The sequence below is a fragment of the Syzygium oleosum genome, unplaced genomic scaffold (assembly GCF_021117445.2).
Source record: "Syzygium oleosum isolate NSW1041296 unplaced genomic scaffold, Sole_v2.1 Sole_v2.07, whole genome shotgun sequence".
Classification (NCBI taxonomy): domain Eukaryota; kingdom Viridiplantae; phylum Streptophyta; class Magnoliopsida; order Myrtales; family Myrtaceae; genus Syzygium; species Syzygium oleosum.
This window is the reverse complement of record NW_026607491.1, coordinates 12,063,991-12,125,336: the sequence shown is the minus strand read 5'-3', so window position 1 is coordinate 12,125,336 and position 61,346 is coordinate 12,063,991. Positions and strand designations below refer to the sequence as shown.

Below are 61,346 nucleotides of genomic sequence, written 5' to 3'. Positions count from 1 at the left end.
AAATGTGCAGATTGTATTGTGTCTTGTAATGTTAAGATTTGTCTTTGCATTTCTTAATTTGCCTTGTGTCTTACCTATATTGCAAGCCCTGAGAGGTCGTTTTTGAAAACGACATATATCTTTTGGTTGATTATGATAACTTCTACAATTTGGACGATATTTGGAGGCAATACTTGAAACGAAGTACAAAATTTGATTATTTGATTGATTATTTGCAAAATATGGGTTAGACTTTGAAAATTGTTCAAAGGTAGGCCTTTTTAGCCGAAATCCACACTAGGGAGTAGAGCTGTGCAACTGGTTCGACTCTACCCATGAATCGGATCGAACATGCCATGGAAATAGGTCTGTTTTCCGATTTCAGAAATTTGGAATCTGGAACCAGTATTGTGCGGGTAGGTTTTAGGTTTTGGAGGCTGAGCCCACTCACTCGAAAACCGATAATTCGAACCTACTTTATAAAGTTGGAAAAACATGATCAAAGAACTTAACTTCCCCATCGCTTTATATTTTAATTTGAGCTATTTTGTTACTCATACTATTTTGCTGTAATTGCCCTTGGTCTCGATTTTTTAAAAAAATGAAGCAAAAAAAATAAAATAAATACCAATTCCTATGTAGACCTTGAAACTGGACCAAGAAACAGAGTCGGTTCCAAAGCAAATGAGATAGGTTTCAGGTTCCAAAAATTGTGAATGGGTTTTAACATGGTAGGTTTCAGACCTACCCATACTTGAAGTGATCACTCCTATTAGAGAGGACATTGCAACCGGTTTCAACACTTCGTAGGAAAAAATGCAATAATAAAAAAGTTAAGGGTGCAAATTACAACGAGTGCCAAAACTCGATGGAAAATTTACTTCGCTCTCACTATTGGACATATTCGCCCTCGCTAAAATGCACTAACTATCCATGCGACGAGCGCATGACCGGAGCTTCGATTGGAAGACGGCTTGAGCCAACGCTAAAGGGGACACTGCAATCGTCTAGGGGTGAGCATGGTCCGAGTGGGCGGTTCCTATCATGAAATTGGGAATTACCTACTAAGGACCGGTTGTGAGAAATTAGAACTGGAAATCGCCCTTTGGTTTCATGGATCTATTCGAGAACCGGACGGGTCTGGGTGTGTCAATCCCACCAAGTTTCACACGAATGGAGGTGATCGAGAGCGAGAGAGGGGGGTGATGAACGGCTGATAACTCTATAAACATAGAGTTATTTTATCTACTTTACGCAATAAATAACGCAATATTTGTTAGAATATATTTGGATTTCCTTTTATTTACTTAATTTTTCCTTGTTTATGTAGAATATTGAGATATGGAGAAAATAAGGAAAATATGGCAAAAAGAAGAAAAGGAATATGCTATCCAGAGAAAAGTTAGAAGGTGGATATCACATTGGGAATTTTGCAATTTATTCCCTAATTTTATGCGAAAAAGAAGCAATTGCCTTGTGAGAAGACTCTTGGATGTTATCATATAAATAGAATAATTTGGGGGAATAGCTAGTTTTTCTTTTAGATCGTTGTTGTTTTCAGTGTTCTAAGAGTTTTTCAAGTATTTTGAAGAGAAAATAAAAAGTGGTGACATAATTATTGTTTTTTGATTCAAGATGTTTGGTTTAATTTATATTTTCGTTTCTTATTCTATTATGTTCTAATTTTTTTTGTTAGAGCTACGATATAGCCTAACCATGATGGTATGAATTTTATGTTTTTTATGCTTTGCAAGTAATTTCATTCATGTGAGTTACATATTATTGTGCTTAATGCCTTTAAATGACTGGCCATCACTTGAATGATTTGATGTGCATGTTTGAGACTGAGAAGTGATTATATGCAGTTGCTCATTATAATATATAACCATGAATTAAATGTGGATAGAAATATATCATGTTATTTGTGTAGCTTTTGGTGATAAGGTAGTCCAAAAGATTCATTGTAAACCAGGAATATTCACAAATTTTAATGCACTTATATTTCTTTAAATTCACATAGAAATATAGTGAATTGATAAACTTAGTAGGTTTGCTATACCTAGAGATAGGATAGTAAATAGTCTAGGAAATTCCGCTATCACATGTTTAATATTGTTCTTGTATGCATAAAATCTAAAATTCATATCAAGTGGTTATAGTGAAATCGGATGCTCTAATATGTTTTATCTGATTAATTATCTTCCTTTAATTTCTAAAATTTCATTTTTTAAAAATTGTCAATTTTTATTTACTCTCAATTCTATTTTGATTTGTTAGATAAATTTTAGAATTAGTCTATTTTTAATATTTAATTAGTTTATTATCATCAATCTCTTTGGGACGATACTCTTCTTATCATTGTATTACTTGTTCAACACGTTCGTTGACAAGTGCATAATTTTACGAACAACAGCCGGAGGCGTGGCTGTGAGTTGATGAGAGTTGAGATTCGAGACCGTGAATCGATAGACAATGAGCTTAAGAGTCAATATCATGAATGTGAGATAGAGAGACGACTTAGATAAAGTGAGAGTGAGACGAGATGAGACGAGTATTTAGTTCATAGGCGCTGAGTTTTAGATTAGGGATTTTAGGGTTTTCATCTTTCTTAAAATGTTTTTTTTTTGTTGGAATGTTTTTTTTTAATGGGAAAACATCACAAAAAACCCCAAACTATGCCACTTGTGACAAATTTACCCTGAACTTTTTTTTGTGACATTAAAAATCCCAAACTATGTCACTTGTGACACATTTACCCCACAACACTTTTCCCAAGGGCATTTTCGTCTTTTTTCCTTTTTCTATTTTTTTTTCCTTTTTTTTTTTTTTCTTTTTTCTCTTTTCCCTCCGCCGGCCATGGCGGAGGGAAGCCCACGAGGGCGGCCCTCGCCAGCGTCGGGCAAGGGTTTCCCTTGCCAGATCTGGCGAGGGTGGCCCTTGCCCGATGCCGGCCATGGCGGAGGGAAGAGAGAAGAAAGAAAAAAAAAAAAGGAAAAAAAGACGAAAATGCCCTTGGGAAAAGTATTGTGGGGTAAATGTATCACAAATGGCATAATTTGGGGTATTTCGTGTCGCAAAAAAAAAGTTCAGGGTAAATTTGTCATAAGTGGCATAATTTGGAGTTTTTGGTGGTATTTTCTCTTTTAAAATTATATATATTATCGATCCAGTCCGAGTGGACAGGTAAGTGATTCTATACCTAGAACCGAGAACCGGACCGGTATTCACTGGTTCCAATAAATTGAAACCGGGAACTGGACCGGTCCCCACGGGAACCGTTTGCACACCCTTAGAATTGCCTCGAAACTTCAAGACTCGACGGACTGGATTGCAAAAGGGTCGGAGAAGTCGGGATGCAATTTACAAGAAGTGCAAAAATCCGGGGGGCCAAAATGCAAATCCGCCCTAAGTTTCCGCAGCTAAACTGATTTTTCGAAGAACGAGCGCAATCGATTCGATTCCGATCGGGGGGGCAGCTGAAGCTTTCCCATGGACTGAGAAGCACCGGATCAGCGTTAATCGTTTGCCTCCCCCAATTTCACCATCCCTCCTCATCCTCCTCCTTCTTCTCCTTCTTCTTCTGCACTCGCAGATCGCACCACCTCCTTCGTCTTCCCCTGCTCGAAGATCTCTCCGTCTCCGTCTCCGTCTCCGTCTCCGTCTCCGTCTCCGTCTCCCTCCGTGTCGTAACTGTCGCCGGCGCTAAATTTGCGGTGGAAGCTCCGGGATCGCGAGGCGGCGGCGGCGGCGGAGGAGGAGGAGCGAGGAGGGTGGCGGGGAGGGGAGAATGTTGAAGTTCCTGAAAGGAGTCGTCGGTGGATCCGGCACCGGAGTCAAGGATCTCCCGTACAACATCGGGGAGCCCTATTCCTCCGCCTGGGGCTCCTGGGTCCACTGCCGCGGCACCTCCAAGGTATGTGCTCCGTACCGCCCGGGGTGGTTCCCCGTTCGTTTCGCGTCGGCCCGCGTGAATTTTGCGATTGAATGGGGACTGCCGCCGCGTTGCTCGGGCCGGACCGCGATTGGCCCGATGTGGATTTTGCGCGGGGGGAGTGGGCGGGGTCGGGATGCGATCTGGGTGGGTTGGTGCGGGTGAAGTGAGATCGTTGTGTGGTTGGGGAATGTTTTGATGAATGTGGTCGCGTCTAGTTTGTTTTTGCTGCGGAAGTGTGGCTTGATTCGAGTAGACGGTGCGAAGTGAGATAGCTGGCGAATTTGATCGGGGAATGCTCACTGGTTGAAGACCGAAACTAGTAGGTCCATCCGATGCGAATGCGTTAGGGGAAAATCAACGGGAGCGGAGTTTCGCTCTGAAAAGTAATTTGTTGTGAATTCAATTGTCAATGAGTGAAGAGAGTAGGTTGTTTAGCTATATTCTTTGAAGCACTTGCCGGAGATGTTCTTTTGTTGCTCAAGAGTCTGTTTGTGTCACTATATGAGTAAAGCTGCGATTGTTTGATTCCTTTGGCATCCATTATTTTTTGGCCATTCCAATGGTCTCTTTTAGTTTTGTGCATCATAATGTTAGTGCTTGTGGATGCATCCCTTGATCTAGCGATGTTTATCCCGCTTATGGAAGGATCGACGGAGTATTTTCCTTCTTGTTTTTCCTTATGTGCTGCTTTTGGCTTATCCAGGATGATGGATCTCCCGTTTCTATATTCTCCCTTTCGGGGAACAATCCCCAGGATGGACATCTAGCTGCTGGTCGAAATGGTGTCAAACGTCTCCGAACTGTAAGCTATTTGTTTTAACTGGATGTATACTCTGACAAAAAAAAAAAAAAACAAAACAAAACTGAATGTATACCCAAAGTGATATAACACATGATTAGAGTTTAAGGTTTAGTCGCACCAAGCTTCTTTCGGAAGCTGGATTGTCACCTTCATACTATGCAGAGAGAAGTTTGACGGTCACCAGCTATGCTATGTCTTTCAGAAGGATATCTGGATTGTATTTATCAAAAAATTGCCTTTTTACAGGTGAGGCATCCGAATATACTATCATTTCTCCATAGTACTGAAGCTGAAGTTCTTGATGGTGCTGCCACGAAAGTTACCATTTATATTGTCACAGAGCCTGTGATGCCTTTGTCTGAAAAGATAAAGGAATTGGGTTTAGAAGGTACTCAGAGGTACGGTATTTTTACTCTTCTCTGATATTCATGTTTGAGTAATATGTCTGTGCTGGTAGCCCTTTTGATTGCGCTACATTATCTTTTAGCCTATACCAACAGTGGAATGGTGTGCAATTGAAGTTTCAAACTCCATGACATACCACTGCACTGCACACCTATTGAGATGCTAAAATTCCCGGGTGTTTGTTGGTTTTTTAATTTACTCTGCTTCTTTCATTTGTATTTCGGTCATATTTACCTCTGTCTTGTCTACTATCTACTTGCATCTATGGAGCATAAAAATGGTAGAGTATTTACAATCTTCTGCTACGTTTTGGGTATATTGTTCAATAACTTTCTCTTTCAATGCCAGGGATGAGTACTATGCATGGGGGCTAAATCAAATTGCTAAAGCAGTGAGCTTCCTTAATAATGATTGTAAACTTGTGAGTATCGAACCTCAATTTTATCCTCATGAGTGATGAAGGAACCGCTATTTACCGTTTCGAAGAGGGGACACGCCGCTGTTATGACAATATCTGAAAATGGTGTGATGTCTGTATTAGAATCGTCAATCTTTACTCTTGTCCAGTTATTCAGCTGCTAAACAGAGCGAGCAGGCTATATATCACTCTATGAGATTCAATTTCCATTTTGAGCATGATTGATTTATTAATAGGAATAAATTCAAAGGTAAATATTGTCCGAGTGTGCAGAAGTTAAAGCAGAAACAAAATCCATAAAACAGGAAAAAGAAGCTGAAATTATTAGAAGACATTCCAGTTCGACACAATTCTGAATATTAGATCCTTCCTACTTGATTTTGGCGAGGCTGTTCAGCTTAAAGATTTTCTCATTCCTTCACGCTTCTATGGTTCTAAGATTGTAAAATTTCTCCATATTGTGGTAAATGGATGTGGATGTTCTTGTCTATACAAATTCGCCTTTGGAGAGAAGGTTTATAATGAGGAAAGTCTTTTGCGGAATATTAAGGAAGGACGACACAGACAAAAGGAGATCTTTAGGCTTCAGCCTCTAAGTTGCTGTTAATTGTTAACGAAAGTCACATGGATGCTGTTAGGAATTCTCTGTCGTATATTTTCAAGTTTTGGTTTGAATGACACCCCAGTTTAGTAGGTAGACTCAGTCTCATCTACATCAGAGTGTATAACGGAGGCACCTCCCTGATCTGGTTAAGATGGAAGTCTAATTTCCTTTCCTGTCCCTTCTATCCCCTTCCTTCTATCACCTCAAGATATTTTGTCTCCGTTTTGTAGAGGCTAATTTTGGCAAATGCAGGTTCATGCTAATGTATGTGTGGCAAGTGTTGTTGTCACTCAGACTTTGGACTGGAAGCTGCATGCTTTTGACGTTCTATCTGAGTTTGATGGGAACAATCCTACTGCAACTGGACCTATGCTGGTAAGTATCTACTTGATAATTTGTTTTTCTTTAACTTTGGAAGTGATGTACAGACCTTTATGCTTACGGGCTCTAACATGTAACCATTGTTATTGTTGCCAAGATTAGATAAGTGCTTGTGTATATGACCTTCTTCTCGTTTTGGATATGTGATCTGTAATTAACAACGTCTCCTTATTTAACAGCCCCTCCCCATATAAAAAAAAGGATGGCTGATTGAGAATTTTATTTGAGCAAAGCTGTTCTTTCATTTTTCAACAACTTGTTTCCTGCTGAGTGACCCTTACTTTTTTTTTAATCTTAAAATTAAAGTGGACTTGCATGATTTTCACTTAATATACATTGGGAATGTTCTATAATATCCATTATCAAATAACCTTACCTGTCGCTTGATTTAGCCAATTTAACTCAATGGGCTAGCGGTTTACGGAAATCGATGGAGGAAATTCATGTCTTGCTCTAGAACTTATCTATTTTCACAAGTATGTGACACAAATGATGCTTAACCTTTTTGAGCAATTCGTATATTTACCATCATAGCTTACACATCTAGATTTGTTTTGCACAAGTCAACTTTGCAAAAACTTTTATATTATCTTTGTCTTGGATGATGGCTTGTGGTGGAGGGCTTTTAGAAGACATCTTTATTAGCATGCTTTTCTCATCTTTTGTATCTTGCTATTCGAATATAGCTTGGTAGTTTATACACTCTACTGATGTTGTCCTTTCCTTCATACAATTAGCTCTAAATTGTTCTGTTCCTCTTTACAATGAATAGCATCAGGGAGCAGAAGTTTCATAAATTCCATAGGCCGTGTTGGTTTATGAAAATATTTGTTCTTTTGTGGCAACGGAGGATGGACTACGATTGACCATCAATAATTTTGCCTTTTCTCATGGCATAGTAGATGATCAAAGTTGCCGCTTTGTTATATCTTATAACCTGTCTGTTCAGCAATATGAATGGCTCGTTGGATCACAATACAAACCAATGGAGTTGGTAAAGTCTGACTGGGCTGCCATTAGAAAATCTCCGCCATGGGCCATTGACTCATGGGGATTAGGTAAGTTCCTCGACAACCCAATTACCCACACCCCCCCCTCCCCTCTTCAAATTATTCTTAGAATTATAAAAGAAGATAGGGGTTGATATCTGACAATGACTTCTCAATGCCATCACGTCCTTGTACTTCCAAAGGTGCTTTCTATGTATGGTTCATATTCTTTTGCACAGTTCATGCATAAAAATGTGAGTTGTGGTTACATGCTTTACATGCTATGGAGAACAAGCACTTTATCAAAGATGATAAACAAATGCTCATGCAAGATTCTTTTGTTTCGAGTCTCTGCAAGTCGATTTTCAGCTGCCTTTTGTTGCTTTATCACTAGACTCGTAGTTTTCCCCCCTTTTTTGGTGTATTGTTGTATCAGGGCTCTAGAACTTCATTCCATTTTGTTTGTTCTTATTGGTAGGCTGTCTCATAAATGAACTTTTCTCCGGCATGAAGTTGAGCAAAACAGAGGAGTTGCGCAACACTGCTTCTATTCCAAAGGTAGATACAATATCTGTTAAGGGTAGCTGTCTAGACATGTTCACTGGATGAATGATTTATACTAATTTCATTACATCACAGATTTATAATTTTGGTTTGGAGTTCTTGGAAGATTTTCATTTCACTTGCATCTGTTCTACACTCGTCTTGCAGTCTCTGCTTCCAGATTATCAGCGGCTCTTGAGTTCCATGCCTTCTCGCAGGATGAATACATCAAAGCTTTTAGAGAATAGTGGTCAGCTTTCTAACTTGAGTGTCTAACTACTTGTTGATATTATTTACTCCTTATAGTTGGTAGTATAAATTGCAACATTTTAATGCATGGAAATGATTTGAATAGATGAATGATCAGTTCAGTTATACATGTATAGTTCTTCAGGGAATTAGTGGACAGCATTTGATTCATTTCCAGTTCTCATCAGAGAGCAATATACTAGATGAAATGTAAATAATGGAGGATAAACTCGTGGTAGTTGCTATTTGGTATATGGTTTCTTGGCCATTATTTAAGTCTATTCAGGAAACAACAAAAAATGTTTTTTTATTGAAGTGACTATAGACAATCTGTTTAATGGTTAATAAAAGAAATGAGAGATTTCATTTCATTGCAAGAGCAGATGAGTGTCTTGTGGAATTTCAGGCTCTCGGGTATGTTTGTACGCATGTAAACGGTGCCCATTGCAGGACCTTCTCTTTCCTTTAAAGTAGCTTTGTGGGCACTTGCTCATGTTGCTGTATGCGTTTTCTATGTACTGACACTTCTTCCTTTTATGCCATGGGATGTTGATCTAGGACAACTGTTTCTCTGCATCATTTTCTTCTGTGTGCAATAATACTAACTTTGGTGCTTATGGAATGGCAGAATATTTTCAAAATAAACTGGTGGATACAATACATTTCATGGAAATTCTCAATCTAAAGGATAGTGTTGAGAAAGACACCTTCTTCCGCAAGCTGCCAAATTTAGCTGAGCAGCTTCCTCGGCAAATTGTTTTGAAGAAGGTGCGGTCATTAAATTCCTTGTAGTACACCCGACAATTATTTCCCTTTAACTCAGCGTGTTGATGTTATTTCCTGCTTTTACAGTTACTTCCTTTATTAGCTTCTGCCCTTGAATTTGGTTCAGCTGCTGCCCCTGCATTGGCTGCATTGTTAAAAATGGGTTCCTGGCTCTCTACTGAAGAATTCAGTTCCAAGGTTATACTCTTTTTAATTCCATCTCCTTTCAGTCTGTTTCTTGTATATGAGTTTTGAGATCACGTCCTTTATATGTGAATATGTTTAGAAGCGCGGTCTATGTCTATATTGTTTTGTCTGATTTTAAATATGTTTGTTTTCAGGTACTGCCCACAATTGTTAAGCTTTTCGCCTCCAACGACCGTGCTATTCGAGTTGGTCTCCTCCAGCACATTGATCAGTATGGAGAGTCATTGTCAGCTCAAATTGTTGATGAGCAAGTATGCTGCCACTACCAAATTCTTGATGTCTTTCTATGCTCTAAGTATATCAAGAGTAATTTTTGAACTTCAAATTTTGGATTTCTAAAGCTCTTATCTTCCTGACTAGGTTTATCCTCACGTGGCTACTGGATTTTCTGATACATCTGCCTTTCTGCGAGAATTGACACTGAAATCTATGCTCATTCTCGCTCCTAAGGTAGGTTTTATCTCTCAGCTGTCTTCTAAGATGCTGTGCACAACCGATAAATGGCGAGTCCTGTGTTCTTCAAAGCCATGTCACGTACTGCAGATCTAATTACAGCCAAATTCAATGAATGGAGACAGTGGTTCATTACATTTTTCTTTTTTTTAACTTCAGCTTTCTCAGCGAACAATTTCAGCATCTTTACTGAAGTACCTGTCCAAGTTACAGGTATGATTACTTATTCTGGCAGTAGGTCTTTCAGATCATCTTTTATTGAACTTTAGAAGATAATGCAAGATCTGTGCATTTTAAGATATGCTTGGATAAGGGCACCGCAGAAAATTGGTTATGCCTTTTCTTTGTGGTGCTCGTTTTAGGAGTCACTCATCTATTAGGCAATTGCTGGGAGCTGTGGTACATGTCTTTCATTTTTGTAACGCTTGCAGGTGGATGAAGAACCAGCAATAAGAACCAACACCACGATATTACTTGGAAACATAGCGAGCCATCTAAATGAAGGGGTTAGATTCCCAATTTCCATCATCTTTTGTCATATACTTTGATTACCATATCTGCTTTCAGCAAATTTACCACATCTTAATCCTTCTCTAGCGTGAGTGAAATTTCTTGAGAATGCAACATATTGTTTTTATATATATGGTGCAGACAAGGAAAAGAGTGTTGATCAATGCATTTACAGTCCGTGCACTGCGTGATACTTTCTCTCCTGCCAGAGGAGCAGGTAAGGTCCCTCTGTGATTTAATCGACATTTTATTGAGTGGTATACTTACAAGTTACAACATGCTTCGAAGATGCTAACCATTCCTAGCATTGATGGAAACCTGAAAACTACTGTTCCATTAGTGCATCTAGGCAAACTCTTTACTCTTTCTTCTTATGTTTCCTTTATTCTTTTGCTGAATATATTCTTCTCTTTCTGACAAGACCGTCACTAAGTAGTTGTTCAACTTTTCTAATTGATTAAACAATTATGTTGGGGCAGGAATCATGGCTTTATGTGCGACAAGCTCGTATTATGACACTACTGAAATTGCAACTAGGATTCTTCCAAACGTTGTTGTTTTAACCATTGATCCTGATAGGTAAGGTGTTTCCTTTCCGCTGCAGTTTTCCTCCCATATGATTAGATGTTGAGCTGCTCTTTTGACCAACCGTCATTTTTTTTCTCCTTTTTAGTGTTGTGCATTGATATGTTACTGTTTTTGGCCTCTCATTTTGTGGACAAAATCAGTGCAGAATTTTCGTGATATTCATAAAAGCACTTACGAGACCTAATGTACAGGGATTTGTACTTTCCTCCTATCTTGGGGGGAAATGACTCTAAGACTAAGTATCTCAAGATTGAGTTCCTTGTTTTTTTCCTCAACAGTGATGTTCGATCAAAGGCATTTCAAGCAGTTGACCAGTTTTTACTGTTATTGAAGCAATATTATGAGAAGGTATCTCTTTTCCGTTTTTTTCTTCAACCATTATTAAAAAATGTATCTTAGTTTTAATACGATCAACCAGAAAGCGTAGTTATTTTGTCATGTTCACCAACACAGTAGTCAGAAGGAGCTTGAATAGTTTGTTTTTGCTCGTGATCTCTCTCTCTCTCTCTCTCTCTCTCTCTCTCTCTCTCTCACACACGCGCGCGCGCGCGCGCGCGCACGCATGCACAAACACGCGTGCGCGCGCGCATCCATCAGATAGTCTTGCTGGTCTGGTCCAGTGGTATGAATGCATGTTTGATGACTTTGTTCCAATGAGGTAGCCTATTATTTTGTCCCCCTTTAGTTTTCATTTCTCACTTTGGTATAAAAGGGGGTTTGTGATTAATTTGAAATCTTTTATACTAGGTAATATAGTTACCTGATGATATGTATCATACTTGGGGGTGCTAATTGTATCACTTGAGATCTTTACCAGTACTTCTCTTTTTCTGAGCTGTGATATATCTGTGATTTCACTTGTTTAAGATACTCTAATTCATTGACAATGTTTAGTTTTTTCATCAGTTGGTAATAAAATCTTCCTCTCCTTATTCTTTTTCTGCAGACAAGTTCTGGGGATACCACTGGAATTAGGAGCACTGGAACTTCTTTAGACCTTGGAAATGCAGGTTTACTTGGGTGAGTTCATTCTTCTTTATTGGTGCATCGTGCTTACATGGCAAATTATTTCGGTTGGAAAGTAAAAAGAAACAGCTTGGAGGCTCTCTTTGTCACTTTGATGGGCAAAAGTTCATTCTTTGTGATGCATATTTGTTTTTATGCCTTGCACATCATACCATGCAGAAAAAGCGAAAAGAATCCAACAATCCAGGAAAACTAAGGTTTATCTGAGCAGCAATCTAGGAAACAGACGTTTGTAGATATTAATGGAAACAAGCAGTTTCTTCTCTTTTCTACAGTCCGAAATTAATTTTTCTCTGCAACCAGTCAAAGGTTGGATTTGACAGTTTTCAAAGCCCATACACCATCAACCAAATTCACAACTGCGCAAAACGACTATTATTGTCACTGCTCATCTGCAAGTTCGTCATATGCAGATGAGGTGCCACCTGGAAGAACTAGCGATCGATGTTGTTAAATTGGGATTCAAATAGTGAATTGTAAACCTCATTTTTTGAATTGTGAATCCAATCGAATAGTGAATAGTAAGATTCAGTAGAATCTTATAGAATAAATAAATAGAAGGATACCTTATTGAAGCCTAGCTATTATTTGCGAAATATAGAAAATATATGCATATATATTGACACATGAACAGATCATTTTGAAGAAATATCACCTGATCATGTCAGATGAACCCAGATGACCTATGTAAGATATTCAAGGAAATAATGCCTCTATCAGTAAAATTGTGATTTGTAAACATCCACGCTATGAAATGTGTATAAAGCATGATGTCATAACTTTCGGGGCCCAATGATCACATAATAGAAGTCTTGACTGAATTGTATTGGATCATACCAAATCATAATGAATGGTTTACGGATCGTAAGATTCATTTGCGATTCAGATGCATCTCCACTTCTAGCTACGGATTGAATTGGTGTGTGTGAAATCGATTTGAAATCATAGGATTTCAACAACACTTCTGGTGATTGACTGTTCCCTTTAGCTTGAAAACACAGAAAGCAATTCCGTTTTTTCTCAGTTATGCCTTTCAAAGCACTGAACACGGTGGTAGTTGTAGGATGCGTTCTCCTTCTAAGTTTCTGGATTTAGGGCTGTTAAAAGTAGGGAATTTGAGAGCATTGTAGATCAAACACAATCTTGAAGATTTATGATTGAAGAAGTACTCATTATTTATGCCAGAACTTTACAGCCACAGTTCACCATAGTGGTTGTTCCTCTTGCAAATGTAGAGGAGTCGAGTCAGGATTTTATCCTCTTTTGTATGGTTTTTTTCATGAATTCGATTTGACCTGAGGTTGCAATATTTTGCAGATGGGCAATGAGCTCCTTGACTCTCAAAGGAAAACCTTCAGAACAAGCACCAGTTGCAACTGCGACCTCCAGCACTACTCTTACTTCTTCAGCTTCCACTCCCAGCTTTGGTATGGCTTCTGTTCATTCATTGAGATTTGTTGAATGTGTTTCCCAGAAGCCTTTAGTGGATGGTGATACCAGTCTAGTTATAATTTGTTTGCATAAGCTTGAGTTGGTTTTAGTAATGGTAAATTTTATTACAAACACTGTCATGCATGAATGGTTTGTGCTAGGATTGACTTTCGTGGAGTCGTACTAGATGCAGCTGCTGCTGTGTTTTCTGTAAAGGGAGGGGGTTTTTGAAAAATCAATAGCGAGACTAAGCTCAGATGGATCATCAATTCTCTTTAGAGTCACAGTGCATGACTTTACTCCTTTTAATGGCAAGATGTTTCTTCCTTCATAATGGACTGTCAAGATAAATGCAGGATAAAATAATTGATATGTGACTTCACTGTGACTATATTTGATATAGTATGCATGTTATGTTGATTGGTTTCTTGGATAGTTTCAGGCGTGGAGACTCCAAGTAACACAATAGTTCATGCTAGTTCCATCACAGACTTGTCTGATCAGCCCATACCTGAGTCACCGACATCAACTGATGGTTGGGGAGAAGTGGAGAATGGAATTCACGAAGAGCATGAAAATGACAAGGATGGTTGGGATGATATTGAACCCCTTGAAGAGCCAAAGCCATCCCCTGTTCTTGCTAGCATCCATGCAGCTCAGAAAAGACCAGTATCGCAACCTGTTTCACAATCCAAGCCACCAGGTAATATGATTGTATTTGTTTGATGCCAATGGTCATGAATGCTCAGGGAGTGCATTGACTGTATAGACCAATCGATGATTTGTGACTTGACGACTGAACCATTAGATAGTTTTTTAGTCCAAAATGCTATCTTCTGCTTGAAAAATTCATTTCAAATTATTATATTTGTTTCCGGTATCTGTAATGTCCAGTGAGTATTCGATCTTGAATAGCATCTAGAATATTATAGATTGAGTTCCTGTTCTGGATAATTGGTTCCCAATCACATGAATATATATATATATATATATATATATATATATATATATATATGAGGCCAGTTACAACTTATTCGAGTTAGAAAGTCGTGGTACTAATATCTTTTGGTATTTCGTCTAAGGATTGTTGTTAGAATTGAGATTTTACCGCAATTAATGACTCGTTTGCATTGGGATTTTAATTAATTCTATTTGCTGCCAATGGGATCCAGCAGACTTAAGTATTTTCCTTTTGATTCTCAGTCACAAGTTTGAGGCCGAAGAGCACGGCGAAAGTCCCCAAAGATGAAGATGATGATTTGTGGGGATCCATAGCGGCACCAGTTCCAAGGAGCGCCTCGAAACCTATGACTGTGAAAACTGCTGTAACAGCGGATGACGATCCGTGGGCTGCCATAGCCGCTCCTCCGCCTACCACCACCGTCAAGCCTTTAGCGGCCAGTAGAATCCGAGGAGCTAAACCCGCCGCTTCAAAATTGGGTGCACAGAGAATAAACCGGACATCATCATCCGGAATGTAAATCAGACAAATCAAGAAACAGGAACACGAGAAAAGATCTTGGAGCCTGTACATTTTTGTCTTGGGGGTGTGGTCAACCATTCATAGCAAGGATCGACGCGCATCCGGCTCGCGCGCGATAATTTTTTTTTTCCGGCAAAATTTATCATGTGTATTATTTCATTTGTAATATCATTTGTAACCATCATATAGAATGTCGTCATTCTTTTCTCACAGTACGTAGTCTAAGTGTGGCTATGAGGAATTTCAACTGGCAAGGTTTCTGGTTGTGAACTTGTAATGTGATGGGCCTTTTCGGCTGGACCAATCAATAGTTCTGCTTAACAAAGGCCGGTGCAACGAGTCGGTCGCCTGTTTGCGACAATCTGAGTCCCGGTTCATTCCTCCTGTGTATGGCCATTGAAGCTCGGTCTGACCATCTATGGAAGACTGCCGAACGGGAACGTGCGGAGCCCGATTGAATCGCGACTGTGGTCGGGCTGCCCATGCGGGAAGCTTTTACTCATTTTGTCTCGCGGCCGTGCGGTGTTGTACATTTCTGTTGCCAATAGCCATGGGCATGTGGTGTTGTATGAGGTGAATTGGATGGAGACATATACGACAACAAGAGAAGCACGAATCGAGCCAGTTGCACCCTTCTATTCAGAAAAATTAATAATTCAAAAAATAGAAATAAAAACCATTTAATTTATCATTTAAAAATGAGTTAAAGACGCCACATGTGTCATGATTTTCATACAATACTTATTTACTTGAGTGCTATAATTTTTTTTCGACTACTTAAATATCATAATTACTAAAAAAAATGCCAGAATTTACTATCGATCACTCGTAATTTTTAAAAAAAATTTGCGTAAGTGCCGGAAAAATTTGTGGCACTTAAAGGATCGAAAAAAAAGGAAAAATTCTAAATAAGGACTCAAAGTGCCTTCAATTTCTCAAATAAGGACATAAAGTGCATCTTGTTTCAAATAAGGGCCTGAAGTGAATTTTGTTTCAAATAAGGATCTGGAGTGGCTATATTAATCTCAAAAAAGGGCTTGACTTCACTGGGGTCAAGGGTATTTTCATATTTTACTTTTTTGACTTTTTTTTCCTTTTCTGTTTTTTTTCTTTCCATAAAAGACAAATTCAAAAAATAAAAAAAAGCTAAAGTTAAAAAAGAAAAAGAACAAAACAAGCGGGAGGGCTAGCAGCCAGCGCTCTCGCCTGTGGCCGCCGCCGCCCCATTACCGGTGGGGTCGCCGACCAGCAGGCCTTCACCAGAACCGGGAGAGGGCGTTGACCCTCTCCCACATCTGGGCGATGGGGCGGCAGCCATAGGGGAGAGGGCAGCCCTCCCGCGTGTTTTTTCTTTTTTTAAAAAAGTAAAATTTTGCCTTTTTAATTTTTAATCTAATTTAACTAAAACCTATGTTAAAATTATTTTTTGGACCAGAAATTATGGCCGTCCGGTGACCCGGTGAGGTTAGACTCTTATTTGAAACATAAATAACGGCACTCCGGCCTTTATTCGAGAAACCGAGAGCACTTTAGACTTTTATTTAGAATTTTCTCCGAAAAAAAAAAATTACAACAGCCAGGTGAGCGGGGTGTCCTTTTCCCATTGAAAGAGCAGAAGTCAACCAGTTTAATTCAGCAGATCCGGCGGGGTGGTGGTGGTTGAGTCTCACTTCGGGAAGTCAGCTCTTCTTTATCGCATCACCTCCCATGCTCCCTGATCGCGACCTCTACCTCTTCTTCTCCTTCGCTTCGCGCGGGCCTACGATGACCGCAACCAGCTCGCGCCCTCGCTGTCGCCACCCCGCGCGCCGTCGGGACAGCGTCCCGCTCTCCCCCCCTCCTCCTCCTCCTCCTCCTCCTGGCGTGCGTCGGCTGCGGCTGCCTTCTCTTCCGGCCAGCCCACGCCTCGATCCACGAGTACCGGAGCGGGGCCTTCGCCCGCCGCTCCAATTCCTTCTTCTTCCACGGCGGCAGCGAGGGCCTCTTCGCCTCCCAGCCCCGCCGCCCCTCCTCCTCCTCCTCCGCCGTCGCCGGCGGCGGCGGCAATCTCACCTCCGGCGACGCGCCTGTCAGCGGCAGATCGTTCGTCCGGTTCGTCATTGTCGTTTCTTTTCTTTTCTTTTCTTTTCTTGGTGAACCGAGCTCGTTCTCTTCTGGGTGATCCGGATTTCCCGCGGCAAAAGCGTCGGCGGCTGCGTCTCTGCGTCGACCGGCACAATGCCGCATCGTATGTTGGTTCATTGCATGAGGTCGATTGTTGATTTTGAGTTATCTGGGACCAAAAAAAATCCGTGCATGCAGTGGGAGGCGTGTGAATGACGAGATTTGGAAGTACTATTTTAATGGAGGACGATAAGGAGCAAGGAAAATACGAACCTTTAGAAATGATGATTGCCTTATGTTGGGCTGAAGCTGACATCATGCGTAGGTACCTTCTCATGCGATGGAAGTCATTCAAGAGTCAATTGGGGAACTGTTTTGCTTGGAGCTTTGAGGTGTGAGTGAGGAAAGGTGGGGACGATGAGTGGACAGGGAGAGTGAGTGTGAAAGAAACACGCGCAGTGCTACTAGAGATCAGAGTGTTTGAGGTTGATCTCGCATTTACTAGGATTTTCAGTAAAACGTGCAATTTTATTTTCGGCCGACGTAAAATTTGCAAGAATCACAGGTTTTCAATTAGCTACTGATGATCTTCATTGATAAGAAAGAATTATTCACCCTGATAAATGCTTTTCAGCTAAGCAGTTTATACATTTTATAAATCCCATGACTTTTAACTCTGTGGGTAATTATTAGTTCTGGCAGTTTATTCGTATTCGGATATCTGCTCAGTAATTTCTTCTTTGAGAGCCTTTGGGAATGTCATGCTGATCTTACATGTAGTTCAAAGTTATAGTATGAGGTTGAAGGTACTTAATATCAATTATGATCTGTACAGGTTCGAGTCCATCACCTTCCAGAGGACAAAAGAGTCTGCTGAAAAGAAAAATGAGATGCAGCAGAGAACTGGATTGGTTGAAGCTTTAATTGTTGATGTCAGAGATAGGGAGAAGATTGGTGGTGCTTTTCTGAATTCGAGTATGATATGTTGCACTCCGGATCTCTCTAAGGGAGGATACTGCAAGGTAGGAGAGGTGATCATTCATGAAGATCACAATAATCCTGATGGACCTATACGAGTTCAGACTTTCTTTGAGGGGAAAAATGAAGAGGCTAAAATGGAGCTTCACACCGTGGAGATCAACAGAACTGGAATGTACTATCTGTACTTTATGTTTTGTGATCCAGAGCTCAAGGACTTATCAGTCAGTGGAACGACTGTTTGGAAGAACCCGCAGGGTTATCTACCTGGCAAGATTACTCCCCTGATGACGTTTTTTGGCCTCATGTCTTTGGCGTACCTCGTTTTGGGTCTTGTCTGGTTTCTCCAGTTTGTAAAGCACTGGAAAGATGTAATACAACTTCACTATCAGATAACGGCTGTAATTGGTCTGGGGATGTGTGAAATGGCCTTCTGGTACTTCGAATATACAAACTTCAATTCCACTGGATACAGGCCTATGGGAGTCACTGTATGGGCAGTCACTTTTAGTGCTGTCAAGAAGACTGTTTCTCGTATGCTACTTCTAGTGGTCTCGATGGGATATGGTGTTGTGAAGCCAACCCTTGGTAGCATAACCCCTATAGTACTGGTCCTTGGCATTGCATACTTTGTGGCTTCAGAAGCTCTTGAGCTTTATGAACATTTGGGAAACATAAACGACTTTTCTGGAAAAGCAAGGATTTTCCTGGTGCTACCAGTCACTCTCTTGGATGCCTGCTTTAAAACTCTTGAAAAGCTTCAGGTAAGTTATATACATCATTTTCTCCTCTTATCACCAGTTCTGGTGAGCCCGGGCATGCAATTAGTAGGCATCTTTTAAGCAAATCAATTAGTCTCTAGTTTGAGCAAGATTATTGTGGACTTGTATACATACGAAGTCCGTTGTTAGTCTATAGGTTCCCCATGAAGTGTTCATATGTGTGTGTTATAGTTAATCGGTTATCAATTGGCCTCTTATTTGACTCCTGAGGTAATTAGGAGACAAACACACTCACCATCGCGTATATAAAATGATTTTATGTACGCGATTACACATTTACTTTTCTCTAGTCTCACATAGTGATGCCAATGACATCTATCCTTGTTTTTTTGAGGTCATCTACATTTTGCATGCTTTGCGGACCTGGTCGGACTGGCTACTTGGCCGACTGGATCCTAAAACCTCTTCTTAGTTGAACAATTGACTGTGATTCCTAGTATGTCAAAATAGCAGTAGCAATGTAGTCCTATGCAGATTAGAGATAGATGTGAGCTGTGGTTGCACCCACTCTGGATTATACCCTTCTGAGTATCCTTCTTGGAAGCACGAGAAGTATGTGTTTTCTTGGCTAGGTCGTGATTGTCCCACTACGTGTAGGAATGTGGTCAAATCATAGTGCCAGAATTTAATCATGCAAGAATTTGAATTATGAACTTCCTAATCTAGGCCCACTATTTTCACATGCATTTACCTCAATTTTACCCACCTTTTTCGCTATGATGCACTTGATAGAACTCGTTAGGTGGTTTATTTTTGTTGATGGTATTTCACTTCTATTGCTGTATAGCTGTTACTTCCCAAATTGGATATATCTTAATAAATTTTCTGGAAACGGTAAAGTTTATTTATGCATTATCTTAAATTGTCTTTATTTTCCTCCCAATTTCGAGAACTAATTCAGATATTGTATTTTTTTTATCACTTTGGTGGACAGATCAGAAGAAGCGTGGCCAAGCTTGGGCTTTATCGCAAGTTTACCAATTGCCTTGCAGTTTCAGTGCTTCTCTCTATTGCTTGGATTGGCTATGAGGTCTCTTTCCACCTTTGGTTCTAGAGGCTTGTCTGCTGAATTTATATTTTCCCTCGACTCCTTTTCCTATATGCATTTGGTAGTATTTTGAATGGCTTTTCTAGCAAATCCTTTTATAATTTTCGGTGCTTGACGTTTTCCTCAGCTCAATTATATTTATGCCAAAAACAGAATCCTTTGTTCTTGCATAAGTAATAATGCCGTTACTCTTACATGATCAAAGCTGATGGTTTTGTTGATTTTCTTATCCAGCAGACCGTGATTGATTTTCTTGTTACTGAATTTTTTACAGCTGTATTATAATGCAAATGACCCTTTGAGTGAACTGTGGCGAAGTGCTTGGATTATCCCTGCTTTCTGGATTTTGCTCGCATATGTTCTGTTGGTGGTGATATGTGTCCTCTGGGTTCCATCGAATAACCCAACTAGGTACTTCCAGAAACTTGATTCCTATCCTTTAGATGCTGCTACTTCATCTGAGAGTATTTTCTTCGAATTTTCGTCATATAGAGCTCTAAACTTTCATATACGCATGAGATTGGATCATTTCTGTCGGTATATATTGAAATTTAGGAGGCTTCCAGTAGGATATTTGGCCTACCCAAACTATAATAAACTAAACTATACTAGTTGCTGTTATGTTTGGAAACTGATTAAACAAAAAGTTCCATGCCTAATTATTGGGATTCTTGGAAAGGGGCTGGACTTGGAACAATTAAAGCAATGAGCTTTCAGAAATTTATTTAACGCAATGCCAATCTTGCCGATCTCTGCACCTCATACAGTGAGGCATGTCATTGCTGTTTAACCTTATGCTGATTTTACAGATATGCCTTCTCTGAGGAGGCCGGGAATGACATAGAAGAGGAGAGTGTCTTGCTTGCTAGTAGTGGAGTTATGGTGGCTTCTGAGGTAGCTATCAAGTTGGAAAGAAAGGACAGGAAGATGTCACTTCCAGCTGAGCATCATGTATTTAGTATCGGAGAAGCAGTCGAAGACAAGAGAGAATAACAGCTCTATCTCATCCTGCGATCTGTTACTAGTCACAGGTGCAATTAACAACTCTGCCAGGAACTAACCTTTGACAGTGTATACTTCTTTGATTGTTTTTTTTTCCTCATAGAAAGTGCTAATAACGAGAAAGATTAGAATAAAGTTCATAAACGTCATATGACAGGGGGAGGGGAGCAAGGGGAGGATCTAACTTATTAGTCGGTTTGATGTAAAACGATGGGGCAGATGAATGGAAGTTGCAAGTATCTGAGGTGTAAATACAATAAGCTTTACATAGCAAAAGAATTCTTATGAGATACAACGTTATAACTAGCTGCAAAATGTTTCCTTGAACTTGTATCTCTCTGTCTCTGTCGATGGGCTTAATTCCGCTAAGCTGTTGATGCTCGAATTCGAACCGCCACATTGCCCGAGGATTGCGTTAGTAACTTTTTGATCCTCTTGCCTATACGATTGCAGGATAAACCCGCGAATGGCACAATGACAATACTGAAAATGAACCACTCCTCATGAAACAGAGCATGCTTATATATTAATCAAAGAACTGGAACTTTTTTGTTCACGACTTGTCAATGTTATGTACTAGATCACCCAGCACCAGCCGGTCCTGACATCCCAAGAGAAAAGCCAAGTTCTAACACTTCCCATGTTCCCTCTCAGGACTACCACGCTAAAGCTAATTCTGACACCTGAATACCTCAGCAATTTCCGGCATAAATTTGCTTCCAAAATCAAATCAAACTTTGAATCTAATCGCTATTGTATAATTTCATGGCACTTTCTGAGTGTCGGTGCACCTATCGTAAGGTGGTCCGAGGACCGCTTTTTCTTTGTTCCTTGGAGCTCAGTAACCCGCATATCTCGTAACTTGGGTTCTCCCTCGTTCCCACGGACACTAGAAGGCCTCGATGCATGTATCATCCACAACTATCTTTCCCATGTTCCTATTTAAATTAGTCAACGTATTGCAAATATCGCCAGTACTTTGGGTCGACGAACCTCCCGAGTAGAAAACATCAACTCTGTCCCTCAACTCAATCCAACTGCAACCAGGGCTCTTCCTCAACCCCTTCTCTTTCATGGAAGCCCGCAATTGCGCTGCCTGATCCTGCAACTCAGCTTCTCCATAAAGATTCAATAACTGAACATAATTGCTTCCTGTGTCTGGTTCAATCCTCAACAAGTTGGAAGCTGCCACTTCCCCAAGCTCAACATTTTTGTGGATTCGACATGCAGACAGCAAACAGAGCCAAACGCTTCTATCGGGCACCACGGACATGCTTTCTATGAAACGATAAGCATCATCCAAGCGTCCAGCTCGGCCAAGGAGATCAATGATGTTAACATAATCCTCTATTTCGGGCTCAATCTGATACCCCTCTTTCATCAAGTCGAAAAGTTTCAGGCCTTCCTCAACCAAACCAGAATGCCTACAAGATGAGATCAGTGACCTGAAGGTCACTTTATCAGGAGCTATTCCTAAAATTCTCATTTCGTCAAATAGTTGGATGGGCTTAAGGTAGTCCCCATTATTTCCGTAACCAGACATCATCGAGTTCCACGTCACCAGGTTCCTTTGTGGCATTTTTTGAAAGATCTGCTCAGCATAGTTGATGCATCCAGATTTGATATACATATCGATCAGTCCATTCTCTACTTGAAGATCCCACAAAATTTCCTGTCTTACCAGATATCCATGGACTGTTTTTCCTTTAAGCAATGATGCTAAAGATGAAATTGCAGCAAGCACAGTTGTGATGGACACAGAATCTGGATTTTTACCTTGCTCCATAATTTGAGAAAAAAGATTGATTGAAAGTTCAGGGAGATCATTTCGGCTATAGCATGACATCATGGAATTCCAAGTTACAAGGTTCTTATGTGGCATATTAGAAAATAAAACTGCTGCTGTATCTGGCAAACCACATTTAGAGTACATATCAATAAGAGAACTTGATACAAAGGTATCAGATGCCAGTCCACTCTTTACCACTGATCCATGAATGGCTTTACCCAAAGAGATTTTCTCTAGCCCTGCACAAGCATCAAGTACACTTGCCATGATATTTGAATCTGGATTGATCCCATCATTTTTCATTTCTTTATATAAATCAAGAGCCTCCTCATACTTCCCATTTTGGCAAAAACCTGATATCATGGAACCCCATGCTACCACATCTCTCACTGTCATGCAAGAAAAAACCAAATTAGCATCTTCAATGTTTCCACATTTGGAGTACATAGTCAACAGCGAACTCTGTGTAGCAACATTTTTTTGTATCGGTAGCTTGCTCAAGTCTGCATGGACTGATCTTCCAAAATTATGAAGCAGAGCCATACTACAGGAAGTTAAAATGTTTGACAATGTGATGGAATCCGGCTTTGTACCACTTGCTCTCATCTGGTTGTAAACCTCCATAGCATCATGGACGCAGCCATTACTGACGTAAGCTGAGATCATCGCATTCCATGACTCAATTTCTCTCTCTAACTGAGAGAAAAGACAGTGTGCATCTCGAACTGATCCACACTTTGCATACATAGTTAAAGTAGCAGTAGAGACGTAGGGATCATCGTGAAAACCCATCTTAATCACGTCACAATGGACTTGTCTGCCAAAACACATGTCTCCACCGCAGCAACAAGCACTTAAGGCACTAGAAAACGTTGCTGATACGAGGTCCACATTCTCATTCTTTGCCAATGAATAGAATCTCAAGCTATACTCCCACAGGTTATTCTCAGTGAGCCTACTTATCAATACATTCCATGCTACTACATTGCTCCTGTCCACCAGATTATCAAACAAAATGAACGCATCCCTTGGTCTCCCACAACTTGAGTACATGTCAATCAAAGCTGTTTCTAAGAAAGTGTCACCACTGAACATGTTCCTGACAACATAACCGTGAATTTGCTTCCCCTGCATACATCCCAAAAGGCCATCACAAGCTCCTAACAGAATAGAAAGAGTATACTCATCAGGCCTTACACCCAACAATTGCATTTCACCAAACTTATGTATACCCTCCCCAAGATGGCCATATCTGAAGTACCCATCTATTAAAGAGTTCCAGACGGTGACATCCTGAATCGATGCTTGACTCCCGGCCAATTCATCAAACACCCTGACGGCATCATCTAAAGACCCACATCTCACGTACATGTTGACGAGCGAATTCGCTATGTACAAATCATTTCGCAGGCCCAGAGCAAGAACCGAAGAATGAACGATCTTTCCGTAGCAAAGATTGGAAAGAGAAGCGCAGGCCTTGAGAAGGGAAGGGAAGGCGAATTTGGTGGCATTTGCAGGCGAATACAACTTCAGGGCCTCTGCGTACTGAGAGTGTTGGACTAAAGATTTGATCTTGGAACTGATAAAGGACGTGGAAGGATGTGATTCAATCAGAGTGGAAAGTCTCCGGGTGAAAGAGATTGGGCTGAAGTGCATGTCAGCACCATCAGTGCAACTGCATGATATCCAATCAAAGATGAAGCAGAAGCAGAATATTACGAGTAAATCATGGTGCCAAGGATTCACCCCCTCAAAAAGTTTGAAACTTTGCCATTTGGTTCCCGTTGAATTGAAATATCAAAAGACATTGTGTTGCAATTAAGCTGGCAAAGCTGGGTCCGATCGGTGCCGTTCATTTTGAATGGGAAACCGAACCGGGCTTTCCATTTCACTGATCTTGGGAACCAAAAACAAAATCGAAGTGAACCCAAATCGCTAAAATATTTCTTTTTAGTCAATTTCTTAGGAATCCAATAATTGGTAGAGAGTCCAATTGAGTAGCTGATTGGGTTGCTAAAGCCGAGAGTAAGAAAAAAAAAACAACCTATGAAGAGAAAATAAGGTCTAACATGAAAAAAGAAATGGTGCTTGTGCCCTTAGGTTTATTACTACCATTGATACTTAGAGAGAAGTCACAAGCTTTATTCTATAATAACAAGGATTGGTATAACATCGAAGTCCTAAACAATATGATACATTGTCTTTTCTCGAATTGGATAGGTGAAAAATCTCGAGCGCATGTTGTATCTGTAATTGTGTAGATTTCTTTTATCATTTGGGCATTAAGAGAGGTCATTTGTAAGAGCAAAATGAAAAAGAGATAACCGCACTAGAAATCTTAAAACTTGTATCGAAAATGCAATTTAAGTCTTAAAATGTAATTAAGATCTAAAACTTATAAAAAAAAGTACACTTAAATATTTTTGTTAGCTTCGTCCAATTTGAAGTACGAAAATGCTAACATTACTTTTTCTTAATGTCTCTCGAGGTCACATGGCACTGATATAGCAATATGGGCACGACATCCAAAAAGAGTCAAAAAGATAAAACAAAAGAAAAAAAAGCCACTTTTAAAAAAAAAATAAAGAACTTAGAGTGATCCCACGATTTTGGGAGGTTGGCGCAACGAGGCTCGGCGAGGGCAGGAACCTTAAAATGAGTCAGGCATATAAGCTTTTTTTTTTTTTTTGGTAAGGGTCAGGCATATAAGCTTTTTGCTTCTTATTTAACCAAAAATGAGCTAAGCTTCTTAGGGCGCGAATGGTAACCATTCTGCTCCAGAAATCAAATTCTTGCCAGAAATTGATTTCTGAATTCTTGCCAGAAATTGATTTCTGGAGGAGAAATCTGTTTGGTAAAACATGACTAATTCCGCTCCGAAATCTGCTTTGATTTGTTGATTTTTTTGCACCTAAAAAATTTAAATTTTACTCAAAGTGGGTGGCTACGGGTATTATAAGCCATTCTCGTAAAGTTTTGAAATTTTTGATTTTTTAAATTTTTTTTGGGCACCTAAAAAAATTTAAATTTCACTCAAAGTGGGTGGCCACAGGTATTCTAAGCCATTTTATGAAGTTTTGAATTTTTATTTTTTTTATTTTTTTGGGCACCTCAAAAAATTTAAATTTCACTCAAAGTGGGTGGCCACAGGTATTCTAAGCCATTCTGTGAAGTTTTGAAATTTTTTATTATTTTTTGGGCACCTCAAAATATTTAAATTTCACTCAAAGTGGGTGGCCACAGGTATTCTAAGCCATTCTGTGAAGTTTTGAAATTTTTATTATTTTTTGGGCACCTCAAAAAATTTAAATTTCACTCAAAGTGGGTGGCCACAGGTATTCTAAGCCATTCTGTGAAGTTTTGAAATTTTTTATTATTTTTTGGGCACCTCAAAATATTTAAATTTCACTCAAAGTGGGTGGCCACAGGTATTCTAAGCCATTCTGTGAAATTTTGAAATTTTTATTATTTTTTGGGCACCTCAAAAAATTTAAATTTCACTCAAAGTGGGTGGCCACAGATATTTTAAGCCATTTTGTGAAGTTTTGAAAATTTTTATTTTATTATTATTTTTTTTTGGGCACCTCAAAAAATTTAAATTTCACTCAAAGTGGGTAGCCACGAGTATTTTAAGCTATTATGTGAAGTTTTGAAATTTTGATTTTTTAAAAAAAAATTCACCAAATTTCATATTTTCCCGAAATCTAACTTTTTTTATTTTCTGGAAATTTTTATGATTTTTTCTAGAAGTTTTCAATTTTTATGCATTTTCTGAAAAAAAAAAATTATGAAAAAATAGGGAGAATGCATTCCGGAATCAAGAAGCTACAAAAAGTAGCTTCTCTTTTTCTTGCCAAAAACTCATTCTGGAATAAAAAATGCATTCTGGAATCAAGTATTTTTAACAAACGCATTTTTATTCCAGAATGCAAAAATTGTTCCAGAATGCATTCCGGAAATTTTTTAACAAACGCCATTCTGTTCGGGAATGCATTCCGGAACAGAATTTTTATTCCGGAATGCATTCCATGCGCACCCTTAATTAACCAAAAAATAATCTCTCTCTCCCTTTCATATTGGGGTTAGACATGAGCCAAACCCAAGTCATAATATAACTCGGTTGATGAGCAGATTTTACTCAGGCAGGTATGATCAATCGGCAGACTTGTGATTGGTGAACAAAAATGATTTGAAGTTCAAACTAACTTGGGTCACCCAACATTTCAACTCATCTACCCGAGCACATATAGCATATTGGATCCATCAAAATCCCATCACAGTGAATACGTCGTCGACACCGAGAGACAGAGGCAGAAAGAGTTCAAGAGGCAATGAAGTCTCCTCAATTTGTAGGGGAGATAGAAGAAGACCATCACCCATCAAAGGCATTTCCACCAGTATAGCCTTTTTGTTTTACTCATGAATTTCCGAATAATGTATAAGAGCGAGATGTCCCAAGAACTCGCGTGTTAGATCACATTGATGAGAGTTTCGAGTGACATTATACATGACAATTTCGTCTGATGGAGTCATGCACATACAAAGGAGATCTATTTTCTTAGAAACTTCTGAGGTGGAGTTGAATGTGGGTTCAAAATTGCGAAAAGATCCACTTCATCGACATTAGCTCATTTGATGCTCGCCTTAGGAATGGATGAAACACATGGTCCACCAGAAGTCATAAACGGTGTACCCTTATATGTAGCAACGCCTTTCTCATCAGTAAACAGATGCTGCACCATAAACACAGTTGGCAATTTCAATTCCACAGAAGCCATCTATAATTAATTTGGCTGAACACAGAAGCCATTCGTATGAAGAAGAAGAAGAAGAAGAAGAAGAAGAAGAGTGGACCACCTAGAGCAATCTAAAATTCAAGCTGAAAAAGTCTTGATCAAGAAGACGATAAACTAACAGTTAGAAAAAATACCGGTGTTATCTTCTCCAACTGCTTCTTCTTAGGGTTCAGAACTTCTTCTGGCTTTCCATCAATCCTAAATAGAGAACCAGCTACGGCATATGAGCAAAAGGAAGCAAAAGTTTGATGCTTAAGATCCGTACCAATATTTTATCTGATATGCGTGTTTTATTGAATATGTTCCAAGCCAATGTTCGATAACACAGCTGGAAGTAGACGATTGATCAAATAGGAAGTGCATCACTTTGAAGAGAAATAACAATTGCTATCTGGATGTCACACATCGAATCCTATTGCCAACAAATCTAATCTGTCGAGGGAATGGCTTTACAAATGTGTCTGCATATGTGAATGTCGAAAGATCAACACAGATAGATCAACATAGATTAATCAATCTCAGGTGATCGATCGTGTATGAGTGTGTGTATGCTCACATGCAAGATAGGAAGTGCTTTAACACTGTGAATAGTAAAGTAGACTTTGGAGTTGGCTTTAGTCAAGCGTGCCCATAATTTTTCTAAATTTCCTCATACGCAGTTAATTTGGTAACGTGCATATGCTTCCACAAAAGGCAATTGGCAACAGGAGGTGTTCAGGTAAGTAAATCTCAGACAAAGTTTTCCAGGCTCACCCAGAAAATGAGACCAGCTCCCCAAGTTTAGCGCCCTCTGGAGGGAGCAAAGGCTCAACAACCGAGTGATCTTCGTTAGAAGCGCAAAGCACCTGAAAGATGACAAATTGAATCAAATTTTGTGGACAATTGGATGAAACTGTTCCGCTAACCATGATCTTTCTCTAAAAAGTGTGTTCTTCATAAGTAGCAAACTATAAGAATTTCTAGGCAAGTGCGCGATGATCAAATGACAAAGACTATGGTGGCACATAACATACAATCACATGAAGAAACAGCTTCATCCTGCTATACCAGTAAAGGACTTTAACTTGATCAATAGTCTCACGAGCAGTCAGCTTACGCAGAAGCAAAACTAAAAGTTTAGACTCAAAGCTGAACCCCTGAAAACTGGAATTTATGCAGCTGCAATAGGCTAGGTATGAACTGAAATATCTTTAATCGATACGTTGATGCATGCAGTGCCATCACCACTGGTTAAGAGATGATAAATAATGAAACCAACAATTCTCACCATGAAGCTATTGAAATTCTAGCCACAAACAGATGCATGCAGAGCCATCACCACTGGTTAAGAGATGATAACGAAACCAACAATTCTCACCATGAAGCTATTGATATTCTAGCCACACACATGTCAATTTTGTCCAATACAACCTAGAAAGTACTTTTCGAGGAGCAAAGAACTTCTAATATGTTTTCCATATGTAGCTTCTCACAAAATATAGTTTTTTTAAACAGGGAAGCTTAATGAATGAAGAGAATTCACTGATATTCAAAGAGATGAGAGCAGAAGACATACCAGGCCTTCAGACATAACATCCCTGAGCTTTCCCGGTTTTACATTTGTAATGAGCACGACACGCCGGTTCTACAAGTAAAAAAGAGAGAAAATTGGTCTGCTTCCAAAAAGTTTACTAAACTGCTCCTTACTTTACTGAGGCAATGAGGTAATTACAATACCGTCAACTCATCTGGACTGCAATATTTGGCCAAGCCACTAACAACCTGCCTCAATTTAGCCTCTCCAACATCAATTTCTTCAACAAGTAAACTGAACCACCAAACCAAGAAAGGAACTTTAGAAATTAACCTCTGCACTTTGCATGACTATCATACCAGAATTAAAAGTTTACAAGACGAGGCAGAATAGAAGACTGTGATTAACAAAAGCTTGTGCTTTTGAGGGGAAGTGAGAGGGTATCTCAAAAACACACCTATCAGCAGATGGATGCTTCCATGCTTTCCTAATGAGGCCAACCCGTATATTGAGCAAGCTCACATCAATTTCTTTGTCTTTTTCAGCAGGTTCCTTTCCTGGTGCTTTCTTGCTCTCTTGATTAGCTTGACCATCTACCTTGCCCTTTTTCTGATAGTTTTGACACAACAAAAAAAAGTTAATGCATGGTAAACAAGCAGTATACTCAAAAAAGATCTTGCTCAATTGTGTGCAATGTGGCTCATGTCCCAGATAACTTCATCTGTCTTTATTATTGTTTGTGCCCATCAAATTTGGGCATTGAACACAAGTCTTTGTACCAAACATAGTGAATATTTTTCTAATCCCATATTCATGTTTTTGGAGAAAATTCCTCGTGATCTCATGGCCTCTATGACATGGCAACTCTATAAGAGTAAAAAGAGAGTTCCCTACAGCTGCCTTACAGCTGACACAAGCAATCTTAACACTCCTTTCTGTTACCCACACGAGGAATGATACACACCTGTCATTATAAATTTTGAAAATAAAATGGTATCGATAAGTACATTTGAATTGTCTTCAAATTTTCTTGGTTCATGTGTAGTATTTTCACTTTCTAAGTGTTTATTTTCAGTTGGGTGGACCTCACCCCCACAACTTATCGACTTTCGACATAAAGACTAGAAGCAAGTAGATAGAAAGATGGGGTATCATACTTCCCACCTATAGCTTATGTCATGCAGTAAAAACCCTTTTCTAATTTTCTAAAACTGTGAAAAAGAAATAAATAGTCAATCAAAAAATTAGCAGAGCTCTAAATGAAAAAACCTATATATTTTCAAAGAATTAAGGTGTTCAATATTAGATTACCAACGGTAATTTATGATCAAAAAACAAAACTCAAAAGCCATGCTTCAACAAGTGAGCTCGTGTGCATCCTCGTACAGCAAGAGAGTCATGCACATCGATGGTATAATTATAAAGGAGAATAGTGAACGAAAAGCATAAAAAAGCACCATTACAATGGAAGAAATCCGTGACTTAAGAAAAACATACGTCGCTTTTCTTTGTATTTGAGTCTGCTTGTGACTTATCCGCAGATTTCAAGCTTTCTACAGTCTTTTTTGTTTTCGGATCCTCATCTGACTTAGCTACGATTTTGGGTTCCTGCCATCCAAAATCAAGCAATCAATCGACAATCACATGGCATTACATATTGCCAGCATATCCTACTCATGGAATTGAAAGCAAAGACAGTATGATGTCTTGTCATTAGCCCTATAATACAATATATGGTCTTAAACTCCACCTCACCATTAGTCATGGACAATTAAACACAAAAAAGCAGAAGAACTTACCGGAGGTGCAAATATAGCCTTCTCCAAGGTTATCTTTTCAAAAGATTCCCCAAAATGCTCCTTGTGCTGCAAGAATGAAGTATAAGAGCACGAAGAGTGTAATTCAGACAGAAGTAGTACGTTGATAACGAATTAAAAGGTGCAGGAACCACCAGTCTGATGGGCACCGCAGGCCCAAGCCAGATACTGAATAAGATTCAATCAACAATCCATAGCAAATATGTATATCTAAAACATATTTATCATTAGGTAGCCAAAATATAAGACTAATGAATTGTACCGTTATTATGGAAAGTTAATGGGTTCGAACCACACCTGGATGTAATCAAACCATCTCATAAGATGTGGTAACTTTTGCCTATCCATATTTGAAAGGCCAACCTGGGAACAAGGAAACAGTCAGAGACCATCCGGTTTCATGTTCAGAGTGGTAAAAGGCCATGAAGCCTTACAAGTATTCAATATTCGGAGAAGTAGCATGCTGTACACTTTTAAACAGTGAGTACTGCGTACCACAGAAGAATGAATTGTTGAGAAAACAATAACATCAGCTTCGGAGGGTGTGACTCCATTTCCTAGGAGAACTGATTTTGGGACCAAATCTTCATTCAATTTGCTGAGGCCATCAATGCATGCCTTGGTATTCACAGGGAAGCTCTCTGCGAATTCTATCCACTTTGTCACCTACAACCAGAAATTGTGCTTATGAACCCGTAGGTGGAGAAAATCCTAAGATATTTGAAAAAAAGGGACCCCTAATTGGTAGCATCATGCGCAAGATAGAATATTAAAATTAAGATTGCTATTAAGTTTACTCTTGTTAGCTAAACCTTTCTTGTGTATGATGTGGTACTTCGGTACCATCTTCTAGATTGGACGACATCCCTCATAACCGTTCCTTGTAATTTTCTTTTCGCCTTGAAAAAGAAATTACGCAGTAGTCCAAGCACTGACATTTATCTTTGCTCTAGGCATGTTTCCCTCGGATCGATGAATTATTTCCTACTGCTGAGTAGAATTTCATAGATCAAGATGACTAAATTTACCTCTTCATTGTGATCGGCAGAAGCCCTGTCTGTTGATGACTTCAAGATGTCTGAAAGCAAGCTCTTAATATCGTGCTCACCAGCCTTACTTAAGAAGGCCGCCTGCAAAAACCGATCTTTCCAATTTAGAAACGAAAATGGCCATTGAAAGTTAATGAACTCAGACAAAAACAAGCTGCAGGACCCTTTTTCCTGAAGAACGGTTGACCAATCTAAATGGTCTACAAAAGTGCAACCAACTAGATGATTTCACCACACCGCATTTCCTCAACAAGTGCCCTTTCTATATTAGATAATCTGAAAATCGAGCCCCAGATAGGAATTGAGCAAGCATTAACCAAGTTTCGGGCGAGGCGCAAGTCGAAAGAGCAATCCATATCCATGGCTATTTCAAGATTGAGTGCCACCAAAAGCTAGTCCATGGAGCGAGAGAACCCAAAAAATTCTCAACAAATGTATCAAAAGGCAATCATTCCCTTCATAGGATGACCCACATGCAGAAACAATCAGGACACCATCTTCACCCAGAAAGCTGCCAAACCATCACTCCCCCGCAAGATATCCCCAACCACTTCTTACATGCTCAGAAACCCCCCCCCAAAAAAAAAGAAGCAACGATTTTTGGAATGTCTCTACGTTAGCTGTGATCGGAACAAAATGCCCATCTGCCCTGGCGTCGCGCAAGGAGGGAGAGAGAGGCGCGTGGAAGAAGACATGCTCGGACAAAAGAATCGAATCGGTCTTAATCGAAAAGGGATCAGCGAGCTCACAGGATCCGAGGAGAAGCGTTTACAGAGCGCAGACACCATCGCCTGCTTCGCGCTGAGGCTCGCTGCCATCTCGTCGGATGTCTCCTCCTCCTGCTTCTTCTTCTTCTTCTTCAACAAGAAGTTCTGAAATCCAATGACAGAATTGGAAGATCGCGAGTGTCATGGACTCTTTTGTAGGGTTTATGGGGTTTCGAGAATCATGGGCTTTTCAATGAAAAAGCCCAAGCCCAACTAGATTTTGATTAAGGCCCCGGAGGACAATGTGAATTTCCATAAATTTAAGGAACCTTCTTCTTCTTCTTCTTCTTTTTTAAATGAAAATGGAAGAATTACATTTTTTTTTTCAACTTGTGTGTGTGTGTGTTTTTTCTTAAAACGAGTTTATGCAATGCACAAATATGCTACTAGTTAAACTGAGTACTGATGGGGCCTCTAACGGCAACCCAGAACTAGCTGGCACATGGGGTTTATTTAGACATGAGAGGATGACCGGCTTGTTGGTTTTGCTGCATTTGTAGGAATTTGTTCGTCGGCACAAGCAGAACTTTGGGTTTTGTGCTTGGGAATCAACTTTGCAAAACAATTTGGTTTTTAGAAGATCATCATTGAGATTGAGTCTAGAGCCATTACTTATCTTTTCAGGCCAGAACTTATGGTTAATAATGCTGGCCTTGCTTTGCTTAAATATATCAGAATGTTGTTGTACTCTCACTTTGAGATTTAAAATGCAGTATAACTTTCAAGAAGGAAATTGCTCTGATGAGCGGCTTGCTAATTTTTGAATCGATAAGTCCTTGGACACTAGCACTAAAGTACTTCTGACGATAGTTTTGCTAACCTAAATCATCAACTAAAGTGGATCAAATTGTTTTAGTAAACCCATTTAGTAATTCTGTACAGCACACTAACAAAGTCGTCCAAAGTGGCTAATGAATTGTAACACCGGCGTCTATTATTTAGGTTGTGCTTGTTTCACAGAAAATGTATGATTTAGAAAACTTTTTCCTAAAAATGATTTCTTGTTTCGCTTAGAAAAATGAATGAATGAAATTTTTTTTTCATTATCCACAAAAATGTTTAGACATAAATTATTGTCGATAATGAAAAATATTTTTAATCAACTAATTATTTCAAGCAATACAAGAAATTATTTTTAATAAATTTTTTTTTCAAATTATTCATTTTTCATGAAGTAAACGGGGCCTTAATCTCGTTATTCGACATCATCATACGACTTGAAATCATTCTATCCTTTTAGCTCGAAAAATCTATGTCATACCCATGTACACTACTCGGGAATGGATCATGAAAAAATCCTTAGGAACAGAGAAAATTGAAATCCCCCATTCGAATTTTGTAGAGCCCAAATCACAGACCAAAGTCATGATCATAGGACATAATTAACAAACTAATATAATCATTCCCCTAATCATCTTTAATGCCAATTACAAGGAGATTCCCTTTTTGCACACTACTTGGTGACTTCACTGCCTTCACTCCATCCCAATCACCATCGCCCCAATTCTCATCCCAGCCTCCTTCCGCTGTTTCGAATGTTCTTCCTCTGATGGAGTTTGTGTTTGCCATGCCCATCTCGAGCTGTTCGTACTGTATTTCGTCCGCCCTACGTGCCGCCGCCCGCAACTTCCAATACGCCAACGCCGCTGCGGGGATTCCAGAGACGCAAAGCAGGACCCATACATAAGCAGAGAACTGCCTTGGAGGGCTGCTTTCTGAGACTATGTCAACCACACAATGCCATTCTCCAGTACTCAATAGTATTGAAGAATTTGCACCAACTTGGTCTGTCACAATTACCTGAATTGCAAAGTCACAAGAACATGGCACATCAGAACAAGAGCCTGCCTATGTAAGAAAATACCTGCGGGTTCACGTGTATCGGATCGAACTTTTCAAGAAGATAATGCTTACCGTCTTCCAATGTTGGTAAGGTAATTCGGCCTTGTTGAGAGTGATATTAGCCGGTGACAAAGTGATTTTCACTGTCAGAGGAATCTCTCCACCGTTCTGGACTAGAAGTAAAGTTCCCTTTGTAGCTGCAACAAACAGAGAGAATGAAGTCTGAGCATTTCCTTGACGATTTAGGCAGAATAAATCTAGATCAAGTTCAGGCCTATAATGTCACACTGAGATTGAGATGAAAAGCAGAGAGAACGTTTTCGTGCTGTTGCGATCGTAATGGAGGCAGGCAGTCAAGTTCTTCACTTGGCAACTCTTGGACGGCACCAAGCACTCGAGGGTTGAACCGACCTTGGAGCTCCCTTTATCCGATCCAGACGTAATTAAAGGGGGAGACGGCAAAGGAAAGACCTGCATCGACAGAAGCAATCAGAATCAAACATTCACATGCCCTTTGAAAATCGAAAACAAATTCAATACTCGAGGCATTGCTGATCGGAGAAAGTAGCATATTTATACCATGTCTACGACACAACCCCCTTCTCCTCCATCCAACACGATTGAATCCAACAAGATCGAAGAATTTCCTCCGACATACGAGGTGATATTAACCTGAAACAAATCATAACATGTAATCATATCCTCACGAAGATGGCAACCATTAGTCTCAGCAATCGACTTCACATCTTGTTGAGTTTTATGTGTAAGAAGATGACAATCACATAAGGCAGGAAGAAGGTATGGTAGCTCACTTGGCTTTTTTGGTTTCGCCACTTGAATTTCGTCGGTAGTGATATTAGCAGGCAAGAATCTCACTTTCACTTACAGAGGAGTCTCTTCACGGTTCCAGATTAAGAGAAATGTTTCGTTTGTACCTGCAAATAGAAGGATCAACCGAATCATTTCCTTTTCCCATAAATTTTCAAAATTCTCCAACTTGTATAATGGCAATGCCGGATGCTGAGCAATAATTTCACTTGAGTAATCGACTTGTTTCACCACACATCGATTCTGCTCAGAGCAAAATCCTTAAGAGAGGCTTGAGAGCTTTATGAGTATTGACATCAATCTGCAAATCGATCAAAAGTTAGGCCTCCTTTTTTCTTTTTACCATTTCCGGCACCATACTGATGCGCACATGCAGTCAAGTTCTTCCCTTGGCAAGTCCCGGACAGTGACACCGCCGAACAGTTCTCACCAGCCGCAATCTCACCACCACTCGAATCCGACACCAGCCGGGCCACCTCGGAGCTATGTTTATCTGATTTGTCCACGCTGGGTTGGCCCGTGGGCAAAACCTGCTTTCAAGAAACCATTGGACCCTCGATCAAGAAGACTTTCAACTTGATCAAAAAGGACATGAAGAAAACAAGAAAGGCAAATGGGACTAGCGGAAAAATATATACTGCCACTTTGATGCTTTCCCCTCCAAGAGGCTTTCTCGATGAGCCCTTCCAGGAGCCTAGCGACGCGTTGGATCGTCGCCATAGAATCACGACCAACAACAGCGCCGCGAAGATTCGGTACCGCTGCAGCTTCATGGAGCGCATGATTCGGTGGCTGTGTCGTCTCAGGAAGAACTTCGCTTTGGACGCCGAAACAGAGGACAAAGCCATGAGAAAGCCTTCCTCTGTCTCTGCTTAAAACAGGGCCTTCCGCGGTGCTGCAGTGTGCTTCACTTTCAGACTCGGTTGCTCCGGCGGAGCCGGCCGCTAGTGCATCGGAGGGCCCGAACGGGGGCACCCACCAGAGGGTTAACTCTCGACCTTGACATTGACATTGGAGAAGGGCATCGAATTCGGCGGTGAAGTTTGGGAGAGAGACAGAGGATGTAGGTGCACTTTCGGATGTATGTGGAAGTCGGGTACGATGAAGCAGGTTACAATCCAGCAAAAACATTCTAAGTTAGTCGAGTTGGGTGTGCAAGATATATTCTATGTCTTAAAATTTCTCCTCTTGCGAAAATCGATTTGATGACGAAGGCCTTAAGCGTGCTAACCCGATGCGTCGGGGCGGAAGACATTTTGAAGTGTAACTGCGCACAACAAAGGGAACCCAGTAAATGGGTGAGACGCAGTGTGAAGAATTGAGCTCGAGGTTTCCGACTCTGATACCGATATACGTGCAAGTTTATCCTTACAACTTAAACTTTTGAGTTCGACTTACCAACATAATATCAGAGTAGGAGATTCCGAGTTTAAATCTTTTCAAACTCCTATTCAACTCTCCTACTACTGTATATTTCCATGTTTTAGTCTTAGGATAGAGCACGGCATAAAATGCAACCCACTTTCTCTTCTGACAGTGTAAATGATACTTTAATACCCAATCTCACGTGCAAACCGGACTAAGAATGACACGTCAAGTTGATGCAATGTGAGCCTCTCATTCGCAATATACTAGGGTGGAATTTGGCACCGAATTTGGTTGTGGTACTACAAATTTTCACAACAGCCAACAAGAATCGACGCATGTTGACTCAGTTACATGTTAATATACACGTAATTGTATTAAAATGTCGCACATTGCAAGGTTGGATTTCTTTTTTGCAGAAATTCTTGTCTCACGTGTCACAAGCATTGGATTGCCACCGGCAGTACTGAAAAATTGCTTGTTTTGTAGATATGGAAGTGGGCGCCATCACGACCACACACCCCTACATACCTTTGCCTGGACGACTTTCCATGCTTGCATCTCTTATAAAATGCAAGACTTGTAAGAAGAGAAGCTTACACGTCTCTTGTAAAAGCAAGACTTGTAAGAAGAATGGTTATCTTTAGGATCTTATTTTATTATCATTTTATTGCGGGAAAAAAACTACAAAGAAATCTCAAATTATGCCGACTGTGATACATTTACCCTGAACTTTTCTCGTGACATAAAAGGCCCAAAACTTGTACCTATGTGAACCCTCTATCAAGGTTCTGTCAGATGATTTTTTGGCCAAAACAATATCATTTTTATTTCACTTAAGTCTCGCGGGCGTCATGTCAACATCGCTTGCATTCTGGCGTCGTTGCAGGTAAATTTTTAATGGTTTTCATCGACAAAACTTTGGCGAAAGGTAAATGTGTTACACAGGTACAAGTTTGAGATTTTTTGGTATCACAAAAAAAATTTAGGATAAATATGTCACGGTGAGTATAGTTTAAGATTTTTTTATGACTTTTACCCTTTTATTAATATATATGTTTTAAATAATACAAATGACGGATTCGCAAGGATAGTTAAAGGCTATTACCGGACCCATTGCCTGCCAAACCGGTTGGTCTGGTCCGGTCCCAATTTGGGCGGTCCATCTTACTCACCTCTAGGAAAAAGTTCCCCACTTCAGTGCGATGCCCCGCGAGGCACAAATTGCCAGCCCTTCGTGGTCTATACTTATAAGAAAATATTTTCATATTCCGATGCATTAATTACACATATACTGAAGATGACGATTCCATTTACTCGGATATTTATTAGCAAAATCTTTTTGATATGGAATGTGCTTCAATGCACATGTGTGAAAAGGGCTCGTTCCAATTAGACGTGCTTGATCGTGCATCAGAAATTCTACGGATCATCCGGGTCTTGAAGAATGCCTTCGAGCGCTCGTCCATGAAATTTCTGCTAATTTACCCGATGCGTGACATGGGTCACGGTCGACAATTCGACGGTCCATCAAGGGCGGATCCATCATAACGGGTCGTGAATCTTTACGACAACATTTTGGGTAACTACAATACAAAAGATTTCAACGGACAAAAGTCAATTTTGTCGCACTGTTTTTTTTTTCTCTCTTCATCTTAACGGTGGGTCGAGAGGAAAGAACCTTAAAGAACGCTCGAGAGTCCCGACAACGTAGAATCTCCAGGCACACTTCTCTCTCTCTCTCTCTCTCTCTCTCTCTGTACCCCGCGAAAAAGATCGCTTTTTTACAAATTCAGGCTCAAGAAGGAGGAGGAGAACCCTCAAATCTCTCCGGCTCTAGCAGATGAAAATGTCCGGCGACGAAATGGGCACCGGCCTCAACTCGCAGCTCCTCTTCCATGACGAACCCCCCTTGCGCTTCACCAGCAGCCCCGCCCCGCCGAACCGGGCGGCCGGCGACCCGGTTCCCAAGCCCCGCGAAATCCACTCCGGCTTCCTCGAATCCCGCTACTTCCCCCCGCCGCACCCGCCGCACCCGCCGCCGCCGCCGCCGCCGCACCATCATCCCCAGCCCTCCGAGTTCCGCCACGGCCCGTATGCCGGCGACCCCGACGCGGGGGCGCCCCGGAATTGGTCCGACAACAACGACTCGAGCGGCGATGGTTCGGAGGGCAACGACGAGGAGGATGAGGACGATGATGAGGACGACGACGTGGACGAGGAGGAGGAGGAGGAGGAGGAGGCATTTGGAGGGTTTGTTGGTGAATCGAATAGGGCTCAAACCGATGCTAATAGTAACAAGGACGGCGGTGGCAATCACAACAAGAGCAATAGCAGTGGTGGGGTGGTGAAATTGAGCAATGGAAAGACGAAGTTCGGGCCTTTGTTCGGTAAGTGACTGAGAGGGTTTCCACGTTTCAAGGTTGGATCACTCGAAGTTCTCAAGTTTGAAGCTTTTTTTTTTTACTGTGTTGATCATGAGTGGTGCTTTTTTTTTTCTTTCTAGGGTCTGGTAGAGAAGTAGTTGTAGTGACCGATGGCAACTGTGGACAAGTTGCGAGTGACGCGAGAGGGAGCTGCGGCGAGATTCATCAGCAGCGAGTGCGAATGGGGAATTTTGAGAATGCGGTCACTATTGCGGAGCCGGATGGTGAATTGTATTACTCACAGTATTTGCGAGGAGAAGGATCCGGTAGAGGACAGAAGGATGCGGTAGCTGTGGACAGTGGTTGTGGGTTTAGCGGAAGAAAGGATGGTTTGTTATCCAGTGATTCAGGAGAGTCGTTTAGAGACATTTTCTCGGACCCTTTGACGTAAGCTCAATGCTGTATCCATAGCATTTATCCTGGCATACTTATGTGGCAGATTATTTCCTTTTTATGGGTAGTTAGTTTGATTGGGGTGGTCATTATGCATGTGATGAGAAAACTATTAATAATGGAGACGTCATTCTTACGTAGTTTCTGGAAAATTAGGCTGATTACATGGTTTATGGACTAGGAATGTGGAGCTTCCTGTATGATGATGGATATTCATGTGAAATATTGGTCTCTTGCTTGTACATGGAAGTTATTATGCATATTCAAGATAAATAGTTTGTGACACCTGTTTGCACAGAGCAGCATTGTTGGCGAAATGCATGTTGCATGCCTTTGTCGTTATATCTAATTATACTGACTTAATCTAGTGTTGCCTTAGCTTACGTCCGTTATGTTTTTGTCTGTCATGAAAGATTCTATTTAGTGGCTTAGAGCCAGGAAAATTGTAGATATTGTTCTAAATTGATCAGGTGGAATGTGACTTATTAAAGCAACGTCCTCTTATGTAATGATGTTCTTCTCTTGAATCTCGTGCTGGTAACGCAAGTTGAAGCCAATGTAACGAATATCTTTTTTAAATTTTCAGTAATAGCCAATTTATCTTGTTTGTTTCTCTGTTTCAGCTTAGTTGTGTTCAGGAACCTCTTGTGGGGCTCATTTCATTCATCCCTTTTTTCTTCAATGAAACGATAGAAAACTTGGGGTCCATTTGATTCGCGAAAAATAAATGATTTAGAAAGCATTTTCTTAAAAATGAATATTTGTATTGTTTAAAAAGATTGGTCAGAGGAAATGTTTTCATTATCAATAGCGGTCTACACTAAAACATTTTCATTGCTGATGAAAATATTTTTCATTCATTCATTTTTGTAAGCGATAGAAATGATCATTTTTAGGAAAATGTTTTTCAGATCGTTGATTTTCCCCGAAACAAACGTACCTTTCATTTGCTTTTCAATTACATTGCTACTTTATGGCTTTTCATTGTCAATTTCTGTGGTACAAGTTAGGTTATACTTAAGATGTCGATTGCCAAATGGAACTACTGATACACCGTTTATCTCTACTTTCTGAAACCCAAACAAGTCCGTGTTCTGGCACTTGCATGTATACCAGCAATTGTCTTCTGCTGTGAACTTGTGTCTGAACACTTGTAATCCGTTCCGATAGGAAAACTGTAAGGAATGTACCTCTTGCTAAAAGCATGGGATTGGAGTGAAGATGTATGACCTCTCTATGTAATTCCCTTTAAAGGTCTCTAACATTGATTATAGATTGTGGCTATTATTGGTTGTTCTCTATTTTCAAAAATATATTTTTCTCGGTGAAAATCTTTTGTGACCATCTCGTTTTTAAATGCAGGGGAGCTCTTATGGATGATGCAATGATTTTGCCATGTGGACATTCCTTTGGAGGTGGTGGAATACAACATGTAATTAAGATGGTGGGTTCTTCAATATTTTGATATCCATATTTTGATTGAGATCTTAATTGGAGTTTAAGACTTGGAATTTGAAACATATTAACACATGGGATACTATGGGGACTTAATGAGTCACTCCTCCGAAATGGATTGCGATTAGGATTGTTGGAATGGCTTTTTGGAATAAGAGAGGACTATTAAGTCTGGGAACTGATTGGCAGGAATTTCTTTTTTTGACTTAGCATGCACAAGACATTGGCAAATAAGGATGTTGCATTGGCAAGATCCATTCATTTCGACACTTTCTTTATGTTTGCCCTGTATAGGTAGTTATTTTCGTGTTATGTATCCTCCACATTCGATTTCCATAATTGTTTGCTAGGTCATACTCTTCGGAATGTTAGTTTCATCAATCTAGGTTTCTTATAGTCTGACGTTTAGGTGCCGGTGTTGGAACTTAAAGATTGTTGTGTACTCTATATTGTTAGGATACTGACAAGTTAATGTTATGGTAGAAATGCAAAGCTTGACTTTGTTGTGCATCCACAATAATACACCATTTTTGCTCGCTTCAATGTCGCTACCTCTCTTCCAACCAGGATCCTCTAGCATGACAATCATCGCAACCTGCATGCAATATGTCCATGGATAAACACAGCTGAGAAGCAAAGTTTCTTAAGCACATTGTGAAGTAGCAGAGATTTTTCAAGATTGCTAGGTTCAATCAAAATTCTACTAATGCACTTACTAGCGCATTATGGTTTTCAGGAGTTGGCACATGCAAGTGTCATTCCAAGCTGCTTGCTGTAACAGCTGTTATGCAGATTACCATAGCATTTCTCATCGAACTGTTTTTTCCTTGTAAGCTGTTGTTCCTTGACGGCGAAGTGTCTTCTGATTTGCCCAACCTGTGATGCCCCACTTCTGTCCTTGATCGAGGACAGTGATTCAAGCAATATATCTTGTCTATTGCCTATTCTTCCCAACCCTAGTATTGTCGGGATAAAAGGAATAGAGATTGTATTTTTCTGGTGTTTTTACACATTAGTCCATACTAAAATGTAATCCTTCACTAAACATGATGTGGTATATGGTACCTTCCACGGAGCTTGTCTAAATCACTCTTGACTTTCTTATCAGTCTATTGTACCATAGGTTTTTTTCCTTTTTCATCGTTCAAGTGTTCTTATAGTGGCCGAATTACTAAACTGATTTTGATTTGCATAATGCATCTTCAGAAAGCATGTCCCTCTTGTCAGCTGTCGATATCAGAAGACTCAATATTACCCAATCTCTGTAAGTATAAGCTGTTGTCTCCAAGTATATTGAATGTATGGAGAATTTTAGATCATGAATGACTTGTTCTTAACCTGTGTACTACACTACCATGTTTGCAAGTTATAATATGAGATTAATATATCATCCAGATGGTTGATTTTCATCTGATGCCATTGAATATCAAGTGGATGGAACGATGCAACATTTTGTTGTATATTATCATTTGATGTAGTCTCAATATTATATGGGAAGTTAAAACGTAATATATAGCTGATTAGCATAATATATGTTATGCTAGGTCAAGTGAGAAACGTGAGATTCATTTGCTACAAGAAAGATTGGCTTGAAGTAGTTCTTTGTGTCACTATATTTGGGCCTATATATTGCAGTTCATCCGAGCTGAGTCTATAGCAGAAGACTGTTTCTGATGTCAAAGTTTGTGTAGTCATTAATTAATTTGATTATGTTTTTTTTTTTTGTATCTTTTCTTCCATGCAGCTCTTCGAGCTGCCATACATGCATTCCTCCGGGAAGAGGACTTGCTCTTCCACCGCTCATCCAAAAGGAGAAGAGAGAGATTTGACCAGGTCTGTCTCCATTGCATATTTGATACAATGCAATACAATTCTTCAAGGGCATCACATGTTGTGCTGCCCTGTGCTCTGTTCTGTATGGAAGTCCTATTTCTGTATTTGTAAGGTCAATAAATTACCGCCTGCTGCCTGCTTCATCTCATGTTTAGTCTTTTAATACCCTTATATTTCATAAGGTATGCAATCTGTGCACTCTCTAGGGCTGAGTAAATTGCCAATTATATTCTGGATGCTCGTATGTTGGTATAGTTCTCCCATATGTTCCCTCGCCTTTTCTTCTAAGAGTGCTTCTTTTGTTCAGGAGAAAGGTAACTGCAGCGACTCATATCTCATGGATACAACGAGAGGAAGAGGTGTACAGTTTCCATTTGCCGTGACTGATCGTGTCATTATTAAGGTTTGGTCTTTCAGAAAGTGAGTGATTATCATCTGCGATACAAATGCCCTTAGAGAATGTAAACGTATGAACATATTGATTCAGGGTAACAAGAGGACGCCGGAGCGCTTTGTTGGACGTGAGGCAGTCGTAACGACACAGTGCTTGAATGGATGGTTGGTTAAATTTTTTTTACCCTCTTCAGTTTGGTGCGTATTTTTTCAAATATACTCATATATTCCTAGCATCTGCAATCTACTCTCTGCTTAAAAAGCATATACAGCAAACATCGAAGTTATTTGGTACTTTAAGGGAAGACCTTGATGTTTTCGTACGTGCTACCTTTTTCTTTCGGAAAATGTTCCATGCTTCAAATAACAGCAAGATTCTCTTCTCTGCATGTTGTGCTTCATTGACATGGTAAGCTCCCCTTACAGGTATGTAGTGAAAACATTGGATAACGCGGAGAGCGTTAAATTGCAGTACCGATCACTTGCCAAAGTTCCAGATGACTCTTCCTCAAAAGCACTGTCATGCAAGCTGACCTCAAATTGGCTTCAGTAATGCACTGATGTGAAGAAATGGCAATTTTGGCAAATCCTATGCCTGCTGTATGCGACACATGAAGAAAAATTTGAAGAATGCTCTGTTTGAGAGGCTCTGTACTCTGTACACGGCACGGCAGTGTATTTATTGGCATTATTGCTAGAGAATGCATCGAATTGGGTGATGTACATTGTTGCAGCCGGTGTATGCGACTCAGAGTTTGCACATATAAATATCATGTGGTTGATTTTGCCCCTTACAACTACGTCTTTTTGTCTGATATCTTTTGTTCTTGTCGGTTTTAGTTTTGTAAGGACCACTGGCTAGTGTGCGTGCTAGTACAGAACTGGTGTATGCTCTTTGACAAAAAGTTGTCAAGACAATGATTTGTGATCAGTCACGTTTTAACTTTAGAGGGTTCTTGAGATTTTCCTCTTTGCTCTTGTGAAATTTAGTGATAAAACGTGGACCGCCTGAAGTGAGCTTGTTTGAGCATGCTTGAAAAAAAAACAGATGTGCTTTTTATATTCTCAAGTTTGAAAACAAAAAGAATATCCTGGGTTTTTGAGATGATGAATATATAAATTTATATTCCGGTATTGTTTGCGCGAGTCATAATATTCAATAAAAAGCAGAAAGTACATAGAAAACTTTGTATTGCTTAAAAAAGATCTCGAACTGACAACAACCTCGGGATGCAAGAGAACAAGATTTCAGCCGTAGGGAGAAGATGATCTCAATCAACAAAAGAAGATCCAATTTCTATTCTTTTGTCCATTCTACTTCCAAGCAAGATTGCTTGAACACTGTTAGGGTGTTACTAAACTTCAGTAGAGACTGACCTTCGAACAATATCAGCTTCTAACACTACACTAAGCCGAAATTAGTCACCCAAATTGCTATTGTTACATTGACAGTCAGTAAAAAGCCTACTCAACTAGATGAAGTCCAATGCCGGTTCACGAGAGCATGTGAACGTAACCCAGGCAGAAGTAGGGATCAAAGGACAAATACAAAAAGAATGAAAAAAAAAAAAAAGTTTCAGTTGAAGATCGATAGTCAACAGCAGGACACGTTCTCCTTTGCCAGTAGAAAATTGCATGTTGAATAGATGGAAGCTGCAGCCGCCCGAACTGCTAATTCTCTCTCGGAAGTGTCTGGCTTGTTAGATCTGCAAAACATAGAAAATAATTATTGAGTGTCTCACGGATCAACGAACTACTTTCATGTGTAACATAGTCGCTAAAGTTGGACAGAATGACAGAATCTCGAGTATCATCTTCCGAATCAAGAAAATTGCAGCTTATGATAAAAAGACAGCTCTTGGAATTCCTATCCCAAAATCTTCTATGTAGAAGACTAGACCAATGTTGCCCTTATAAACTCCATATGAAGATAAAGCTTCAAACAAGAAGCATGCTCAATTCTCAAAATAATACATGATCAGAGCATCCATCACAAACAGGCACCATGGGCATTACACTGCATGACAAAAGTACCGGGAAGAAGCACGATTAAGTATGGTTTAACTTCCATTGACGCTAATATTTAACCACTTTTCACCCCATATTTCAGGACAAAATCCACAAAAGGATATTTATTTTGTACATTGTTCATTGCAGGAAACACAGAGGAATACAAAAATTTGTGGAACCTGCCTGGGACCTTTATGAACAGTGATGATATCCTGACAAGCTGTTTGCTCGATTCATGTTTTTTGGAACCGTCATAGACAAGTGTCACGGGACTCTGCATGGGATTCTCTAAAAGAGCTAGTAAATAATTGTACTTAAAGATTTACCTAGAAACAATATCTGTAGCTCCCAGGTTCTCCGAACTGTAAGGCACGTTGCACTGGACATGTTGCAGGCCATGTTCACAATGCAATTGCATCTCTTTCACTTGGTTCAGCCAGATTTCCTGAAAAATCATGAAGTGAGACTAAACTAAATACGGTTCAAATCAATTTATAAAGAAATACAATTAATCTTCACAACCAAGAGAGAGAGAGAGAGAGAGAGAGAGAGAGAGAGAGAGAGAGAGAGAGAGAGAGGAGTTTGTAAGACAGACAGTCATAAAAGAGGGATTCTGGTGCTAATCAGAGGGTGATTCAGTCTTCAAGTCATAAAGTCAAAATCCCATAAAGAAACAAGAAAGGAAGTCAGAACCAAAATGGTGCAGCGAGACACATAGAAGCTACCAACGGTAGAATTGGAACTTGGCCACCAAAAAGTTCCAATCACAATCTTCCCTCTTAAAAAATTTGCAATCGACAAGAAAAGTGTCATATACTCACAAGCTGTTGCTCCTCTTCAAAAAGCGCTTTATCCATCTGACCAAAGAGGGTACTCCATTTCGATAGGTGCATGTCAGCAATCGGACTATTGGTCGGGTAAGGATTATTCTCTTGATTAGATGAGAATTCCTTTGATATTAGAAAAGGCAATTCTGTGTTGATCACAGCCTGAACTCTCTTTTTACTGCGTTTCAAAGCTGCAATTTAAAGAGAGCACATCATTAGTCAGAATATTCAACTTCAATCCTAACCTTACTCTAGCGACTACATGCAATGGGGTATTACCTGCTAGACGTCCTTTGATGTCTTGATGCAGTAATTCTAACCATTGAGAAGCAACAGTTGCAGCTGAAAAACATTACACTTTCATTTGTCAGCTAAAACGGCCTTCGAAATGCCTATTATAACAATGTAAAATCCAAGGTACATAATAATTGGCTTGGCCCTTCACTACCCAGAGCTCACTCGACAATGGCATGCAAAAACCAATTTCACAGCATAATCCTCCATTACGATCCACCCACCAAAACAATTTAATAAGAAAACCAACAAATAAAAAAACCATTCCCACCTAGAGACGGAAAGTAAAAAAGAAAGACAACAAAACAAGGAAGTATGATGCAGATTCTTAAATTTGTGACATAAGCATCCAGGAAGACAGATTAACTGAACTGTGAAATAAGTATTAAAAACATAGAATAACGCTAGAACAAGCAGAGAAACAAACATGTACAATAAAAGACTTACCTTTAACAGAAAGTGAAGTAACACTGCTAAAAGTAGTTGAGTCTTCGTTAGACATAGACCAAGTAATCTCAGATGCTTTACTCGTAATTGATGACAATCTCAGCGCCAATCCGTCATCCTGACTAATACTGTTTGGGTTTGAGACAAAATTCTTCTTGCACAAACCTCCTACCATGCCCAGATCCCCATCTTTTTCTTCATGATCTGTAATGAAAGATGAAGACTTGCTCATCATCAACGTGGGGAATCCTGTGGTCTGCTTCCTCTCAAATAAAGCACTTGGAGCTACATTTTCAGATGAATAAGAGAGCTGGTGCATTCCTGAATTATCAGAACATCCCAACCCCTTCCCATTACCAATTTCTTTCGTTTCACCTTTCGAATGACCACCGTGTTTACTCCCGACATGGCTATTTTCAGCCCTTCCTGACCTCACCAATGCCTCTATAATGGAATGGACTTGTTTTCTGTTCCTAACATGGTTTATGATCCCGGGGTTCAATTCATTGAGGAGTCCACTAGGAGCAGCAATCTTGGTGAACCTATCTACCTGTTCTTTCTTTGCAAGCTCCAGCTTTTTCTTAAGAACGTCATTCTTACTCTTCCTACCGCGTTGCTTCGGGATTGGTATGCCGCCATGAGAGGACGAGAGAAAGCCATTTTGCTTCATTTCCTTCCAAAGCCTCAATGAATCTTTCTCCTCCAATGGACCAGTTGAACTAGCACACTCAGATGCATCTGCAGGCTTCAACTGATCAAGATTCTTGTAAGGATAAAATGGATTTAGATTCACCGAGCTGGAAAGGTCTTCTGCATTGAGATTCAAGTCAAGGCCCTTTGAGTATGCATGATGATCACTTGATGTTTCATGCTGTCTGAGCAAAGAGGCTTCATCTGTTTCCTTGGTTTCTCCAGTATGTTTAGGATTGACATCACTTTCCAACTTGTTGGCGGAGCAAATTTCAGTGTTAAGATCAAGTTGTGCAGGCTTACAATTACCCTCCACAGGTAAAGTATTTCTTTCAGATTCATCTTCATCAGAACCATTTATAGTAGAGGTGATTGGCTCCTCGGTTACCTGGGACGTGCCTAGTCCTTCACCACATTGAGAGGAAACTTTGCCTCCCTTGTCTTTTGCAGATTTTGGAGGATGGTTGTTAGTTCCTGGATCACATTTTGAAAATCAGGTACACTATAATGCACACAAAATTTCCAAAAACCCCAGAAAAAGTAACACCGTCAATTTCCACGTCTATACTCCTGATATAGGGGAAAATGCAAAGAACATCATTGAGTTCAGTATGCTGTCATAAGTATGAACATCGTTGCATATCTCCAATATTCTCGGTCATGGCACTTTGAAATGCACAGGCCTAAGCATTTAACCTGGTTCTTTTTATTTTTGGTCGGTAAGCATTTACCGTCATTGAAAAAGGAAAAAAGAAAGAAATTTTCATGTCTATGTAGATCAAATGAGGCAATGCAATTCAGTTGAACTCAGATTCTGCAGTATTTCGTAATCAATCTACATGTTTAATCACAAAGTTTGCATCCTGTAATTTTGAAACTCATTATAAGAATAGCTTGGACCAAAAGGTATATCGAGATTGAATTAAACTACTACTCGAAGATAAAAAGACAGTTTTTATTTCAACTCGAGACCTAAATTTGAATTCCCATCTCTCCACTGAACTCAAAGAACAAGTGCATAGCAAATAAAAAGGGAACAAGATTACCTTCGCGACGCAACACGGATTCCAAATCCCGCATTTTGACACGCTTGCGCGCGACTTCATGTTTCTCCTCTGTCACCAGATGGTGCTTCTCCCCACTCGACTGATAAACCCAGCATCAGCGATATGGAAACAGTAAAAAAGAACAGATCCCAACCAAAAAAGAGGGGGGCAAGAGTAAAAATCCAACCTTTACATGTGATTTAGGCGATGCCGAAGTCCGACCAGAAACACTTCCTGAATCACACTGGTCCTCCATTTTCTTCCCGACCCAGTTCAAATCCAAGACCTTTAACACCGACCCTTGTACAAAAACACACAAGAACTGCACACGGGCATACAAAAGCTATGGACACACGAAAACAACGAGGACTATCCACAAAAACTGGAAAAGCGTCGTCTCATTCGAAATGGGAACGAGTTCTCTGTTGAAAAACTGATGACCCTGATTGCGAATTTGCAAGACAAAATGGTGTGGTTAGGGTTTAAATGAGCAAGATCTGGAATTGACAATTGGGGTATCTTATTTATGTGCTGGGGGGTTTTTAATGCTTTCCTTTGGATTTGAAACGCAGAGGAGAGCGCGCTTGCAGACGCTGCTGCCTGATCCGGCGATTCTTGCATATGCAAGCGATCCGGAACTTATAGTAGTTTAATTAATGTTTTTATCTATCCTCCGAGGCCTAAACATCGTGACAAAGAAGGAAGAAAGATGTGTTTTTTCCGCTTCTCCTTTCTTGTTTTTTTTCAAATTCAAATAGTTTGGAGGGACTTTTTTGCTGGGCCCGTTGGCTCACGGCGGTCCCCCCGCTCTTTCCCTCTTATGAAAAGTCAGACGGCGCGCACGCACCCCCCATCCATTCAAATACTAATCTGGGCCTGATGTTGGATGAGCCCACTTGTCAGTCTTATGTCGAAGACAAGAACCACTGGTGCAGTAATACTGCACTCGTGACTAAGAACTGATGTTCGGAGTTGTGTTGGACCAGGCCGGAACATCGAAGACTACAAGAATGGTTAATCAGTGCGTTCGGTTTAGCTTCCCTAAGGGGCTAAGATGGTTATTTCTTGTGACAGACCTGGGCCGACCTCACCTAAGCCTGCCTAATGATCAGCTCAATGCTTGAAAATCTACATTTTAGGGGCTGCTAACTGCTAAGATTGCGTATCCCATACTTAGACATGTCTTTCATGCCTTTGTAATATGATGAACGTGGTAACAAGCCCGGTTCGAAATGCAGGAGCGGTGGTGTGTTCATTGCCGCATCTTTCAAATTCAAAGTTTATCACGGTGGCCTAGAAGGTTAAGCCAGCACAAGAACGGGGAGATTGCTGTTCCTAATTTGAGGATCAGTACTGGCAAGATAAGTCAAGGGAAGTGCTACCATTTTAAATTCATCTACCTTTGTAGGATAACCAAAAACTGTCATTAGTTTCCCAAGCAAGGATGATGGTATATTATCGTTCCGAAAATCCGACTGCCCTTCCATAAGAAATATCGAGCCATGTATAGCTATAATCCTCAATCATGGGAAGCACTTCTACAAAAGAACACATTTGGAGAACTTGAACACAGAACTGAACACACTAACGAGATGCATGAGCAGCAGTAATAGTAGATCCAGACTAATTTTGAACCAATGCCTCATCTTTGAGGAATGACATTCTTCGGGAACCAAATAAGTAGAGGGTGATCGCACGTGTAAGAGGCTCAGCGTTGAAACACAAATTTGTACAGGAAATTAGAGCACTGTCAATGGTCCATCGATCTCTTCCCATCTCATTCTTTGTTTTTTTAATAGGTCTATACAAGAAGTGATTGCCTACATAGTCGATACATCATGCATATTCTCATGAAGACAATTTCAACCACGAATTTTCAAAAGATGCGGCAAGGACATCCAACCACCAGACGAGATCACAACTTCAACTGCAATGGAATAAACCATAGCTCTGTATACCTTCTGACATCTCGTAATCTCTACAGTCATGGACACCCCTTTGCAAACCCAAAGAGTCCAACCAAATCCTCATGCTTAAGCGCAAACTTCCCATGTTTAACAACTTAGGCGAGGCAGCGTTTAGTAAGGTACATAAAGACACCAGGGACAGCAAACTTAAAAGAGATTTTGTAAACATCGCCAGACTAAAGGATGTCTCATTTACTGTATTTTATGGGCTTCAACAATTTCCCTTTTTACGTCAATTCACTGGAGTGAAGTACTCATAATCTTTCCCCTTTTCATTGTGGCACCGCAATTCCTAAAATTTCAAATTGACCTCATGTATTGACTGTACAAAGCCGCAAAATACATGGGTTTTACTCTTGACCAGCTCTTTTTCATGGTTCATATGGCCTATAGACAAAGGTGACATCCAAGTGCCCGAGCTTTCATCGTTGCACATTCAGGGAAGCATACCAATGGCCGCAACCTTACGGCTAAATGGCAAAGCAAATGTTTAAATGAAATTGAATCCATGACATTCAAGGTCAAATGATACGATTTGCCATACAACATCAAGGCAATGTCATCCTGTGTTCCCAGACAATGCAGACACAATCAACCTCAGCGCACTTAGGCATCCTCAGTCCTGTAATCTAATAGGGAACAGGCAGAATCGTTGTTATGTGAATCAACCACTTTCATCCTTGAGTATGGAAGAAATCAGATCACTAGGTACTAATCACAGGGCTCGTGTGATACATGAAAGCTGACGAAAGCTGACGATAGTTTCAGTTATCATGCCAATGTTTTGGTTCAACCGATCATGCTAAGGCAGAGAACCAGCGAAATTCACATTAATCATTTGGCAAAGGAGCCATATTCTAGCCAGAATGATGAGCAATAAATTCAGAATTGTGCTTATTCAATCAATTCCCCAGAGATGCCACCAAGCAAACTCTACCAGACTTAGTCCAGTACTAGTTAAACTATGCCATAAATTCAGAATTATGATTATTCAATCAATCACCAGATTGCTAAAGGTAACTATGCACTGCTTCTGGTCTGCTCCAACAGCAACGTAAACTGCAAACTTTAATTCCAAGCACTAGAGACTCGGATCTATGACCACCCAAAAGGGGGGAAAAGAAAGAACCATCGAGAGGCCATCATACTAGAATTTAATTTCTTGTTTACTGTGAATTATCTATACAATTGAAGCTCAAATCATTAAGAATCATCACCAATCAACCTCGATGATTTGCACCGAATGTTGCTTACAGTTGAATCGAAAGAATCAAGCAACCCCCTCCCTCCCTCCCTCCCTCTCCCATTATGATTTGGGACCCTCGGCTGATCCCGCTACAACCAGAAATTCTTGAGCTGCGATCTCGCGGATTCTCGGAAACTCTTCACCTTCATCAAGCAGAAATGGGTGCTGCACGCCCCCAAGCCCGACCCGACCCCGCAGGTCTTGAGCAAATAGCAAGCCGGCCCGCAAGTAGCCCCCTTCCCCTGCACCACCAATCCCCAAACCCTGGTCACATCGTCTTCTTCATCTTCATCGTCCTCAAGCTCCTCCACATAGATTACACCTTCAGGCTTTTGAACCTCCCCCTTCTCCCACTTCATCCTCACACAATCCCAATCCGCCTCCCTCACCCCCTTCTCCGTCCTCAACCTTATCGACTCGCCATCCCTGCCCCTGACCCCGCCCCCTCCCCCGCCCCGGCCGCCGCGGTCCTGGTCGTAGACGTGCACGAACAACGGCGCCTCGCGGAGATTCCTCACGATCTCCACCACGGAGCCCTCCATCCAATCGTCCAGCTTCCCGTGCGCGATCGCGGTGCCCTCCTCGAACTCCTGGTACGGTTTCGGCTTCCTGGGGATCGACCCGTACCTCCTTCCGGCCGGGGCCGGGGCCAAGACGGGCATCGACGCCGAAACGGCGCGCCGCCGCATCCGGGTTTTCGATCTTGTCCCATTGGGTATCGTCAGAGCACAATGCTTCGACGGGCTCTGATGATCAACCTGGCGAGAGGGGAAGTCCAAGCGGCTCCGGCTCATGGAGCACTCGCCGCCGCAGTGGACCCCCACGGACGCCATTGGTTTCGGGTCAACCCAGGCGGAGCCCGGGAAGCAAACGACCCGCACTGGATTCCGGAAGCTTCCCCCCACTTCTTGATCTGGGAAAGAAAGGCTCTGGGGTCGGATGAAGATGATGAAGAAGAAGAAGAGGAAGATGATGATGAAGATGATGGATGGTGGTGATGTTGTTCTTGGTGGGGGGTTGGTGAAGGAGGGAAGGGGAGAGGATCAAATACGGGTCAGAGCTAGGACTCTGATCTTGTACCAATGGGTGGTCAAGAAACAGCAAGAACAAAGATGGCGTCTTTTGTAGGAGAGTTTTTCTTTTGGCACAGATCCGGGGAGATCAATGTCAGGACCCGGGACGCTTCCGCTTTGGTGAGATGCACCCGCCACGCAAAACTATTATAATCCGCTTGAGAACTCGAGGAGCTGCTTGCCCGCGGTCGGGAGCATTGGGGCTTCGGTGCACCCCCTTCCCCTCCCGGCCTTTTGGCCAAAAAAAATTTCCAGAAGAGATATGTTTCTCGGGAAATATATAAAGGTGCTTTTGAGTTTCGTGGTATAAATTGATTGGATTGGATATCTATTGACCGCGCATCGAAGCGATAAGCTGGAATTTAGAATTGATCAAGGGATTAAAGTTAACGTAGGAATAAGTACAAACGTGAAATGCTGAGTCGAATTACTTGCGTTCTTTCTGAACGATGAAAATTTATCTTGATTGGGTATATTAGGATCAATCCAATTCGTAAAATTAATACGAGATCAAACACGTGATTTCAATTTTAAGAATTACCCATCGGAGTAAATTTGGTAGTAATTATTGATAAAGTTAAAATCTTCTCCCAAAAAGAAAGAGGGAGAGAGAGATTGGAAAATACATTGCTCAGGATGGCGTGGGAAAGTGAAATTCGATTGGTGGTTGCAATCCGCGTCTCCTGCTACCGGGCGCAGGGGATAACAGCCTCCCTGGGCTCGCGACGCCACGAGGTGAAATGCGACCGGGAACGTGCACTTTTGTTCCCTCCACGAGGCTCACACGAGGCGCGCGTCCAAATCCGGCGTGACGTGGATCGAAAATAATCTGGGCCGTCCATCCGAGTCCAACCGTCCAAGGTTTATTCGGAACCGACGGCCTCGATCCTCGGCATGGAGATCGCTGCCTACGAGCTGGCGTACCGTATTGAGCGCCCATTCACCGTCTGGCGGCTAGAGCTGACGTGGAGGTCGGTGGTTGGCCGAGAGTGGGGTGAAGCACGGGCTGACACGCGAGAACTGCACGCGGTCGCGGTTCGCCACAAGCCTACGTCAATTCTCTCCCACGTTCCCGTCCAGTGAAATCCGACAGCCGGACACGTGGACCGGGCCCAGTACCACGTCATCCTGGTCGCGGTTGAGGTGGTCTACGTCAAAGAGAAATTTGGGAATGGCAAGGAAAGGGAGGCGGTCAAAGCGAGCTCGTCAATTTTGACTCGGGCTGCTCCGGAATTTTCACATGGTAAACAACATTTTGTTTTTCAGCATTTTGAACATGAACCGGTCAAGTTAAATTGAAGTCCTCCACGTGAAACGACATGTTCTTCCCACGAGAGAAAATGACCTGCTTATTTTTATAAAAAAAATATTTTTTAAATCAATTATTTTTCGTGAAATAAATGGAATCATAATAAATAAGTGTTGATTTGAGACGCTCATTGAACTACGGGAAAATTGTACCCGGAGAGAGGCTTATTTATCTTGCACATTCTAATCATCTCCGTTATGTTCGCTTAATATTTAAGGCTGATTCCGATTAGGTTGGGCTTTTTTCATTGATCAAGCACCATAGAACATCGAATATTAACCAGTAACTGAAAACTTCCCCAATCACGAGCGAGGACCAGAAAGTCAGCTAATATTGACTTTTGCTTTTTAATATTTGCTTAATTTGTATTTTTTTTTTGTCGGAACGGTAGAACTTTCATTCAACTAGGAAAAACAAAAGGGCCTAATAAATGGGCCAAAGTAAACAAGAGGTCCAAAAGAGTTTGAGAAGGTAAAACAACCCAATTTGAAGATAAAGAATTGCATTCGTGGGTTTTCGCAACCCAATTTGCAACAAAATTAGCCTCCCTTCTACAATGCTGGGTCCGGAGCTTCGAAAATGACCAATGCCAATTTACGCAATTAGAGAGGACAAGAATCTCCCATGGAGCAGAACTTGGACTGCACATTGCTTTTACCACCGTAAGCTTGTCTGACTGAACAATTTAGGTCCTCTATCTCTTTCTTTCTCTTAATAAAAAGTCCTAGGGTTTGAGAGAGAGCCCGTACCTCCACCTGTAGGGGCGACGAAGCTCGAGGGACACAGGCGTGGCCACCAATAAGTCATCCTTGGTAGTCCCGGCACGCGCCTGCCACCGCTCCCCCACTCTTCTCCCAACGAGTAAGATCCATCAATGTCGACCTTCATTGTTCCAATTTCCAGAGGGTTCCAAGTCTAGGCCAAATCACCTACTCTACTTTCGTATCGTTGATACAAATTACATGCAAATTTGCTTTGAAAAGCACGGAAGAGATGGTCTCTTGTACGAATTTTCTTGCCGATCACGAAGCCTTAATTTACCACTCAAACTCATTTTATCGTAAGATGACAACAACGTTTTGTCTGATCATTTGTAGTAGGTTTTAACGACCGCAAACTATGCCTTCTGCGACATGTTTTTTTTGACGACCGAACAGGATGACAAAGTACGTTAATGCATTGGGAGTACTTCGTTGTTGCCAGAAGTCCGTTTTGGGCTGTGATTGGAATAATCTGGGTTCCACTGCAATGGGCCTTGCGATTGATGGAGCCGGAGGAGTATTCAAACATGCCAGTCCCATGGTCCATGTGAAATTGTGAGGCGTGATTGGTGGAATGGACAATTGGCTTGAAGTTGTTGCTACGAATTTGAAGGATCAACATGTATACATTGTAATAATTTCTCTCGTAACCCTAAAAAAATCACCATATCAAAGAATTTATCAGATGCCATTTGTATGGAATTAATTCCACGATCCGAGGATAGGCTGAGCTTTTGTAGGGAGCTGGTAGTAGCCACGACAAGGCCGTTTCATCATGGGAAAATGATAAATCCATCGATTTAACTAACGAAGTATGTCTTGAGTGTTTGAGTACTCGAATGACATCTAACCCTGATCGAAATGGAAGGCGTGAATGCCCGCGGTTCAAAAGCAAGTCCAATGTCCAAACTTACCTTGGCAGGCATCCGGACTTTCCCGTGTTTTAGTCGGCCACGAGTTTCCCTTTTTCGCCCTCCTGAATCGCTACCTTCTACCTACTTCAATTGTGCCAAATAAAGAGGGACGAAACAAATCCAAAAATAAGAAGAAAATTGAATTTCAGTATGCAAAACATGAAAATCCAGTCATGACCAAGTTGAGTGATTTAAAGGCTGAATACAATTTGCACGATGGTCATCCAACCATAAGGCACGAACCGAGAAAATGAACGATTCTCAGTGCAGGCTCGTCCTCGTTGGATCTTTCACCAATTCTCCGAGACTCTCTATTGCTCTTAGGACATCCCGACGACGGATGCTAAAAAGGTGGGACCCACAAAGCGCACTATGGTCATAATGCCGTGAGTGTTCCGATTATATAGTAGGTCGAAAAAGCGCGACCCAATAGAAATACCATACTTATATATCTAATAGCCCAAAAAAAAAACAAAGAACCCGTCCTCGAGCTTATCCATCACTCGTACATCATTGATGATACAACATGAAACAAAAAAAAATGAGTAAAAGTATATAAAAATTAAAGTAAGAAAAGTCGACCAAGTTCCCCATGAACGAGACAAATCGCCCCAATACTTGGCTGAGAAAAATTTCCAAGTTTCATCGTCGATTCCGAAATGGGTTCAGAGAAACGGTCGAAGAACGATGTGTTCGTGAACTTCCGCGGCCCGGATGTTCGCGAGGGGTTCCTGAAGAACCTTCACAAGGCTTTGGCTCGGAGCGGCATCAAAACCTTCGCGGATAGCGAGGACCTCCACAAGGGTCAAAAGTTAGCCCCGGCCCTCGAAAAGGCCATCGAACGATCCCTCGTCACCATCGTCGTCTTCTCCCAGGACTACGCCTCCTCCGAATGGTGCCTGAAAGAGCTGGTGAAGATCCTCGAGCGTAGCAAGCTCCAGGAACAGATGGTGATCCCCGTGTTCTATAAAGTGAAGCCGAGCCAAGTGCGGTAACGGACCGGGCATTATGAAGTAGCCCTGGCCAAGCATGAGCAGAGGCATGGCAAAGATTTGGACATGGTGGAGAAATGGAGGCATGCTCTTTTCATTACTTCCAACTTCCCAGGATTGCATCTCGAGGACAATTCGTAAGTTTCTGATACCGCCCTTTCTAGATTCTGTCTTTTCCTGGGCCTAGCATTCTATCTTTCTCGAGGACGGGGTCGAGTGCCACGTCATCCTGGTCGCGGTTGAGGTGGTCCACGTCCAAGAGAAATTTGGGAATGGCAAGGAAAGGGAGGCGGTCAAAGCGAGCTCGTCAATTTTGACTCGGGCTCCGGAATTTTCACATGGTAAACAACATTTTGTTTTTCAGCATTTTGAACATGAACCGGTCAAATTAAATTAAAGCCCTCGACGTGAAACGACATGTTCTTCTCACAAGAGAAAACGACCCGCTTATTTTCATAAGAAAATATTTTTCAAATTAATTATTTTTCGTAAAACAAATGAAATCATAATAAATAAGTGTTGATTTGAGACGCTCATTGAACTTCGGGAAAATCGTACCCGGAGATAGACATGGCCACGGGCCGATTTTGGCCTGTTGACCGGGCCCGCGGTTAGGAACCGGAACCAGCCTGTGGTCTACAGGCCCGGTTCCGGTTCCAACAATTTTGGAACCGGCTCGGAACCGCCAGTTCCAGGCCTAGTTCCAAAAGAAAAAAAAACTGCAGATAAGTGGAAAACTCTTTTTTTCTCAAATTTGATTAAAATGTACATTTTGATTACATTTTATATTGAATAATTCATTATTTCATAATTTGATAATTCATTATTTTTTTATTTCACAATTTATTTTTTTAATTTTTACCGGCCGGAACCGGAACTGGCCCGGAACCGCCAGTTCCAGTTCATACATGGCCACAAACCGGAACCGCCGATTCCGAACCGTGGCCATGTCTACCCGGAGAGAGGCTTATTTATCTTGCACATTCTAATCATCTCCATTATGTTCGCTTAATATTTAAGGCTGATTCTGATTAGGTTGGGCTTTTTTCATTGATCAAGCACCATAGAACATCGAATATCAACCAATAACTAAAAACTTCTCCAATCACGAGCGAGGACCAGAAAGTCAGCTAATATTGACTTTTGCTTTTTAATATTTGCTTGATTTGTATATTTTTTTTTTGTTGGAACGATAGAACTTCCATTCAACTAGGAAAAACAAAAGGGCCTAATAAATGGGCTTAAGTAAATAAGAGGTCTAAAAGAGTTTGAGAAGGTAAAACAACCCAATTTGAAGGTAAAGAATTGATGTTGTTTATTTGTGTAGCGTTCTAATCTACCCAAAACAAAAAAACTCTCCCGAGAGCTTCCTTCTCCTCTTTAGGGGTCTTCCTCTCCCTCCGTGGGATTCGTCCTCTCCCTCAATGGGAGTCGTCCTCTCCACTTGGTCAGAGTCTTCCCTTTCTTAATCGCATCATCTTCACTTAGTCCCTTCTTATTCCGCTTCTCACCCCAGGTCGCCAACTTCCCCCCCCGACCGAGACGAGGATGATCTGCTCCGTCTGGGCTAAAATTTCATCTGCTGGTTGTGTGATAGTGAAGTAGTAGAACCGTTCAGCAGCAACTTGATGGTGCTCGGTGATGTCGGTACTAGAGTGGTTCCCCGTCTTCTTCAAATTACTGAGGTATCAGTAAGTGCACACCAAGTGTTTGCTTTTTTGCCTGATAGAAAACCGTCAGAGGAGTGTGGTGTTTTCTTTGGCGGCGGTTGGTGACTGAGGAGGAGGAGGGGTGATGTACTCTCCTCTCTCGGAAGTGCTTCCCTCCAACCATTGGGGCAGCCTAGCCAGTGTAAACCCAAAATGTCCCTCTTCTTCCTTCCCCAATATAGCTCAGTCACCATGAACCATGAACTGCTCCTCAGTAACCTAAAGCCTCGTCAACTCAACACCCACCCACAACCCTTCAACTTGTCTCACTAAAATCACTCTCTGGAGCGGAACTCAACTGTGAAGACAAGTAAATTTTGTGTTCCTTCAGCTCGAGGAACTACAGTTGCTGCGATTAAGTTCCATCTCCATGGAGCCGGATGAAGATGCAAACCACAGGTTGGCCCTGCTCTGCAAAAGATTAGGAAGAATGTGGTCAGACAAAGTCACTAAGAATGTCGAAGGGATTCTGGCATCAGCGAAAGGCAAGGATGGGAATTTAACTCTGATAGGGCAACTCCTTAAAAATCCAAAAATCAACTTCCAAGCTTTCCAAAACACAATGCGGAGAGCATGGCGAGTGGAAAATGTAGACTTTACTCCTTTAGAACAAGGTATTTTTGCAATAACCTTCGACTCTCAAGCTATGAGGAAAAAAGTGATGGACCAAGGTCCATGGTCTTTTATGAACAATCTCTTGATCTTGAAACAATGGGAACCAAATACTACAGCTTTAAGCTACAACTTTGACTCGTGTGACTTCTGGGTACATATTCTGGGGCTTCCTTTTGAGTGGATTTCAGAGGAAGTTGTTCGAGAAGTAGCTGGCAACATCGAACAAGTGCGAGAAGTTAAAATTGAGACAAGAGGAATGGTGTCGTATGGAAGGGTGCGAGTGACATTGGATATTAACTTACCCCTGCAGTCAGGAATGCTTGCTGACAATGAAGGGAAGAAAATCTGGCTAGATTTTAAATATGAGAGGCTCCCGTATTTTTGCTTCTCATGTGGGAAAATAGGCCACTATGCTTTTGACTGTGAAGAGGTGCCTTTTAGCGTCGATGATGTGAACACTGATGAGGATAGACTATTCGGCCCTTGGCTGAAGGCCGAGGTAAGCAGCAATAGCCCCTTCAGGAAGTTATTTCATGGGAAAGACTTAGTTGAACCTATGGTAGAGGAAAGCATCCCGGAGACACCTACTCACTCTGGACAAATAGTGATCTACGATGAGAGCAGCTCCAGCCAAATCCAGAAAATTCAGCATGTTAAGCAGGATAGCACAAAGACTAATCTTACTGCAATGAGTATTCCAGCAGGTCAAAGTGAACATTTGGGCAAAATTCCTGTTACATTGGCCGGAAATCAGGCACCTCCCAAAAAACCAGAGCTTAGTCGGGTACCAGCTAGTGCCAATAAAAAGAAACAAAGTGGGCAGAAAACTCCCGTTCGCAAGAGGATTAGAAGGTTCAGCCCATACAACTCTCAAGGGGGCAAACCGTTACTCATAGATAAAGATCAACTACTTGAAACGCCAATCCAGGTGGTGGAAAGCTCGGGACAATGGGCTGTGGTGGCTAGCCCTAATAAGCCACCGGGATCCATATGAAAATTTTGAGTTGGAACTGTCAGGGGTTGGGCACACCTCTGACAGTCCAAGCTTTGAGAGCCCTAGTGGCTAAAGAAAGGCCCGAGGTACTATTTCTCATGGAAACAAAAAACAGAGAAGAAAAGATACACTGGGTAAAGAGGATGTTGAAATATGATGAGTGCTTTGTGGTTAACCCAACGGGAATAAGAGGCGGCCTAGCGATTTTGTGGAATGTCCCTGTTAATTTATCAATCTTATCAGCTTCAGAGGGATTAATAGACATCGAATGTGAAGAGGACAACTATAAAATGAGAATGCGAGTCACATTTGTCCATGCACCAACAACCTACCAAGAAAAAGACAAGATGTGGGGAAAAATATATAGAATCAGCCAGGTAAACCAGCTACCTTGGGTGTGCTTGGGGGACTTTAATGAAATTATGTATCATTGGGAAAAGGTAGGCAAAAGAATGGCTGAGCACTATAGACTCCATGCTTTTAGAGAGTTCCTGCATAACTGCGAACTAATGGACCTCGAAAGTAAGGGTTGTGCCTTTACCTGGTCAAACAATCGGGAAGGAGAAGAGCTGGTGAAAGAAAGACCGGATAGAGCAGTTAGTAATCTGGATTGGAGACTACAATTCCCTGAGGCAGAAATCTATGCATTACCGGCTATTGGTTCTGACCATAGCCCGATCCTATTGTCTACCTATCAAGCCCGTAAGGGGCAGAAGAAAAATTTCAGTTTCGAAGCTTTTTGGCTAGAAGATGAAGAATGCAGAGAAGTTATACAAACAGCATGGAATTCTTCAATGCATGCGAATGAGGGCCTCTTGATCAGGATGGGAAAAGCTGCAGCTGCCTTACAAAGCTGGAGTAAGAAAAAATTCACAAATGGACAGGACAGGATTAAGCTCTTAATGGGACAAATACAGTGTATAACAAACAATCCAGCTGCTGAGAAGGAAAAAGAACAACTACAAAAGCTGAGGGATGACATTCAAAGGCTATGGAGTCAGGAGGAGATGTATTGGGCAATGCGTTCAAGGATTAATTGGCTCAAGTGGGGGGATCGAAACACTAAGTTCTTTCACGCCTCTACTGTTCAGAGGAGATAACGAAACAGAATTTCTATGTTGAAGGACTCAACAGGAAACTGGATCCAAGACCAAAAACAACTGAAGAGGATGACATATGACCACTTTAGGGAACTGTACACTTCAGTTGGAGATCGACAGTTTACTCCACTACTTCAATATTGCTCTTGCCGTGTGAAGGAGGAAACTAATCTCAGGCTGATTGAGGACGTAACACTAGAAGAGGTCAAGCAAGCAACGTTCCAGCTTGGAACCTCAAAGGCCCCGGGTCCGGACGGCTTGAATGGCCAGTTCTTTCAGCATCATTGGGAAGTCATAAAGAAGGAAGTATTTTCAGAGGTCAGAAACTTCTTCCAAACTGGTGTGCTAAACCCCCTTCTGAATCGAACACTTATCTCTTTGGTGCCAAAAGTTAAAAACCCAGAGA

The 61,346-nt window shown here is 41.0% G+C and overlaps 7 protein-coding genes and 1 pseudogene across 8 annotated transcripts; 3 read left to right on the top strand and 5 right to left on the bottom strand.

Moving 5' to 3' along the window:
- Nucleotides 1-3,700: 3,700 nt before the first annotated feature.
- LOC115686787 (uncharacterized) lies at nt 3,701-15,092 on the top strand. Of its 2 annotated transcripts, none has more exons than XM_030612442.2 (21): nt 3,701-3,892; nt 4,617-4,715; nt 4,962-5,113; nt 5,469-5,541; nt 6,395-6,517; nt 7,473-7,581; nt 7,991-8,070; nt 8,224-8,305; nt 8,933-9,072; nt 9,157-9,267; nt 9,411-9,527; nt 9,637-9,726; nt 9,889-9,942; nt 10,161-10,235; nt 10,381-10,456; nt 10,719-10,818; nt 11,106-11,175; nt 11,774-11,847; nt 13,171-13,280; nt 13,727-13,987; nt 14,488-15,092. In XM_030612442.2, exons 1-21 carry the CDS (start codon nt 3,767-3,769, stop codon nt 14,763-14,765), a joined length of 2,400 nt encoding a protein of 799 aa, XP_030468302.1. In that variant the 5' UTR covers nt 3,701-3,766; the 3' UTR covers nt 14,766-15,092. The 2 variants fall into 2 exon arrangements, with proteins under 2 accessions (XP_030468302.1, XP_030468156.1); XM_030612296.2 differs by having other exon boundaries at nt 13,721-13,987.
- Nucleotides 15,093-16,538: 1,446 nt separating this feature from the next.
- Nucleotides 16,539-20,986, top strand: LOC115671370 (uncharacterized membrane protein YHL071W-like; the record flags this gene model as incomplete). Its single annotated transcript, XM_030592913.2, has 5 exons — nt 16,539-16,858; nt 17,706-18,612; nt 19,565-19,660; nt 19,953-20,089; nt 20,488-20,986. Coding segments are annotated over 5 exons (1,644 nt in total), but the record flags the coding sequence as incomplete, so codon positions are not given.
- A 195-nt stretch (nt 20,987-21,181) lies between these two features.
- On the bottom strand, nt 21,182-24,421 carry LOC115672360 (pentatricopeptide repeat-containing protein At2g40720). Its single transcript, XM_056313242.1, has one exon. The coding sequence runs from the start codon at nt 24,123-24,125 to the stop codon at nt 21,570-21,572; it is 2,556 nt and encodes an 851-aa protein (XP_056169217.1). The 5' UTR covers nt 24,126-24,421; the 3' UTR covers nt 21,182-21,569.
- A 2,436-nt stretch (nt 24,422-26,857) lies between these two features.
- LOC115672303 (uncharacterized) lies at nt 26,858-32,521 on the bottom strand. Its single transcript, XM_030594085.2, has 12 exons — nt 32,394-32,521; nt 31,624-31,725; nt 31,091-31,261; nt 30,893-30,958; nt 30,578-30,643; nt 30,276-30,386; nt 29,236-29,387; nt 28,982-29,072; nt 28,821-28,889; nt 28,019-28,110; nt 27,400-27,463; nt 26,858-27,202 (listed from the first exon to the last, which is right to left on the bottom strand). The coding sequence occupies exons 1-12, from the start codon at nt 32,460-32,462 to the stop codon at nt 27,098-27,100; spliced, it is 1,158 nt and encodes a 385-aa protein (XP_030449945.1). The 5' UTR covers nt 32,463-32,521; the 3' UTR covers nt 26,858-27,097.
- Nucleotides 32,522-33,765: 1,244 nt separating this feature from the next.
- LOC115672934 (uncharacterized) lies at nt 33,766-36,017 on the bottom strand (annotated as a pseudogene).
- A 2,239-nt stretch (nt 36,018-38,256) lies between these two features.
- LOC115667892 (U-box domain-containing protein 62-like) lies at nt 38,257-43,894 on the top strand. Its single transcript, XM_030589446.2, has 8 exons — nt 38,257-38,836; nt 38,953-39,259; nt 40,628-40,709; nt 41,927-41,984; nt 42,465-42,553; nt 42,861-42,956; nt 43,041-43,111; nt 43,373-43,894. Exons 1-8 carry the CDS (start codon nt 38,290-38,292, stop codon nt 43,497-43,499), a joined length of 1,377 nt encoding a protein of 458 aa, XP_030445306.1. The 5' UTR covers nt 38,257-38,289; the 3' UTR covers nt 43,500-43,894.
- Nucleotides 43,895-44,225: 331 nt separating this feature from the next.
- Nucleotides 44,226-48,957, bottom strand: LOC115667805 (uncharacterized). Its single transcript, XM_030589370.2, has 7 exons — nt 48,448-48,957; nt 48,261-48,360; nt 46,525-47,688; nt 46,063-46,125; nt 45,778-45,974; nt 45,283-45,401; nt 44,226-44,652 (listed from the first exon to the last, which is right to left on the bottom strand). The coding sequence occupies exons 1-7, from the start codon at nt 48,514-48,516 to the stop codon at nt 44,541-44,543; spliced, it is 1,824 nt and encodes a 607-aa protein (XP_030445230.1). The 5' UTR covers nt 48,517-48,957; the 3' UTR covers nt 44,226-44,540.
- A 2,235-nt stretch (nt 48,958-51,192) lies between these two features.
- LOC115667175 (uncharacterized) lies at nt 51,193-52,587 on the bottom strand. The gene has a single exon (XM_030589055.2). It carries the CDS (start codon nt 52,304-52,306, stop codon nt 51,563-51,565), a length of 744 nt encoding a protein of 247 aa, XP_030444915.1. The 5' UTR covers nt 52,307-52,587; the 3' UTR covers nt 51,193-51,562.
- Nucleotides 52,588-61,346: the final 8,759 nt, after the last annotated feature.

Excerpts from the sequence above, each read along its gene's own strand:
- LOC115686787 (XM_030612296.2), top strand. The coding sequence starts at position 3,767 with ATGTTGAAGTTCCTGAAAGGAGTCGTCGGTGGATCCGGCACCGGAGTC. Across the intron at positions 9,727-9,888 it reads TGCTCATTCTCGCTCCTAAG|CTTTCTCAGCGAACAATTTC; the intron begins GTAGGTTTTATC and ends TTTTAACTTCAG. Across the intron at positions 13,988-14,487 it reads TTCACAATCCAAGCCACCAG|TCACAAGTTTGAGGCCGAAG; the intron begins GTAATATGATTG and ends TTTGATTCTCAG.
- LOC115672360 (XM_056313242.1), bottom strand. The coding sequence starts at position 24,125 with ATGCACTTCAGCCCAATCTCTTTCACCCGGAGACTTTCCACTCTGATT.
- LOC115667892 (XM_030589446.2), top strand. The coding sequence starts at position 38,290 with ATGAAAATGTCCGGCGACGAAATGGGCACCGGCCTCAACTCGCAGCTC. Across the intron at positions 39,260-40,627 it reads ATTTTCTCGGACCCTTTGAC|GGGAGCTCTTATGGATGATG; the intron begins GTAAGCTCAATG and ends TTTTAAATGCAG. Across the intron at positions 40,710-41,926 it reads TACAACATGTAATTAAGATG|AAAGCATGTCCCTCTTGTCA; the intron begins GTGGGTTCTTCA and ends ATGCATCTTCAG.
- LOC115672303 (XM_030594085.2), bottom strand. The coding sequence starts at position 32,462 with ATGGCAGCGAGCCTCAGCGCGAAGCAGGCGATGGTGTCTGCGCTCTGT. Across the intron at positions 29,388-30,275 it reads CAAATACAAAGAAAAGCGAC|AAAAAGGGCAAGGTAGATGG; the intron begins GTATGTTTTTCT and ends CAAAACTATCAG. Across the intron at positions 28,890-28,981 it reads GCAGTCCAGATGAGTTGACG|AACCGGCGTGTCGTGCTCAT; the intron begins GTATTGTAATTA and ends TTTTACTTGTAG.
- LOC115667805 (XM_030589370.2), bottom strand. The coding sequence starts at position 48,516 with ATGGAGGACCAGTGTGATTCAGGAAGTGTTTCTGGTCGGACTTCGGCA. Across the intron at positions 46,126-46,524 it reads TACTTCACTTTCTGTTAAAG|CTGCAACTGTTGCTTCTCAA; the intron begins GTAAGTCTTTTA and ends AATGTTTTTCAG. Across the intron at positions 44,653-45,282 it reads GCTACAGATATTGTTTCTAG|ATCTAACAAGCCAGACACTT; the intron begins GTAAATCTTTAA and ends TATGTTTTGCAG.
- LOC115667175 (XM_030589055.2), bottom strand. The coding sequence starts at position 52,306 with ATGGCGTCCGTGGGGGTCCACTGCGGCGGCGAGTGCTCCATGAGCCGG.